The sequence below is a fragment of the Macrosteles quadrilineatus genome, unplaced genomic scaffold (genome assembly GCF_028750875.1).
Source record: "Macrosteles quadrilineatus isolate MER2022 unplaced genomic scaffold, UCM_ALF_1.0 Scaffold_9__3_contigs__length_116548681, whole genome shotgun sequence".
Taxonomy (NCBI): Eukaryota; Metazoa; Arthropoda; class Insecta; order Hemiptera; family Cicadellidae; genus Macrosteles; species Macrosteles quadrilineatus.
The window spans coordinates 96,837,959-96,899,499 of NW_026542602.1; the positions used below are offsets into that span (position 1 = coordinate 96,837,959).

The 61,541-nt window shown below is 34.6% G+C and overlaps 1 protein-coding gene across 1 annotated transcript; it reads right to left on the minus strand.

Annotated features, from left to right (window-relative positions):
- Positions 1 to 19,843: 19,843 nt before the first annotated feature.
- Positions 19,844 to 50,911, minus strand: LOC129003648 (metabotropic glutamate receptor 2-like). The gene is made up of 16 exons (XM_054431947.1): positions 50,534 to 50,911; positions 50,299 to 50,434; positions 49,350 to 49,492; positions 43,672 to 43,842; positions 36,880 to 37,024; positions 36,189 to 36,440; positions 35,287 to 35,565; positions 34,776 to 34,925; positions 31,819 to 31,937; positions 30,845 to 30,991; positions 25,581 to 25,759; positions 24,950 to 25,112; positions 22,391 to 22,604; positions 21,665 to 21,816; positions 20,840 to 20,978; positions 19,844 to 20,233 (listed from the first exon to the last, which is right to left on the minus strand). Exons 1-16 carry the CDS (start codon positions 50,909 to 50,911, stop codon positions 20,121 to 20,123), a joined length of 2,880 nt encoding a protein of 959 aa, XP_054287922.1. The 3' UTR covers positions 19,844 to 20,120.
- Between the last annotated feature and the right edge of the window lie 10,630 nt (positions 50,912 to 61,541).

Genomic DNA, 61,541 nt, shown 5'->3' on the forward strand with positions numbered 1-61,541 from the left:
CGTACAATGCTGATCAAGAAGATATTTTAATGAAGTTAAATAACTCAACCGTTTCAGCTCGTATTTTATACGGAGTTGACTCCCACAGCAAGCCTAGTAGTTCTGAAAATTGCATTATTTATTCCTTAACTTTGAACACCCTAAAAAGGTAATTTATAGGAAAACTTTTGCACGAATGTAGTAGGTAACTTTAATTCGCTACCTTGAGGGAAATATAGATTTTAATATTTAAATATATACGATTTTAACTAACCCATTTTAAATATGATGCAATAATACAGTGGCTAACCAGCCATTTGAATATAAAATATCGTATTCTGTGCACTTACTATTAACTCCCTAATAAAAAATTAAATAAAAAAGTTATTTTATAATTTCGTTAGACCTTCTATTTTGTCATGCTTCCATTTTTCGCCCTAACAGCAAGTGCATCTTCTTCTTCATCGTTCTTGTATTTTTCTTCCTAGTTTTTCCAAATTTTAGTAATTCGCGTAAAAAACTGAAAAAACTTATAACTTACGAAAAATTGTTTTTGTCAGCAATTCTTAGTTTGTGTCTATAACAAACCTGATATAAACTTGATCTATGGACAATCAGTTGTTGAACAGTCATTGGATGTGGCTGACCAGGAAGGCAACATACTCTCAACTACTGTGTGTTTGGTTTATACTAATAACTTATGTTTTTGGAACAATTTTATTAAATATCTTCCCAGCTGTACTTATTTGGAAGGAGGATTGGTTAATAGCAAAAAGCGTCAATAGTTTCATATTGTATGTGTGTTGGTAGAATGTAAAATTAATCAAATTATATTTTTTACAGTATTGTGTTTTTGTTAAGTAATTTACGTTTATATTTCCTCATCACTTCCCGCAAATTTCTAACTAAAATAAAAAGATTTGAAACTTCCAACTTTAGATGGAATCAACTTATCCTAGCTGTTATATGTTTCCGCATCAACAATCACATATGTGATGTGAAAATGTTTCCAGATGTGGTTCTATTGTCGATTCTGACGTTCACTTATTTCAAGTTGAGCTGTTGGATTCCCTTCCCGCTACAAAGTTTACAACTTGGATTTTGTTGAAGGTTTCTGTTCATAACTCTTGCTACCCCTATCTTCTGTTATTGTGTTAATTATTATTTAGAAATTATTTCTTTGGCAGAAACTCTATTGTTTTTTATGAACTTAACAATCAAAACTTAACAAAGTCAGAATTTTATTTTTACTTACGTAGCATTGTCAAGAGTTAGAGCAATAGAGGGATTGCTTATTTGACCAATTTTCAATAGAGAGAGTCAACAGCATAAAAAAATAAGAGAAGCAAAAGGTAAGTAAAGAAAAAAGAGATGGCAAGACTTAAGTAAATTGCTTATAACGATGGGTAAACATCATGAGGTGTATTAATTAATAACATTTACTCATGTTTTTATGTTGTAATCTAAAATATTTTTTATAAAAAATTGTATTTGCAAACAAGGTTATTTGTTTATTTCGATGCTCACTTCGCTCAATTGGGAGACATGTGGCCGCATACCTAGTTAAACATACTAACTAAATTTATTTATTTTATTTTTATTTTTAATTTTGTGTCTAGTTATTATTTAAATATATTCCAACATTAACATCATCTCATACACTTAAGGGCGTCGAAGTTCGAATTCAAAATAAGTCCATCCATATATACAGGTGCCTTGCTGCCAACAAACAACACAAACAAACGTCCCGTTATAGATCATGTAAACAGAAACAAAAAATTTCATGTAACATTTAATTCTTATTAGTTTCACCTAGCTTTAGCTATCCCGTCTTCGATTCTCTCTGTGTCATAACAACCTCAACTGAAGAAGTTCTCAGCAAGCTTAAGAATCTGGACACTACAAAGGGAGCTGGAATTGACAATATACCGCCATCTATGCTTCATCACTGCCGATCTCTCTTAGCTGAACCCCTCACAGTGTTGTTCAACGAATCACTTAACAAAGGAATCTTCCCTAGCTCTTTAAAGTCGGGCTTTATCATTCCTTTACATAAAGCAAATGATCCCAGCGACATACGGAACTACCGTCCAATCACTATTCTGCCGGCAATTGGCAAAGTCTTTGAAAGTATCGTGGTAGATAGACTGAATCCTTTTCTATCCAAAATAATCCATCCTTCCCAACATGGCTTTATGAAAGGCAAGTCTACTGTCTCCAATCTCCTGCTCTTTCAAGAATATGTCTTGTCTGCCTTTCGCAAGAACTACCAAGTTGATGCAGCCTACATTGATATGGCAAAAGCCTTCGACAAGGTCGACCATACAATTCTTGTGTCTAAGTTGCTGGGCTACGGAGTGGCTGAACCTCTTTTGTCATGGATTTCTAGTTATCTTCAAAAACGTTCTCTTGTCGTGAGGATTGGTTCTACCACTTCCACTCAGTTCTCACCTTCTTCAGGAGTTCCACAAGGTTCTTTGCTGGGACCTTGCCTCTTCAATGTTTTTGTCAATGACCTACTAGACAATTTAACTGTAAAGGCCTTACAATTTGCTGACGACCTGAAGATTTTCACTACTGTGTCTACACCAGAAGACTCTCAAGAAATTCAAAATAGCCTTTCTGAAATTGAGGATTGGTGTGTCAGGAATAACATGTCTGTAAATCCCAGTAAGTGCTCTTGTATAACCTATCACCGCATCAAATCCCCAGTCATGTACGTATACTCCATTTCTGGTACATCCATTCCACGGTCCCAGTGTATAAAAGACCTAGGCGTTATTTTTTCCAGCGACATGGGATTTTCTGGGCATATAGATCACATCAGTAACAAAGCAAACAAGATGCTTGGTTTCATAGCAAGATTCTCCAGAGGCATCGACAACCCTTCTGCTCTTCGCTCTCTGTATTGTTCCCTTGTGAGACAGCTAGTTGAATATGCAAGTCCCGTGTGGTCGCCTTACACTGTTGGCAATAGGACGAGACTGGAGGCTCTACAAAGGCGTTTTCTTCGTTTGGTTGGTGTCCGGCTGGGTTTTGCCTATCTTGATGTGCCTGTGGAGGAACTGTCCAGCAATCTGAACTTGTCACCTCTTGCCCTGCGACGTGACGTGGCTGATGTTATTCTTCTCTGGAAGATAGTCAATGGTCACATGAACTGTCCAGATCTCCTAGCTGAAATCGACCTCAGAGTGCCTACAAACACAAGATCTCGAGATCTGCTGGGTCGAAGATACCACTCAACCAACTTCGACTTCAACAGTCCTTTCGCAAGGTTTACTCGCCTGGGAAATCGAGTTGCGTCTGGGTGTGACCTGTTTTTCGATGGACTTCAGCAGGTTCGTCGGCAGGCCTCCTCTCTTCTTCTTTCTGGGAAAGACTAGTAATTAATTTATTGTTGTTTGTTAACCTTTATTTTCTGTTGTTGCTATGTTAGAGTATTTATTGTTGTTTGTTAATCTTATTTTTTTGTTGTTGTTACGCTTTGGATATTTATAACCTGTTATATCTTTGTTAACTTATATTTATCATCAAATTTTGCTTACCTATTTTGTTGTATTCAACCATCATGTTTATCTTTGTAAATTGGCTGCTGCCGTTGGAAATAAAATAAAATAAAATAAAATAAAATAAAATTCTGTTTTGGGTCTATCTGGCTGTAAGTGATGTTTAAAAAAAATATTCATAACTCATTAGGCCCCTAACTATTTCAGCTACGGCGTTGACATTCTGTACAAATGTTTATCGTATAGACAACTATGTGTGTGCCAAATATGAATAAAAACGCTTTAACCGTTCAAAAATGGCGGGTTAAATTTTTTTTATTAACGGTTCATATTAAATTTGAATAAAATATTTTAAAATCTGTAATTTTTAAACGTTTAAAGAGTTTTTCTTCATTTTGAACAAACACAAAACAAAATATGTCTATAAGATAAACATTTTTACAGAATTTCAACGACGTAGCTCAAACAGTTAACGAGTTATGGATATTTTTCTAAAAACCACATACAGATAGACCGAAAACTGAATGAGATAGGATACATGTTATATTACATTTTTTTTTCTCATGCTCCATAACGGGACAAAGTATGTTCATATGTTCGCAAGACACCCTGTATGGAATGTCTGAATACCCAAAATACTATATTGCCATGGGATTAACTTGCCATAAATATTATTATGACTACAAAAAAAGCTAATACTATTTAGAGATGTAACTTATCCCAGTTAAACGGACACAAACGCAGATCTGCTCCTAAATTGCCCCTTTGTGTCACAAAACGCTGCGTAGGCATTCTAATCTTTCTGCGTTAAATTTTATTCATCGTTGTAACTAAAGCAGCAGTTAACTTAGAAAATATTGTTTTAAACCATTTTAGGTTCTTACCATACTGCTTTAGAATTGATAGTTTTAAGACCACAATTATCTTTAACCTTTATAACACTTTCATAAAAAATAATACCCATATTAGCGAATTTCCCTATAGGGAAGTAGCTATTACCGTAGGTGGCACGGTAAGACCTAGACCCGGGACCAAATTACTTTTTCATTTTGATGTCCCCAGAGGCCAAAAACACTACTCGTTCAAATTTTTATATAGACTTAAATAAATAAATAATAATAAATAAAAAGGCCTTTATTTACAAGCGAGTTTCATATACATGATTTTCAAACTTACTCAAGTCAAACTAAAACTAAACTAACCTAATATATACAGAAATTTAATATACAGAAAAACTTATATATATATACGTCCGTGAACGCGATAACTTGAGTAATTTTTGTCCGATTTTGATGAAATTTGGTTTAAAGGTGTAAAGCGGGATAAACTTGAATGAGTTCGCGAACCAGCACGATCGGACCATGGGAACGGGGCTTTACGGGGGGTTTTATGGGGTAAAAATTGGGTTTTCTCACTTTTGACCCTCAAAACACAAAATTTCCCAATTTCTCTTTAGACCTTTTTAAAGAGCTTAAAAAAATAAATAATTTAGTATATAAAAGTATTTTTGTTCGAATATTAGTAATGGAGAAAATTAAAAAAAATTGTAAATTTAAAATTCCCATGTTTTTCTTATGGAGAATATTGTCAAATGTTGTAGTTTGCTTGTTTATGAATATATTTTGATCAAACTTGGCAAATTTATTTATTTTGTACTAAGCTATCAATATTTTACTCAAAAACACACTTTATTAGTTTCCTTGTAGCAGCAAACCTAGGTACTCGTTAAACCTAATGTTATTAAAATATATTTAACTGAAAATCAATTCAGACAAATGGAAATTCGCTTAGTCGGCAGGTTTGCTGCGGCGGGGGTATTATTGTTCAATACCATTAGCGTTTCAAAATCGAGTGATTTCTTTGGTAACATTTATGAACGACAAAGAAAAGAATGTTTAATCGTCCTCTGTTATCTTTTTATAAGCAATATTAGTAAGAGCATTAAGAAAATGAATTTTTCTTCGCCACATTGACGCAAGACTTTTTATTTTATCCACATTTTTAACGGGTTTGTATAAAAACGTCCAAAAAAGTGTTTAAGATGCAGCTTCCAGAATTTCATTGAGGTTTGGTTCTGGTAGGGCTTTGGTTTAGAAACCAAAACGTTCTCGGAGGTGGAGCCCAGGCAGAGCCCCGCATACCCGGGTAAGGCTAGTTACATCAAGAGGTCGACGGGTATCCCTTCTTATGAATCACTGCTGTGGAGCCCGGTGACATTTACCTTAATTGGTAGCACGGGCTGCTTGACACCACTGGGTTCATCTGAAAAAGAAGGGAAAAGGGAAGAAGACTTCTGCAATAGGAAAGTGAAGAAGAAAGAAGAGCCAGCAAAAGAAGAAGTATTGCTGGTCATAGAAGACATATTAAACAATACAGGGGATCTGGGGATTAGCTAGGGTACCTCAGGGTCACACAAGTACAAGAGGCCCCCCGTGTAGTTGATAGACAACAACCCCTGAGGGGAGGGGTGTCTGCAAGTCAGTCACATCGATAATGATAGATCTCAGAAAATGGACTAAACCAACCATGGTTAACTATTATCACGATTGCTACTACGCAAAATTAAATAAACAAATCATGCTCCTTGAAATAATTATTATAACCAAATTTGCAAACTTATAAGTTAATTTTTCTTATTAAGAAGTAATGGAAGATAGTTTAACATTTCAGTCTGTCTTGCGAATTCAGCTTGAGATATATTAAAGCTCGAGCGCGCTACGAAGTCATAAATAAGAATTAACTACAGTACTTTCTATTAACTTGAATATACGAGTTCAACTTTAAATCCTGTACAGCTATATTTATTTTCTTACTATGTTAGTTTGAGACACTTTATTTTTATTAGCTTTTAAACTAGTTATAAATAAGTTCTTCTTAAAAATCTTTCCACATAATAACTTCAAAAATGCAAGCAAGCTAATCCAACCTAATTTCAAAACACTCAATACAGTCACGAATCCACAACACACGAGCTACCTACCTCAAATTCTAAATAAGAACTGATTAGTTCACAATAATAAACGTTCACCGCTTTGTAATCTTTGTAACTTAACGTTTGCCGTCGTTTCTTCTTCTTCCCTAGACGATCCTTTCAATAGTTCATGTTTGTGTTAGTATTCAATTCACTTAACAGAGTAATGGTGACAGAGACAAGCATATAAGAGGTTCAACTGATCGTAGTTTATTAAGTTTTTGGCTTAATCTGGCTTCGAAATTGATGTTCTTCAAATATAGCAAAACAGACATATACATTGTGATGTAACAGTGTAGATTTCCCAAGTGGCAAGTAATTATTTTGTAATTTCTGAGTTTAACAACACAATCAGGTTGTTCAAACCTAACTATTTTTTCCCAATCATCCAGTTATTTCCAATTAAACAAATATACATGTTAACCCCTTAGTTTTATTAGAATTTGCACCATTTTGTGAATTACATAACCAAAACATACAGCTTTCAATTACTTTGGAGTTATATAAATTAACTTCAAAATAACCGTGTGTTAATCCCAAGTAGCAATCAAGATAGTATGAGTATTGTTGTTGTTGCATGCAATTAATTTATCATGTTGTATACTATTAATAATAATTGGAACTGCAGCGATCATAGTGGCCTAGAATAGTTACTGCTAGTCTATGATTGTAATTGCTTTATGGTTCAAAGAGATTACTGATTACTCAGCGGCCTGTGTAATTCAGAATTCTATGTTTTCATGAGTTCCCATCAACAGCTGATTTATGGAAACTGCTACAATGTATGTATGATTTTTTGAACAATTGGTAAGAATAAAACCAAGAGTTAAAAGTGTTCTGTTAGAAAGCATTTTACATTTGGATTATAAATAGTCAATATATTCTAGTATTGCTCTACACTTTCCATGGGCACAAATGTACAAAATAAGCAGATTGTTAAAATATTTGATGTCTTGTTCTTTGATCAACTGTATCTACGGCCAAATTAATTAGTTTATTAATTAATTGGGTTATCGCAACTAGTTTGCCGGAAATTACCTAAAAGACTTAGTTTTGAAAATAGTAGTTCATTCTCCCATAAAAAAATCACTGTTACAAGGAGCGTATCGCAAACAAAAGAATTGTTTTGGTTTGAAATGTATTTCAGCATCGAAAACAAATAACGTTCTTCCAATATAAGTCCATGGTCAGGGAAGTAAGTTGAAGTATTGAGAACACCTTTGACATGAAGTTATCCATTTGTAGCACTAAAACAACGATTTGTTTACATTAGTTAAAAAGTAACAAGTTATATAAGGCATATATGTTCCTAGTTTTGACCTAAATATAAAACCAGAATCCAAAACTCTTCGTCATTTATTCATACGAGGGGATCCATCTGCAAATTGCGCAATTTAAAACCTTCAAAACTTGTTTTTAGGAAAAGCGAATAATGTCATATCCCTTTAATTCTCCAATATTGTTTTTCTATCCATACCATTTTACCATTCTACCCCAATCAGGTCACAATTATCAATATAAAATGGCTATTTAAACTCAATTTCCATAAACTATTTTGTCATTTGTTTACGATCCGACTGTGGTTAAACATTTAACTAAAAAACAACCGTTATATTACAATGGACATTTTTAACTGTTATAATAAAATTTGGCAAACAGCCCTGGATATTTGTAAGTAGTGTAACGAGTTATTTTTCCCAGGGGGGTATATTTTCGTTATTTGGGCCGCGCGTCTGTTGAGGTAAGCAAGCGGCGGCGGCGAACCTGGCTAGCGCTCTTTGACCCGGCTTATCAGTTCGGATAAGCTTGGGTATCCCGGGACTACTGGACAGTCGAGAACGGACATTCTAGTGGTGGATCTCGGACAGTCAAGTAGTGAGTGTTGGTGTCCTGTGCCTGTGGAGACGGCTGGCGTACGTTGGTGGTACATCGGAGTGTGGTGATACCGGTGAACAGTGTTGGTGTTAAGTTTGGGTACTGACCCACTTGTGGTGAGTGGACGACTTGATATTATTAGTTTGATAATATTAATATCTGGTTTTGTTGCGAGAGTTAGAGTTGTAACCGTGCTGGTCAAAGCCTGACGGTAGTTAGGATTGATATTAGTCAGGAATAATATTAAAGTGTATTCCTGACGGTTCTGGGCGGGTGCTAGAGCGCAAATAATATAATTTAATTGCCTGTAGTAGATATTATTTTGCGTTGTACCTAGAGTTAGTTATATTACTAATAACTCTGAGGCCCGACAAACCTAGGCTGCACGATTTAGCGTGCGTAGTTGGAAACACGTGGCCAGTAGGCTAGTAGCATTGACTTTATATCTCTAGCTAATATTATTAGCCTATTAACAGAAGCCCAGCTAAGTAACATAAAGTTGGTCGTAGCAGTAGCAGTAGTAGGGTTGTTATTGTTTACTCATTTGATTATTTTAATTTAACCTGAACAGCTTGCTTAGTAATCCAACACGTTAGCTTGGTAGCTTGGATAGCGGAGTACCGGCTATCAGATAATATATTTATCTAGTGTTTGGAACGTATTTAATATTTATTTATCTGTTACTAAGTAGCTCAATATTTTAATAGTGCAATTGCCATTTAATTTTGCTTGTTTGGCTTGGTATTTATTGAGACCAGCTACTAGTGGTGTAGTCACTCTACCTATAGTGTACTTGTATATTATTATGTGGTACGATTATTGAGTGAACTGTTTGATTCTTAGCTTGGGCATTAGAGTTGTGTATTGGATTATAGTGGCCTAGTAGACCCCGCCTGGTGATAACACGCGTTGTGGTTTTTATTGGCAAGTCGTCGTGTAACTCACCGTGTTTTAGGCACTCTGGGCTTAACTATTGGATAGTTAGGACGAAGCCCGAGTTGCGTAGTCAGCAACGACCCCCTAGGAGTGTGGAGAATCGGCGTAGGCCTGGTGGTGATTATTGCACGTTTGTTTTGGTGACTTGTTTTTGACTTGTTCACAGTGCCCGTGTATGAGCCAGTCCTATACCGGTTAGACCCGGCTTTTGGCCTAGTGGTTTCCCTGACCTTATCGCAGACCCTGGAACTTTACCCAGCCATTGTAGGCTGAGCTATCCCCGGCAAACGGTTGCGACTGCACTTTTAAAATTTATTTTTCCAGTGCAGAAAAAATCGTCGCAGTAGATTCAAGAAACAAATCAAATGCTAGGGGGTTAAGTCATAAATGAAATTACCCTTTTAGCTAACATTTGTTCCTCCGCTGGATCATAAGCTTTAAAGTGAGAACTCGGTCGTAAAAATCGGTTAAGTAGGACGACTGGAGAAGGGATGTAATAGAAAACCCCCAAGTAATGGACGGATTATTGATAAAAAACAAACCATTAAAATTGTCGATGATAATTCTCAGTTAAAGAAGTTGGTATTTCATAATATCATAAACAAACCAGTTTAAACCATGAATATTTTTTTAAGGTATTTTTCCTTAAAACAATTATATATAGGCTATATATATATAAAGCACAACTAGTATTTCAATAAATCCTTCCACAGTATAAGCTAAAAGCTAATTTCCTTTACCTTGCCATAAACAAACTCAAAAGATATAAACTGTGTGCAGAGCTGGTGAAGCCGACGAAACTAAGTTTGCACTTGTATAGTTAATACGATTTATTAAGTCATAGTAATTCTCAGTTAATTTATATTTTTGCAGCAAAATGTTTATTTAGAGGGTAATGCTTGTTTTTGTAAACCGTATACATACATGGTATTAATGAAAGTAGTGTGTTAAGAAATGAGCTACTTTAAAAATAGAACCCGGGTTTCCAAACTGCATACAAATCGCCAAGTTGCCATGTTATTTCAACCCATGAGAAAGCCAATCTTATTCGTTTCTTGCCTTTGCCAACAAAGTGATTCTTATAAACGAGAGCGTGTCTTTGTTATTTGGATTGGATGCAAAAGGTTTCATATACTTTGTATTTGTTTTATATCCCTACAATCCAATAATAATACTCGAATGACCTGATAGGATAAACAAACTACGTGGGTCTTTTAGGGGCTAAAGTGGATATAGTCCTAGGTTCATATTGGCAAAACATAATCATTTGACTATGTTACCATTATTATTGTCTAGCTTTTGAATACGAACTTGAGTGATTTATAAAAATATCTTTGTACTTGATCCGTTATGGTTCTAAAATAGAGCAATACTAAAATTATTAGATTTTTTTTAGATAAGTGTTTACGCTTAACTGGCTGGCTAGAAACCGGATATTGTTTTCACCCTTTTTGAGACAGCGGGTTAACTAATTACGCTTGTTAAAGAGGATCCCATTTTGTTCATAATTGGATTTCATTCTCTCCCTTTAATAGCTTGGAAGCTTTTTCTTCCCAGACCCAATTTTTCATCCTAGTGTTGAAATCTCTTCAAGTGTAGAGATATTTTAGCTGATAAGTAATACAGAAGGTGAAAACTAATTGATTTATGTATTATAGTTTCCAACCGACGTTTTATCAAATAAATCAATAAAAGTATATTATTCATAGAGTCACTACGCAGCAGTGCACTACGCTTGAAAACTCCCCTAAACGTATACAAAGCCAAAAACATATCAACCCCTTACAATGCATCACTGTTTAGTTTGGATACATGTCATTGCTATCGATATTCGCCATCAGAACGACAGTTATGAGTATTGCAATATTAGGAAATCAGGGTCACAATATGGCCCGGTGCTGTCAGATGTTAGTTTATCAGATTAGATAGGAATGTATCACTAAAGTTGAACCAACAATTGTCATACCTTGTTGCAACAGGAATGCTTTGATAAAATATATGGAATAACAGGTACACAACGTTCAATGTTAAGAGGCGGCGGGAGCCAGCTCGCCCGAGCTCAGCGCTGCCCGCTAGTTTAACATGGAGCGGCGACACATTTTACTTATTTCAGGAAATATATAGACATTTACTAAAAAAAAGGAACACTAGTAATGTTTGTCACTACATATCCTAGTATATAAAGTATAATAAACCATTATAAAGTTGTTTTTTTAATTTTATATACATGAAATACGTAATTTCATTTCCCATAAGGATTTCGGTAAATTAGTTCAACTGTAACTAACATATATTTTAATATTTGTAATTGAAATTGGTACCATCACAAACTAGAATATTTCAGTTTTTGTTTGAGTGTACCACATCTAAAAAATAAAATCTCTGAGTAATTAATTTGATCGTTTTAAAAAACCTTTGTCATCAAGGGTCCCGCAGCACACGGACAAGCGACTGAGGTAGTTCAGCGGTCCTACGCTAGGGTGCACTAGCGTCGCACAGTCTTGAGAAACTAAACACCCCAAGCATGACAGATATTCCAATCGCTTTCGCTGAAGCGGATGCAAGCCTAATAAATTGTTAAGAATCTTAACGCAAACTGAAACTGTACAAGTTCAGTTCAATTTGTCTCTAGGTCTATAGAGCAAAACTGGTCGCCATTTCATAAAAAAGTATAAAGTATAATTAATTACAAATAATTATACTTTTTACCTCCATATCTTAGTCAATACTATGTGTGAATAGTTTAATTTTATTATTGCGTTTTATCTCATGCAAAAAAACCTATTTTTATATTTTTTAACTACCTAAATTATCACTAGATGTAATGAAATTGTAAAACTACATCTGCCCTGCAACGTTGTGATATAAATCTATCTTTTCCCGCGTTATTGTAATAATAACCAATTGAATAGAACGTATTGCAGTTAATTTTTATAAGCCTATTGTATGTTTCATTATCTTTTAAAAAAAGTTCTCAATTTTAACTATAACACGTATCCTTATAACACCTTATAAAGTTGTTTCATGTTTATATTGAAATGTTTCCTTAGCCTATATAAATGAAGTATTCTATGCATCGATGTATAGTCTAGAAATATATACAACGACGACTCCATTTCATCCAAAAAAAAAACACTAGCCATAAATCATGTTTTAGACAATTCTCGTTCCTACTGTCGGGGAAAAAAGTTTAGACACTCGAGTTTGGAGCTCTACAGAAAAGTGGCCAAACTAACTTAGAAAAAAACGTAGTTTAATATCAATTTTTGTTGTTTTATCCTACGTATTCCTGTGAAAACAAAAAAAATTTAGCTCGTTTAGGACATTTTTTATGACAGTCGGAAGGTAAAAACTCCCTGTTTTAGAGTATCAAAAACCATCTTATGACTTTGAAAATTCGCACAATGTAAACTAAACGTCAGAACTTTATCAAACTTCAATACAATATAGACACATATATAATGAATTAATTTGTGTAGTTTCAGAATTTTTACTCTGCCAAAAAAGTTTTTGTTGTAGCTTTTGTAAATTAACTTTTTCTCAAAAACGGCAAACGCTAGAAAAAATTTAAAAGCTTGTTTTGGAGGTGATTGGTTTTGTATTTGAAATATTGATACTGATCAACCAAATTGTTACGCATAATATTTATATAAGTTAACATTTAATTTGGATAGTGCAGAGGCCGAATGCGGCACTTCCAGACCGCCACCGGCTCTGACTGGGCGCATATACCCCGTACAGTGTTGCCAAATTGAACACCTGGACACTGAGCAGAGATGGGCTGCGAACTGTTGAGTCAAAACTGAACAGTAGTTATTATTAATTATTAACCATTTCCCATCACCTTTTCTAATGAGGGCTTCGGACCTCCAACGTCACTCCCACACTTCTAAAAAAAACATATAGCACTGACAATCATTGCATATTCCGTATCTGACAATTTAGATTTAGCACCTATATTTGGGGTGGTAATACTTTCGACCCTTTGGAAGAATGCAAAACATGATATTTCCTGTGAGTCAGTCAGTGACACACACTGCGTGAATTACCTTACGCTTGGTCAAGGTCCATCGTGGCAACATTGCAATGGATTCCTGAGCGGGCGATGGCGTTTGCACCCCTTGCAGGCGCGAGATCATCCAGTTTTTTGTTAAAATGCGTAACAATTTGGTTGAGCAGTATCAATATTTCAAATACAAAAACAACCACCTTCGAAACAAGCTTTTGCCGTTTTTGAGAAAAAGCTAATTTACAAAAGTTAGGCCTACAACAAAAACATTTTTGGTAGAGTAAAAATTCTGAAACTACACAAATTAATTCATTGTATATGTGTCTATATTGTATTGAAGTTTGATAAAGTTCTGACGTTTAGTTTACATTGTGCGAATTTTCAAAGTCATAAAATGGTTTTTGATACTCTAAACAGGGAGTTTTTACCTTCCGACTGTCATAACAAATTTCCTATCTATTTTTAAATATTTTTTTACTGTACAAGACGAATTTACTGACATTATTGCCTGTATGGGGTTCTACAGATATTTTGTCATACTTGGACCGCGCATGCTTTAGTACAATGCGAATAGAGGAAGCGTTCGATTCCTAGACACGCCTGTACTGTTTGGCAAAAATGTGAAAGTTACAAAATAGGCGGCCCTTTACCCACTCACTCGCACGGACACAATGGGACTACCTGCTGGGCCTGCCCTATCATCCGTTAGTGACGAATGATAATGTGGTGTACTAAATTTAAAACTACGAATACTTGTTGTTTATAACGTTTGATACGTGATAATGTTATGAAAATAAATAAACATTCACAGGGAAAACAAAAAATATACAACGTAAAATATACACCCTAAGAAATTTACGGAGTTGAGAAAAATCAACAGTACTTTTTACATTAAAAAGGGAAGATCACCTACTTGCATTTAAGACAATTATACGAGTATGCCTCACATTAGGGCCTATTTGTAGAATTTGATTAAAATAACATTTAACTCATTGATAAAAAAATACTTACCCACTTTAATACAATACAATTTACTAAACAACACGTGTTGAAATCGTTTAACGTACATACCGTTTTTATTACATGAACTGTTCTTTTATACAATCTTAGACATACAAGTCGTTTAATATCAATTTTATTTAAAAATTAGTTTAAAGATTAGTCAAACTTGTTGTGACTTACGTTAGTACATATCGGTTTAGTCGTATTTACATTTTTGGAAATTATTTTTAAAATTCTTTAAAGCAATTGAAAGACTAGCTACTAACCAAATGTTAAAACTGTTCATATGTTGTTTAGAAAGATTATTTTGTTAAAACTGTTTTGAAACGTATGTTAGTCATATCTTAGATTTAAAAAATGGTTGATATAATTATTAGGATCTTTGATAAAATTTTAATCGCTCAAACAAACATTCTTAGGAAAAAGCTTCAAACAGATTTTTAAATAACGATAACTGTAGTAAAACTTATATCTAAACATTGTTAAAAATGGTTTTAAAATAATTCAATCTTGTATCAAAGTTATATCAATGACTTGTACTACAATTGTTTCAAAGTGGCATAGCAAGCTATAGTGAAGGTCAGGTCAGACCCGACCAAACCCGACAAACATTCAGCTGTTATGATTTATGATGGATATGGAGTCGAGGAAGGGCTACGTTACTATCTTGCTCGGTTCCTTGCGGTTATTCAGTGTTTTGTTTACACTGTCTGTTGTTCTCGAAACCTAGGTTTAGTTCTGTCAATAGAGCAAGAGCACGTAACTCCCCTAGTGGCCACCGATAGTGGCGCTACCGCATCTCACGTATTGCAGGCGCTGCCAAAAGGCGAAATTTTCGCTGGCTCCAGCCGGCTCTTAATAATACTAAGTTAACAGATATACACCTTTTCTCTCTTTAGATCACAAAAAAAAACAATAACAAAATCTTAGCTGCATAAAACACAATGTTCTTAAAAGTATATTAGCTGTAGGCGTATTAAGACAGGGCAATCTAGGAGTAAAAAAAAGATTGATGTCAAAAAGAATCGAGTTCAAATTCCTCCAATCACGAGTGACGTATAGATTTCTTATGATAAAAATACCCACGAAACTAGACACCAACATAGCTGTTACTCTAACACTGTGTATTCCAAATCATATAAACAAATGTTTTGATTTGATCGTACTGTACTTCAATAATCTAATATAAGAGTAATTCAAATGCAATATTATCGCATTCGGAACCAAGCCTAGTATTTATCGAAGTCTTACTCAATAAATGATTCCTCTTACATTTCAAAAGTTTTATATCATAATATTATCACCCGTTGTATTTTTTATCAATTGTTTCATTCTCCATCAATTACTATTTTCAAGAAAGGCTTCACTGGCTTGATAGAGTGGGGTAGACGAATCAGAACATCTTATCAAAGCAGAGAATAGGCAGACTTGGCCCTACTTTATTCCCCTGTAATCATTACTTAATTAGGCCTACTAACATTGAGCATACCATACTTAACTATATTTATGTCCATGCCCTCCGCCTTGCCTCATTCCCTCAAATTGCCCATTTCACTCATTTAGGTTCAGAATCATTGCCGGTACATTACAAATTATCTACTATTATATTTTTTTCAAGATTCTCTGAATATTATTTATATTCTTGTTTTCCAACAAACACGTAAGTCAGTGATAGCGTCTGAGCCTACACACAGGCTTCCAGCCCGTAGGATTATTTACTATGTTTATTTAACATAGCTTTTTATGAAACATAATATTATTTGTCATTATTATTAAGTTTACATGTGGTAGTATTTAAGAAACAATCTTAAACACAAATAATATCCAATCAATATGGTACTCTCATAAAAAAAATATAAAATTTAAATTAATATTTAGATATAACTTTTTTGTTTATATAGATACAGAACAATTACAGTAAAAATATTCCCATACCTAGAGGTTGTTACTTAAGTTATAGTTAAATGAAACGTTTTTAAATTATCTAATTATAGATGCCGTGGGTCAAAAATTAGTACAAATCATATTTTGGGTTTTTTTTAGTTAATCAATTGCTTGCTTCATTTGTTTGCAATGCAAAAAACATTATCAACGGCAAATAGAAATGAATAGTAAGCCTGCAGGCACTAAGGAACGTGTCCATCAATTTCATATGGCCTCTGGGATTCTCATTTGACATAATTATATAATTTAATAGTGGTACTGTATTTAAAAAAAAAACATGGGAAATATTTTTGTCACACTGCAGCAAAAATTGCCATTTTTAGTGCATGCGTTGTGGGTCTTAAGTAGTATTTTTACTCTCTAGAGAGTAAAATGCTTTTCCCCACAGTTACGTGACAAAGTGGACTTCCTTGCACTGATTATTATGTTTATTCGGATAATAGCATTGTTTATTCATGTAAAAATCCAATGTATTTCCATAATGATCGTAATCTTTAGAAGCAAGTGTGGAAGGGTTGTCAAAATTGAACTATTCTATCAATACTTTATTTTTTTATAGTCCGACGAGTTACTAGTTGATATCCTACTCATACAGTATCAATGTACTGTTTCAGTACTTAAATACGCCCCAATAACCCTGGGAACTTGCCAAGCGCCTCAGATGCAAGAATAGGATTAGAGCGATTGTGGAAGTTACATACAAGCGATTGAACAAGACCCGGAATAAGTCAATGGTATGGTTGTAATTTAAGTATGTTAAGAGTACAATATTTCGTAATACTACACCAATTTTTAAAAACTAATTATGAGCTGTCATATCCGACTGCTCTTCGCATCGAGCAGATTTTTTATCCCTAGGGCCGAAAACCAGCTGTTTGCTTATTTACTTGAAAAAATATTGTAACACAAGTAGTATCCATATGCATTGCAATAGACTGATTTATTGTCACCGCTGTCCAGGCAACTAAATTATCGTTATTATTGCTAATTCCTCAAAACATTTCACATAACCTATAATATTTTAGATAAGTTGTAGTTGTGTTGACCGCTAGTGTGAATTATTAATGTGGTTAAATGTGGTAATAGGGTATAGTGTGGTGAAAAATTGCGTTCGTACCACGGGTCTAAATGGTGTTGCAGCTCTTAACCGTTTCAAGTTCTCGACTTCGTCACGAACTTAAAAACCAATCTCGAGCAGGCAAAACCTCATTTACTGCCCTAGTTACGAAATATAATATTATGAATTCTTATGTTGATAAGGAAATGTTAAAAGTTTTTTAGTCTGTGTTTGTTAATCTTCTATTATTATACTTATTTAATACGCAAGTTACTTATTTAATACGCAAGCAGGTTTTTTGTGACAATTACTCCTCCGAAACTACTGAACCGATCGACATTTTTTTGGTGTCATTGGAAAGAGTTTAACGTGAAGTTGTGCAGGAAACATTTTTTTTTTGGAAATAATTAGAGAGTGAGGCCCTGGGGCCCTTTAAAGTTTCGTATTTCTCCATAAGATTAACATGGGAAACAAACATTGTTATGAAACTCCAGCTGTTGTCAGAAATTAAAAGTGAGAAGAAGAACATATGTTAATCATAAACAGTCAATGTGTAAATTATCTTTGTTGTATTAAAAATGTGTATAGCTTTAGATGTTGGTTTGTGTTTAATGATACAAGTTATTAATTATTGAATTTTTTAAAGTCAGAAAATGTTTGTAGAAAACATTAAAAAACAATATCAGCTTATGAAACATGATAAAATATTTGCAGGAAATGTTGATTACAGTATATTGAACTGTTATATACATCGTGAGATACTGTTTGTTGTAAAAAGCATTAGAAAATATCCAAATCTACATTACTTCCGTAAAATCGTTGAAAAATATCGCCACAGATGTGATATAAGTTATGTATTCATCGAAAAAAACCTCAGGGGACTGAAGTTCACAGTTCACTCTAACACGGTGCATTAAACACGAGGCTAGCTATTAAAGCGTGGACGCTGTACCAGTGTGTAGAGTTTAATGATGCGTCTACTTGACGAAATTCGGAACGGTTTCGTTTTCAATCTTTTGTATGAAATACATATTAAATAATTAACTATCAAATGGCTTCTATAAATAATTGGAGTGGGTTCTTCAAAATATATAATAGGTAAGCTTTTTCCTTATGAGAGACTGATTTTAGTTAACAATAAACAATCTTAAATACTTTGAAATACCGGATACTTGAACTGACACACCAAACTAGCCACTGATAATGTATGAATCATCACTGGTGGTTGGTTACAAATAATGACAAAACTGGTTTATTTCTGCTCTTTACTCCCCTGTACCTTTACTGTGTTTTTCTTATCCCCTCACTCGACTTTACAATTAGAAAACACAAAAACCGCAAGCACGCAAGTCAGCCAACTGTAAAACTAGCTGACATCATTGGTTGCAAATATACAGACTGTCCCAAAAGTCCCGGACCGGTTTTATATTTTCTAAACGACAACAGATAAATCAATAAGATTTGCTACATAAACACCACACCTAAAATCTACTTTTTTTTAAGGAAATATCAATTTTTTGTCATATCATGGGGACGTCCCGCAAGAAGTCAGACGAAAATCTTAAATAGAAGCATAGGTTGACATGTAGGCCTACATCAAATTAAAGACCTTTACTAGCAGAATATAATGCCGCAAATTTGAACTCAAACGGACAACCGAGCCAAGAATGGCAGTGGTTCAAAGATTCATTTAATTTGCATTGCTATTATACGCTTACTCCTCAGGGGGGACAGCCCTAGGAATCGGAAGAAAATTTTTAGCGTAAGCATAGGTCGATATGCACATCAAATTAAAGGTCTTCACTAGTAGATTACAATACCGTAAATTCAAGCTCAAAAGAATGCATGATTAAAAAATGGCAGATTCAAGAAATCTTTGAACGGCTGCCATTTTTGACTCAGTTACCCGTTTGAGTTCAAATTTGCGGCATTATATTCTGCTAGTAAAGGTCTTTAATTTGATGTACATGTCAACCTATGCTTCTATTTAAGATTTCCTTCTGACTCCTAGCGGGACGTCCCCATGATATGACAGAAAATTTATAGTTCCTTAAAAAATTAGATTTTTAGGTGTGGTATTGATGTACCAAATCTTATTGATTTATCTTTTGTCGTTTAGAAAATATTAAACCGGTCCGGGACTTTGGGGACAGTCTGTATAAGCTGTTGCGATGTTCATGAGCAAACAATAAAATCAATAAAACAATGAGGTTTTTTTTTTGACAACTATTTCAAAACAAGGTGGTACAAACCCATTAATTGGTACAATGTAGCTTTATTGACATTCCATTGTTTTACAAGTAATATAATAAAGTATTCATCAATTAACAGCTAACGTTTAGGTAGATTGCTTTTTTGTGACGACAATATATTTGCATACATCTAAAATTGAAGAATCCACAAGTCACTATTCACAATATTTTAAAACCCCTTTCATTATGTTATTAGTTCAGTAAAGTAAGAATCACGTTTTAGACTCAAAAGACTGAGATGTCAAACATAAAGCCTAAATAATGACAAATTGAGCAAACATATTTGTAAAAAAATCTAATATTAAATTAGATTAAAATACTATCTTGTATTAAGTTTTATATTTATAAAAAAATATCTTAAACAATAAAAGTCATCGATTTAAACCTCATCGGAAGGTTTCAAAACAAATACAATCGATATTTACCCCATCGTCCCACATAAGAGACAATGTGAGGGTAGTGATCAAATTCAACCCGTCAGACACTTTTAGACTTCTATTCTCATGTGTGTATTAACTGTTCTAATTGTATCAGCCATAACATTGACATGGTATTCTCCCTTGACCACAGAATCTGCTAGGCTCGGCTGCTAAATATTCAGGGAGTTCTCTTCTGTTTTTCCCGTCTGCGTGTATTTCGAGATTGTCTGTATTGAGACGTGGTTCTCATCCCTGAATCTCAACTCTGGTACTTTTGGCAGCACTGAAACATCAGATTATGTATCATTTAAGAAGTTATGCCATAATAAATTACAAATACTATTCGAATCTTACTTCATCAGAATAAAAGAAAAACTAGGATAAACTTTATAATGCGGAATCCACTGCAGTTTCAATTTGAGAAACAAGGATTGACGATACCAATAGTTTAGCTGATTGCTGATTGTGTTTTTGATAAGGCATCAGGCATAATTCGGGCATATGTGTGAAACTTCCTAAGGGATAATTTCTGTAGGAAAATCCAAAAAGTTTAGGAGGAATTTGAAAAAGTTGAAATTCAACGGAGATTAATTTGAAATCTTACTATTTATATTCTGAATTGTTTAAAGTAATTAGTGGAACTGCACACACTCTATTATTTATCACTAATTTACATTGGCTTTTATCAATAAAGTCACACATCGATAAACAACGTCATAACTCTAATTTGTTAAATTATACTACTCAGACGTACCCATAACAACTACGTAAAAGATCTACTACATCCATTTCGCCCTTCACGTTACTTCCCCCTAATGACGTAGTTTCTGGGCCTCACAGCCCATTTCCATACTACTTACTTAATCAAGTTATCGCTTGTGATACTCACATGTGACTTCAGTGACAGTGGCGGGTCTCACGTGACCCCCGGAGATGTGTTGTGTAGTACAATCGGTAGTCTTGAGTCTAGCGTTGGGCATCATACTCTGACGTACGTTCCTTTCTGGATGTACCAGGATGATGTATAGCTGCAAATATACACAATCAGTGCAGATTAAAAATTATTAATTGAATATATCAAGTTAAGTTTAGGTTTTGGTTGAATTTTGGGTATTTAGGTTTATTACCCCAAGTAAATTTTCATTAGCAGAACTATTTGTTATATCTCTGACTTGCTAACACTTATGAATGTGGTATAAAGTTAAACTGTCTTATTACTAACAAACTGTAGAAACAAATTCAGTGTTTATGTGGAGATCTTAGCTACATAGTTACAATAAAAGTCTACGTGGATACTGATCCTGTGATATACTTCAACATTAGTGGTCCATACCTATTCTTTCTCTTGTCGTACGGGATGTAATGGAACAAATTTTCTAAACTTTACATTTCTAAGAAGTACACTTCTTAGAAATGTAAAGTTTAGAAAATTGAGGCAATTGCTCTTACAAGACTCGAATAGTCTTATGTGGATTTTGATTTTCTATTTCATCAGGTACACATTCTATGACTCCCCTCTAGACCTGCATCTCTGTGGATTTTACAAGTTTTAAAAGTGGTTTGTAGGTGTTTACAAACATTGTAAAACTCTTTACGAAGATTAACGGTTCACATATATCTGGAAATTATCAGTACTAGGAAATAGTAAATTTAAAGAAGATAAAAAGAGATGCGGTACAAAAGTCAATAAAGAAAAATTATTTTGACTAAATACCTTTGGTGTGAAGAGGCAAGCCACAGTAACACTGGCAGACAGACTGATTGTGACTGACATAGAGGTGATCCTCAATGCGGTGTTGTGACCTGTTCCGAAGTACAGAGGAACGAACGCCAACCAGATCACACATGTCGTGTACATGGTGAACCCTGCAATAGAATACAAATTAAATAGAAGGGCCCCACTTGTAATTTTCGCTAAATATAAATTTATTTGGTCTTCAGAAAGCTTTGCATTCACACTTAGATAGAAAGGTTGACCTATATTTTCATCAGTTGGATAAATAAAAGTTTTCCAAAAAGTCAATGATGATATTATTTTGTCCCAATTGAATTAACACTCAAACGGTAATTGGTGTGCTAGGTACATTCAATTTATAGCTAGGCACAACAAGTATGCCTACACGGTGATTATGTATTAGGGTTTCAAAGGCTAAGGTTTCAGACCTAGTAGTGGGGTGTTATTGTAGATAATTAAACCTTCATTCTTCTTCCTCGATGTCATAGTAATGGCTTGTCAGACGCAAGAGTGAGGCGTAGCTGTAGTCAGGTATTTTCATGTTATCAGTGTCTTATAAAAAAATAAAAACACGATTTTAGAACGTCTACTAAGAGCGTGTTACTTTATCTGATATTATAGGATGTAAACTTGCTATTCTTCTTCTTTTTAATGACTGTCTCATTTTGCTTAACACACCCTACGTTTCTTACGCTCCGAACTCACCAATATGTTTGCTCTCGTTGAACGCCTCTGGGATGTTCCTGGTCAGCACGGCGTACACTGTGCAGACGACGATGAGCAAGATGGGATACCCGAAGGCGATCATGTAGGAGGCGTCCACGTATGAGCTACACACAAGGAGGTTGTCTTCTCTGGTAGGATAGTGATGGATGGCACGAGGAGGTGAGACTATCATCCACACTGCATTGATCACTACCTGAATGCGGATGGGAACAGTTGGAAACAGATCAATTACAGTAATTACACTCTGGTGCCAAAAGGATAAGACAGATTTTCAAAAACGTGCAAAGAATCTGACCGTGGTTTGTCAAAAATAGATTCTATCATAATACATAGATTTTATTAATGAACTAAGTTTTAGAATTGGGTATGGTTTGACAATACTTTGACAGATATCACGATAACACAGTCATCCGTACTGTCTGGCTTTGTCAAAGGTAAGGGCATTCAGGTAAACTCTTTCAACCACAATCAAATTGGACTTAGTACATAGAACATCACGCTGGTGTATTCATATTGGATTAATACTCGGAACAGTAAAATGTTACATATATCACATTAAGTGTTGTTATATGTAGGCCTACAACAATAAGCGTTGGGGCCTGTACAAAACTTTTATCATCCAAACTTTTATCAAGATGCTCAAAATTTAGATTATACAAGATCATTCATTATACTGTCATCATTATACAGTGTTATTTTATTGGGAGTGAAACATGGGTCCTCTCCAAAAGAAATGAAAGACGTTTGATGGTCTTTGAAAATAAGGTAGCCTACTTCGTCAAATATTCGGCCCAGTTTATGAAGAAGGATTTTGGCACATAAGAAAAAATAGAGAGCTGCATGCCCTATACAAAGAGCATGATAAAATATCGCTTATAAAACCAAAATAATTAGTTAGCTAGGTCATGTACTTCGGAGACAGGATGGCACAAGACTGAAGGAGGTTTGTGAGGCCGTACCAACAGGAAGACGTTGAGTAGGCCTAAATTAAGATGGTGACCAAGTCAAGAAGGATGTGATCCAATGCAGAGGAGAAATCCGGATGGTGGAGGGTAGAGACGAGTGGGGGCGGCTATTCTACGAGGCAAAAAATCTACTGGCATTTGTGACACCCCATCAGTAAGTAAGTAAGTATATTTACAACAGTAAAAACGGTTTTATTTTTATGTGTTGGGAAAAGTTTGTTATTTACAATCTGTTAAAGCTGTACGATTTTGCATCAAACTTTTCAAAATGAAGCCGATAACATATTTCAACTCAGTTTCGATTCCATTCCACTCAAATTAGTTGTAATTGTCAGACGAGGGATAAGGTTTAGTTTGGCAGTTACCCAAATGGTGTCGTCCGTTCTGTGATTTTGGCGCCAATCACACACAAAGTCTTGAGTAGCACCAGCTGTTTTGCCAATATTTAAGTTGTGCGGTGTTTGCTTTGTAGTAAATAAACATTAGTTTGTAAATGCATGTACTTGTCGAAAGGTTACCTGTGTTACTGGAGCAATAGGTGTTAATGAACATATCCGCAAGAACATTTTATATTTGTCCTAGGACACTAGGACCGAGTCCGGGATTGTTTTTCAAGTAACTTCAGGCTAGACCTAGGGGTTGCGGCAATATCACTTGGATAAAATCCATTTGGGATAATGGTGGGATTTGAACCCGGGACTTCAGGGACCGAAGTACCGTGCTCTAACCACTAGACCAGTTCACTAGACAGCTATTTAGTATAATGATAGAATATTCAAAATCAAAATATATTTTAGACTTACCTTGATATAATATGAATTACGAGTCTATGTTGACAAAATGTAATTTAATCATACTAAAAAGCATATCCTTTTCTAACCTACTATAGGTTAAACCAAAGTAGCACCTTAATGTAGGTCAGGCTGGCCTTAAGTGTTCCTTATTATCATAATCATAGAATTTAAACTAACGGAAATTGATTTATGCTGATCTGACGGTGAAGGTGGTGACTAGAACCCACCCACAGTGTTTTCTCGTTTGAGGAACAGCAACGTTGTCTGTCTTTGACAAACCTTCCGTATCAAAAATATTTATTTTCACAGCATTTATGTATTGTGTTGAATGAACGTGTTGTTGTATTCAATCACAGCCACCTCTATTCAATCCGTAAACAATGCTATCGAAGTGGATTTAATTAATTTTCTGAACTGAGATGTTTGATGATGCATTCCCGCCAAAAAACTAACACCTTGATCGCTATTGGAACTGTTGACGGGTATTGCGAATCCATATCAATCGTTATTACAGTAAATTTTTACCTTTTTCTGTATCTACTAAAATGTAATATAAGGCGTTAAGTAGTAAACACATAAGCTACTCCAACCTAACGATAGTTTTCTGAGAGGGTTGGTAGACTACATTTACTTGTTCTTGTTAACTTACAGTATTATGTATGCTGTTAGTTGCTTATTAATTTAAGTACAAAATTCCCTTTTTTCAACAACCTTAAAGCTTTATAAATTACAAAATGAACATAAAAATGTGGTTTATAATAGCTATAATGTCACCATACCTGTACAGAGACCAGCCCGCTGCAGATGCACAACTGGGAGCGCGGTGTGATATAGGAAGGTCGCTTGGCTGTGCGTTTGCCTGCATTGAATATTCTAGAGATCCGATTGGTCTTCGTCAGTAATGCGGCGTACACGACAGTGAAACTAAATCCTGCCCAGAACCTAAGAGCAACGTGGATATAATTGTGGCCATTTGTTAGGAGTGATTAAAACACTCGGGTTGTAGAAAATGTTATTTACGTCCCTTAAAAAGTGTTACAATACTTTCTAAACAACATAAAAATCTAGTACAATCATAAGCAAATAAGACAGGCATTTCAAGTTTATTAATATGTAATTGAGGAGATACCATCTTAAAACACAAATTACTCTATTTGAGTGTGATAATTAGAACTACTTGACCTGGAACTTATAGCTAGTGGCCGATCAAAGATAAGAAACATTTCTCATCTCTCAGAGTAGCTTGATTCATTTTTCGTGATCATATCCAATAATGTATTTACTAACATTAATTGAATCATACAAATATTGTCAATATTGTAAACTAAATGTGTGTCAATTACACAACTTTTTTAAGGCGTGCATTTTGAAAATGCGCAGTGATAAATTAAAATATAAAGTATAAACTACCTCTGAACTCCGCAAACGATGTCAGAAGGTCGTAATACAAGGACAAATGTGATGAGATAACACATGAGTAAACCTGCGAGGAGCACGTAGGTCAATTCTCTACCAGCAGCCTTCACCACGGGAGTGTCGTTGTGAGAGACAAACACTCCAGCCACCAGCGACGTGGCCAACACACCTACCTGTGGTGAACGTAAATATTACACAACATATTAGGAGAGTCAGTAGCACGTATGCCAGTTCTCTACCAGCAGCCTTCACCACGGGAGTGTCGTTGTGTGAGACAAACACTACAGCCACCAGCGACGTGGCCAACACACCTACCTGTGGTGAACGTAAATATTATACAACATATTAGGAGAGTCAGTAGCACGTATGTCAGTTCTCTACCAGCAGCCTTCACCACGGGAGTGTCGTTGTGTGAGACAAACACTACAGCCACCAGCGACGTGGCCAACACACCTACCTGTGGTGAACGTAAATATTGTACCACATATTAGGAGAGTCAGTAGCACGTATGTTAGTTCTCTACCAGCAGCCTTCACCACGGGAGTGTCGTTGTGAGAGACAAACACTCCAGCCACCAGCGACGTGGCCAACACACCTACCTGTGGTGAACGTAAATATTATACAACATATTAGGAGAGTCAGTAGCACGTATGTCAGTTCTCTACCAGCAGCCTTCACCACGGGAGTGTCATTGTGAGAGACAAACACTCCAGCCACCAGCGACGTGACCAACACACCTACCTGTGGTGAACGTAAATATTATACAACATATTAGGAGAGTCAGTAGCACGTATGCCAGTTCTCTACCAGCAGCCTTCACCACGGGAGTGTCGTTGTGTGAGACAAACACTACAGCCACCAGCGACGTGGCCAACACACCTACCTGTGGTGAACGTAAATATTATACAACATATTAGGAGAGTCAGTAGCACGTATGTCAGTTCTCTACCAGCAGCCTTCACCACGGGAGTGTCATTGTGAGAGACAAACACTACAGCCACCAGCGACGTGGCCAACACACCTACCTGTGGTGAACGTAAATATTATACAACATATTAGGAGAGTCAGTAGCACGTATGTCAGTTCTCTACCAGCAGCCTTCACCACGGGAGTGTCATTGTGAGAGACAAACACTCCAGCCACCAGCGTCGTGGCCAACACACCTACCTGTGGTGAACGTAAATATTATACCACATATTAGGAGAGTCAGTAGCACGTATGCCAGTTCTCTACCAGCAGCCTTCACCACGGGAGTGTCATTGTGAGAGACAAACACTCCAGCCACCAGCGTCGTGGCCAACACACCTACCTGTGGTGAACGTAAATATTATACAACATATTAGGAGAGTCAGTAGCACGTAGGTCAGTTCTCTACCAGCAGCCTTCACCACGGGAGTGTCATTGTGAGAGACAAACACTACAGCCACCAGCGACGTGACCAACACACCTACCTGTGGCGAACGTAAATATTATACCACATATTAGGAGAGTCAGTAGCACGTAGGTCAGTTCTCTACCAGCAGCCTTCACCACGGGAGTGTCATTGTGAGAGACAAACACTCCAGCCACCAGCGACGTGGCCAACACACCTACCTGTGGTGAACGTAAATATTATACCACATATTAGGAGAGTCAGTAGCACGTAGGTCAGTTCTCTACCAGCAGCCTTCACCACGGGAGTGTCATTGTGAGAGACAAACACTACAGCCACCAGCGACGTGGCCAACACACCTACCTGTGGTGAACGTAAATATTGTACCACATATTAGGAGAGTCAGTAGCACGTATGTTAGTTCTCTACCAGCAGCCTTCACCACGGGAGTGTCGTTGTGAGAGACAAACACTCCAGCCACCCACGACGAGGCCAACACACCTACCTGTGGTGAACGTAAATATTATACAACATATTAGGAGAGTCAGTAGCACGTATGTCAGTTCTCTACCAGCAGCCTTCACCACGGGAGTGTCGTAGTGAGAGACAAACACTCCAGCCACCAACGACGAGGCCAACACACCTACCTGTGGTGAACGTAAATATTATACCACATATAAGAGAGAGTCAGTAGCACGTATGTCAGTTCTCTACCAGCAGCCTTCACCACGGGAGTGTCGTTGTGAGAGACAAACACTCCAGCCACCAACGACGAGGCCAACACACCTACCTGTGGTGAACGTAAATATTATACCACATATAAGAGAGAGTCAGTAGCACGTATGTCAGTTCTCTACCAGCAGCCTTCACCACGGGAGTGTCATTGTGAGAGACAAACACTCCAGCCACCCACGACGAGGCCAACACACCTACCTGTGGTGAACGTAAATATTATACAACATATAAGAGAGAGTCAGTAGCACGTATGTTAGTTCTCTACCAGCAGCTTTCACCACGGGATTGTCGTGTCGCCATATTGAGGCATGTTCAAGATTTATTTGTCGCAATCACTGGAAACGATGATCATATGTGTTCGCGATCGTGGAAGATATTAAAAACTTATGTTAAACTGATGCAGCAACAGCTGCTGGATTCACCGCAATCGTGTGTGATAATCAAGATTCCATAGCTACCGTGAAAGATAATGATGCTATCTCCGCGATCAAGGAAGGTGTTCGCGAATTCGCCGCAATCATGGAGGGTGATATCTATTTCGCAGTTACTGCGGGAGACGATAATGATGTTTCCACGATCTAGGTTTCATTGAGAACCTAGCGTTGGCATACGTTTATGATCTCCTTCCGTTTATCCTACGAAAAAATAAAATTCCAAATTGTAAGCTGGATTGTAATCAGTTGGATGTTCAAGAATTAAATGTGTGTTGAAATTAAATTCAAAAGTCCAAACTGTGAGATGAAGAGGGGATAAACAATTTAGGAGGTGGTTTGTTTGAATGGCTTTACAGTTTAATTTCAAATTATTCAAGATTCAAGATTGTTTATTTTCCAATAATGTACAATAAATCAAAAGTGACATAGTTTATAAACGGAAAAAATATTCCTCACAAGACTACACGTCTGTGTGTGAGGAAGAGTCCATGGCACTCGCTGGTCACTCTTAAAAAATATATACACTTACATAAAACAACTTTTCTAGTTAATAATAATGTAACTTATTCATTAAAATTAAAAATAAAATAAAATATCTTAGTCCTGGACAACATAGAACCATCAGAATATAAGTTCTAAACACTTGTTAAGTTAAAGCAAATTAAAAATTAAAAATTAAAAATACCCCTCAAAATAAAATAAAATAATTCTTACAATTTAAAAACAAAAATCAATCCGGTATAAAAATTTTGACATAGGCATGGGTTGACTGATAAGTTGGAGATTTAATAGATTTTTTATTATCTATATATTAATTTGAAACTGTTTTTCTTTGTCACAGCTAATTTGAGAGAACGGCTGGGCGTAGACACTCGGTAGAGGTGTCTAAAGAAAGGTCTTGGTCTGTAGATGAGCCATCAAAAGAGAAACATGGTGAATTCCCTTGGGGCTCTGCCCCAGTGGCCTTTAAATTCCCGACCCATGTTATTCTTATGGAGGAAAACGGGGGTTTTGTCACAACTAATTGGAGAGAACGACTGAGATGAGCCATCAAAAGAGGAACGAGGTAAATTGCCTTGGGGTTCTGCCCCAGAAGCCTTTAAAGTTGCCTCTTCAGATGTGTTTACATTACGACCATATGCATAGTTCTACACTACTTTTTAATGAAACAGCTGTTATATTTAAATTGTGATTTATTGAATTTGTCAAAATTAAGTACAGTATTTGCAATGGGTTTTTCCGATTTTAAAATTGATTTTCTTCTGCATCGTGTCATGTTTTGAAATATAATGTTCTATTACCAAATCAGTGGAAAATCCTAATATAAAAGTAACTCTTGAAATTATTTCTTATGGAGGTAACTTATATCCATTGTATGTATTGGTTTCTGCCTTTATTACCACTTCTTGGAGATTAATTTCTGTATCCAATAGTTGATATTCTCTGGCTTATTGTATCTGTAGACGAAACTTGGGTTGGTGTGATTATTACAATGGAAAAGAGCGGGAAATCCTGGAGAATTTGATATAGGCTAAAAATAAAACTGAATTAACACTGTGCTACATTTCTTGAGCAATCATTGAAATAACCGATTTGCAAACAATGGAAACACAGAAAAAGTCATAGAACACAACCAAGTAGAAGAAAGTTTTTTTTTACACTAATAACACTAAAAAAACAAGATCAGCTTTTTGAAAAAAAGATAAGATATTTAGAAAGGATTTTGATTATATCTAACTGTTGTGTAGATCGTGAGGATTTCCATAATCTTTGAGTCGCCTGTAATGCTTCGCAATTGCTAGAATTCGAGCAACAGGTACACTAGTTATTTTTAATTCAAACGTATGGTGAATGAATTAAATTTTCAGCAGCCGTGGGGCCGACGTGTAACAGCCACTCTCCAACTATTCTCCCGAAAACGGCTGCACTGCTACTCTCTGCCTGAATGATATTATTTGGAAGATTTCGGTATAATTGATGTGCAATATAAAATGGATTAGAAAGCTCTATTCTGTAACCTAATCTGGGTATTGTGTATCCAAAGTTTAATCGGTTTCTTGTTATATATGTGTGAGTTGGCTGTGTGAAAATTTTGTGTTTGTTGTTTTTAATGTAGATTAGAAGGGTTTTAATAAATAATTGTCTAATATTGAGCACAGGAAAATCGTGGAATAGCAGATCAGTAGAATATCTTTGTCCTTTTTTTAGAATGGTTTTTATTATAGAGCGCTGTGTCACCCCCAGTGGCTCCAGCACGGCGGAGGAGGCACCACCCCACGCCAGAACCCCGTATTGCATTATGGATTGCACATAGGCGAGGTACACACTCCTGCAGTGATCCGGAGTGAGCACATGGCTCAACTGCCCAAAAGCATATATCATTTTTCTTAATTTTTGTTTTAAGTACTGTATGTGTGGTACCCATGATAATTTTTGATCTATTACTACACCTAGATATTTATAAGTTAGAACCTTTTCAATGAGTTCACATCCACAGTTGACGGACTCTGGATCGCCAAAAGAGTGCATTTTTAGGATCCTTTTAAATTATAAAATTAGGATTTTTAAATTAAAAAATTATGATTTACCGTGGAGCTGGATAAAACTGTTGGAATAAATTAAATTCTAAATATCGCAATAAAGTGGTAATCCTGCGTCTCCATGTGTAATACGAGTATCACATTTAACTATGGAACACTACTATAAGTGTGACTTACCAACGAGAAGGTCATCGCTCCGATGGCCCAAGCACTGCCAGCTCGCAGGTAGTCCTCGGGTATGTCCAGGCAGACCTGATGGTACATGTCGGGCTTGGTACCTTCAGGACAAAGGAGACACTGCGTCTCGTCAGTCGGGTGGCGGATCTGGAGATAAACATATTGCTAAAACTTAACGTACCACTGTGATTAAAGGCATTTCAATTAGAAGCATGGGAATGGGGCTACGAGACCAGAAGTGGCATCATCAGGAGGAGGGATGATGGGTGAAAGTGAGGGGGAGGGGGAAGTGACTAAACGATTGGATCGGTGACGTTGATGAGCTGGGAGGGGCTGAATGGCATCTTTTATCGGTTTGGGTGATGATGTGGTTAGTTGACGTCAAAGGTCAAGGTTTTTGGTGAATTAAAAGGTGCTATCCAACTCCGGAAGAGTGTGTTTGAAAATTTCACTGCCATACTTCACCTCCTACCTACGAGCACAGGGTGTCCTATGTCCCTTCGTCCGAAGCTATGTTTTAACACAAATGGTGTAACACTTTTGTATACTTAAATGTATTGGCATGGTAAAAATACTTATTTTCATCCTTTAATTACATTTTAAAATTTTGCCACAAAAAGCCCTGCACTATAGGTCCACATTTGTTACTATCTGTTGATTTTGTGAAGAACATCACATAAGTTAAGCTTAGTTTTTTTTGTCTGGTAAAATAACTAAAGCTAAACATTATTAACTTAAATAGTCTTACCATTAGAATATATCCTCTAATTTTATCTTTGTCTGATATTATGAGGAAGATAAGTTGATTACATCCCAGTGAAAACTCTTACATTGCATTAATTGTTCAATAGTTTTCCATAAAGAAATCCTACTTCTAACCTGTTATTGTAAAACTTGGAAAAACTGATACTGCCAACTGATTTGAAATATAACCAAACACTATTAGTTAAATCCATTTGACTAATAGATTTTACCTGGTAGGTGGAACAGTTGAAGCAGTGCCAGCAACAGCTTTCTCCCTCTACGTATGTCTTGGCCTGGCCAACCTCACACGGGAGGCTACACACACTCTCAGGGAGTGAGGGCTGCACTTCTGTGAGAGCAGGAAAATAAGGGTACGGATTGTAAACATACAGTAATAACTATGATAGTGGTTTAAATACCTTATTCTTGCAATCCAATTGTTGTCTTCACAACTAGTTTCAACCTGCTAGGAGGTCATCATCAGGTGAGTACAAGGATGATATTACTTCATATGAAGGTCGTCAGTAACAGTTTTTTCACATTCACACAAACACACGACGAAAAAACACATAGTGCGCACACATATACGGCCGATAAAAACATTGAACTCGACAAGCGGACCCGTGTTGAGAATGCGGAAGTTGCGTCTAGACCTACATAAAATTGCGATCATTCTGTAACCAAAGATTAGATAGGTTTTCTAAAATTGAGTCCACATATGGTCAAGCCTTTGATATAACACTATCAAATTAAAGGACACAACTGTAAGCTATTGCTACAGATCTTGTTTGGAGCTTTGAGAGTACAAATGCATTGAGACTACTTGAACACTACGAATCCTCTTAACGGTAACGGTTACTGATGTGGAGAAACTGTTGCATTTATGTGCTGCAACTGTACAACTGTCAAGAGTGCCATTTGAAGTTTCATTGAATCTCGAATTGTACTAATACACTACAGACTAGTGGCTTGTAGGGGCAATAGCCCCTATATATATATATATATATATATATATTCTAGTAATTATTTTGTAGGCCTAAAAATTATTAGTCTCATGGGTTACCCTACCTTGAATTATCGTTTAACATGTTTGACAAAACTTATTTAATAAAATCAAAATTTTATAATTATTTCCAAATCTACATGAGTTAGGCTTTCCAATGACCCATTCATTAACAAAATCGGTCCAGTAGAAGTCTATATTTAGTTGTACAAAGTTTAACAAAAATATCCCTAACAAAATATTTTCTTATTACTATAAATTCGGAGGTTGCTTAGGTTGCTTTGAGGTTGCTTTTTTGCAAATAACTTTTAAATGGTAAGGAAATCGACCAAAGTGGAAGGTGATATTTTGAAAGAGAATACAATTTCCTACAAATTGATACTCCTTGGAAATACTCAAAAAAGGCAGCCAAAAGTTGCACCCAAATAAAAAGTGTGAAAAAATCATTTTTCAATGTATTTCTTATGGAAACCCTGTTTTTTTATTTTTCACCATAAATCATAAAAAAACAAACTTTCATAATTTTTGCAAATCTACAATTAAGCTTTCCAACGACCCATTAATTAATAAAATCTGTCCAATAGAACTCTAGATTTAGTTGTACAAAGATTTTTAAAACTGAATTATATAGAGAATAGATACATATTGTACATATTACCATATGTTTTAAATAAAGTAAACAAAGCAGACATGACCTGGATTCCCATGTTATTTAAATGTAAATTATTTTATTACGTAACAACCTTTTGGTGTATAATTAAGAAAAAATGGATAATTTTCCTCAAAATTTCATGCCCAGACCTTTAAAATGACCCTTCCAGCTTTCTACGGCCTCCCGTTCGCTCACAATTTCATTGTAAAATTTTGGGCTTACGAAATTAGATATATAGATAAATCACAACCCCTAAAGTTATTGTTAAGTAAATACTGAATAGTTTCTAGACTAATAGCTGGTGATTTCTAAATATTGCATAAACGTTGGTGGAGTATTTCCTACGTTATTTAAATATCCAAATAGCAATATTCAAGAGTAAGCTTAAATAGTTTTCATAAAATATAATCCAATGTACGATAAATGTAGTCAGTTCCACAAAAATGGTAATATTTATGGTAATTTAAGTTGATAATGTAGTAATTTACATCCTACCTCTTTAACTTTTACTTGAATCATACTTGTTTTTTACACATCATACTTGTAATATGATTTACTCAGTATGATGTATGGTGTATCAGTTGATTTATTATTTATTTCAAACTCATATTACGAAATAGTACCTTGGGTCTGACCCATAGATTGGTAGTTTAATTCCATTGTACCACTATATCGAATAATCTTCACTGTAATATTTGCTCAATAGTAACAACTGATGTTTTCCCCGTTGTACTGTATTTTGTAATTTGCTAGTATACTGTGGGTGGCTAGTTATAAACACATGTTACAATTCTTTTGTTTACTTTTAGCTTGTTATTTTGTTCAATGAGAATGGTTACTTAGCAACCCATAAAGCCAACGTTAAAAGATTTTGACTTTCAATTTCATTTTTTTGCATAATTAGATTTTTGTTGGCAGTTTTAACTGCAGTAAACACGTTTTTTAGGCCAAATATAAAAAAAACATACAATAAATAGGATCTAAGATCTTTGTGCATACATAAAAGCAAACATCGCTCATATACGAGTCTAGGATTGATTTAAATGCACGAATTCAATTCATTTCATAAACAAATATTAAACTAAGGTAAATTGTCTGTACGTGGCCAACATTATTTGAAGTACCCTTATCAACATTGTTTCTTTTAAAATATTTATCATATAGTTTCATTTTATTTTGCAATAAGATTTATTTAACTTACAAATTTTACATTTCTAAGGTTAAAGAACCATCAACTATAGCTGCACACCAATAACTTCAGTTTGTAAACAGTTTTCAATTTAGTTATGTAGCCTTTGAATTATTCTACTCTGTGCGAAATTTAAAGAAGTTGCTTTTAATAATATCTTTGACATAACAAGCACTGTCCTGTGTTAGAGATTTCTATAAAATACAAGTGATCGCTACGTCTACGTTGAACTGTATTTTAACAACTCTTATGGTTCCGTCATTATACCGATCTTCTGTTCAATTTTCCTCTTTTTATTTTAACCCGTTCCACGTCTGTCAGAACACAACGAGAGATGTTTTACCTGTCATGTTGAGAGTCAGTTCTCCCTCCACATATTCTCCCACCAACACCCAGCGGTAGACTCCGGGTTGTGTCTGCTTGAAGTGGATGATGTTGTACCTCGCTGGACCATCACCGTTGACGTCAAAGTGGAACTTGTCTCCTGACAGACCTGGGGAACTCATTACAGTTTACTCTTCATGTAGTAAATCTCAGTATACGCAAATAATGGAATACAAGAAAACTGTGAACGACTATTCGGTAGAATGTACTTATTGATCGCAATAGCCAACACTACGTTGAAGAAAAAACTTATACGAAAAGCCAGTTTGCTCGTTAGACTGTGCTCTATTCGCCTTTTATGCAAGAGTGTTTTAAAGTTTTTGTATTAATGAAGGATTTCGCGATAGTTCATAGGCGTAAGATAAACGTTTCCAAGTTGAGTTCGAACCCAAGTAACAAATAATATCCAAAACTTCATCACCTCACCACGGTTAACAAAAAACTACGATTCCAATTCATGTAGAACATACCTACAAAGTTGACAGTCCTGAGGTACTTCAGCAGCTCCGGTCCTTTGGTTGGTGACATGTCGCCACACAGACCCGGACTGCGACACAGATCAGCGTGCATGTCGCCCAGTGCGACAGCCAGCGACATGACGGCGTCACTGACAAACTGCAGCTGGTTCTCAAACGCGGTGTTCTGTAGAGTGAGTCTGTCGTCAGCAGAGCACAGTCTGGAGTAGCGAAGGTTGTACGGGGTAGTGGGACTCCCGGGGTAGCGGCACTGGAAGTGGTCCTCCCAGAACTCTGGGACATTTACACACATAAATCTATTAAAGTTAAAATTATTCTTTGAGGTATGGAGAATCGGTAATGATTAGAATGGACTTTGAAAAATTGCCTGATGACCGGGGTATCATGGATATGCAATATAACCATAGCTCTCTTTCCATTAGAATGTTTGTCGTCACAATAAGAATATGTTAAAACAAGGATGAATGGAAGATGTCCATGGGATGATAGCTGCACCGTATAGTTTTGTTACCATTATAAGTAGCTCAGTTCAATTCTGAGAAATGTGTTTTCTGTTAGTAATCCATAATATCTAGCAGTAGTTTGGTATGAACTATCCACAAAGACCATCTCGAACAAAGCAATATTTTTTGTCTAGAAATAGTTTTAATAGCAGGTAACATCCCTACCTCACAACGTGGTATCGCGATCTAACATAGGTTGAACTTTGACAGGGTTAATAAACGATCAAGGGTAGCTGAAACTAGTAGACTGTTGAAAAAGAATCTTTTAATTACAATCCAACATGTTGCATGAACTTTCTAAATATAAGTGTGCATAAGCCAACCTCCAACGAAACGTGTCATTCTAAACTCTTGTCTGAAAGTTACCGAGTTGGTGGTTAAACAAGTACCAACCTACAAACCAAGGGTTCCTCTTGTTGTTCTCCACCGTCAGGTTGAGGAAGTATGTGTCAAACCCTAGGACAGGGTTGGCCTGAGGTTGTACACTGAGAGTTCCCTCAACCTCAGCCTCACTCCCCTCGGAGACCAAGGACCTCGCTGACCATCCGTCGCTGCCAATCCAGGTGAAGTCTCCCGTGGCGTTACAGCGACGAACCGCTCTCATGAGACCAGCCACCTCCTGGTCCGAGGCGAATACTATGACTCCTGTAGGCAAAAGGAGACACACAAATTTTATGCCTCAAGTATAATAAAATAGTATACAGGTCTTTTCAAACTAGACAAATAAGCTAATTTGATTGACCCATAGCTTAACATGAATAATAGATGGGATAGGCTATCATTAGAAAAGATGATTCACTTAAAAGAATATCTCGATGTCAAAGAACATCATGTTCACCTTAAATTTTACAAAACAGGATTTCAATGTTAAAACATTACATGTTGTAGCCAATACTTTCATATGTATCTAGGGATAAAAAACTATTTTCAAAACACTCAGTTGCAACTATTTAGGCTTGTTTTGAAAAGTATCTTTCAGTAGGTGTCTAAGTATCTTAAATGAATTAAAATCTGAGTTTTAGTTATAGCTCTGTCTCCAAAACACCAATTGACCTTGTCATTGTTCAGCTTTGACGATACTCACCTCTTGCTCTAGGCTTTGTCTGCAGCCTCAACACAACGTTGTCATAGGCGATGTCTTCGGCCACTCCAGAGTCTTTGGCGAGCTTTTCCTTGACGGCGATGCAGATATTGGACTTGGCCAGCAGTTGTTCTAACTCTTCAAATGCCTATACAAAAAATAGTTATTGATGTTCAAATTAAATACATGTAGGGACACAAGTCTCTAAAAAGCTCAAATGTAAAACAAATTATTGTTATATTTAAACAAATTAAGAATCAAAAGATTCTTAATGCAGGAGCTCTGAAAATTGTAAGTTAAATCATTTTTAGATCACTTTGGTGAAAGTAGAATTTTTCTAAATTATTTTTGGATTAGTAAACAAACTTTAACTTACGACCGTTTTTAAAGTAGCCGTTTCAGTTCAGTTCTTAGAATTTAAAAGTTTCACATGACAGCATTGTTTACTTCCATAACAGCATAGTTTGACTCATAACAACACAGGTAACGGACCAATGAGGATTTAGATAAAAGAACTACAATTGTAGTGATTCGAACTTCAACTAATCAGCTGTTCAGTCCAATTTAATTGTTGAGTGGTGCAATAAGTGTTTGGTACAATGTTTCGTTGCATCACTGTCAGTGGCAATGAAAAAAAAACCCGCTTTTTGAAGTTATGAGAAATGATTTTTAGTCATTAAAACACTGTCGTATTCAAAGAAGTGTACGCAACTAGCGTAGATAGTGTTAACGACGAGAGTAGAAGTTTTTAAGGTAAGAGCCTTATAACGCACTCTATCAACAGAATGTAAAAGTAGAATAAAAAGGATTATTTGTGATCACGTTTTTAAAGTAAACAAAGCAACGTTTTCAATTCCAATGCATTTTATATGAAAGATATTTTCGTTATTTCTCATTTTCTGATAGATTTTGACATAATCTATTTTTACCGACCCCCTCAGATCACCTTTAATTCGAGCCCCCTTCCATCATCCTGCGAGTTGTTACGCTCTTACAATGTTAATTAAAAACCGCTTACAGAATTCATAATATAGATAGATCTTGTTCAAAGGTCTATTGCGGACATTTTCCATCACGATGGTAAAAAACAATACACAACATTTCGGGATCTGGAATCTGATCCCGTCCTCAGGTGAAAAAAACAGGTTCACACTACACCTTTTATAGACTATAGTGTTTTGTGATTGGTTGTTATTTGCATGTTGTATCATAACTTAACTGCTATACAGTGTATATTTTTTTACTGCTACCCTCTTCCAACTTCCAAACTTTCCATACTTGTATTCCAACTTAGGTTGGGCGTTTGTGTATTGTTAGTTGTAATGTGCCAGTCAAGTTTTTTCACCTGAGGACGGGATCAGATTCCAGATCCCGAAACGTTGTGGATTGTTTTTTACCATCAAGGTGGAAAATGTCCGCAATAAACCTTTGAACAACATTAACTCACCATCACCAACAATGAATTTCAAACAAAGATAAATTTTATTTTAAGTTTAGTAGATGGTAATTATTTAATACAGTTTCTGTGATCAGTCTGGTAGATTGAAAGATGTACATTTTGCAATTGAATTGTATAAAGAAAACTCTACTTATTTGAACTATAGACATACCACTCACAAAACAACCTGCGCAGAAACGAAAAGATCACGTGGCTCGCGCCGGTAGGTGTGGCGTACCATTCAAACCTGCGCGGCTCGAAACGGCCCAGGGTTCTTTTGTTTCTGGTATTACTATAGGACTGGTTAAATGAAAAGGGACTCTCTGCAATGGCAAAATGTTCTTTTTAAAGTTATTGTGTAATCTAGACTGGAACTTTGAACTGAAAACCTAATATGTTTGCCCTAGTTTTGTTGCTAAAAGTCCATACATTACGAATAAAAAACATACATTTTGTATGTTTCTCACTGACAAAATGATAAAAAAACACAAACTTTTGGTGCAGTATATTGATGAACCTTAATTAATTAATTAATAATTGCAAAAGTATTAACAAAAACACAAACTAAAATAATAGATGGGTTGTCTATTTTTTTTAGATAAATTAAAATGCACCTACTCTTATAGTAAGTAATTTTAAATTATATAGGTTACACCAGTTTAGGCAATGAAGAATTCTCATGTCAAATTCAATCAATTATTCTAACGTGATGTAATTTCAACACAGAAATCAGTAGAAGACTTTGAAGAATGGTATTTTTGGTGCAATTAAGCACTATGAATGTAATCTCATGATGAATTCAAACGACTCAGAGAAGTTTTCATAACACAAGATGTTTATTGCTGGTTTCTTGTATTTTTAAAAATCATGTTGCGGTGTCTCAAATTAAAGATCATTGTTAATCTCTGCTAAAAATTATTTCGACTGTTTATCTGAAATGTGGTTTGTCTACTTTATACGTAAAAGGCTTAAAACCAACGAGTACTAGTTCGCGTCTTAAAAAATAATTTCAGGTTATCTTTCTTATTAGTCTATTATATACTGTATATATAATCCAATGTATGTTTGTCATTTGTTGTTTGTCGTTTGTTGTTTGTCGTTTGTTTGTCTTTTATACGATACCAAACCGGCCAACCGATCGTAACGAAACTTTAAGAACTTGTTCTATGCACCCCCGAGAGGGTTTGTGTGGAATCAAATTTTGGACTCCTCAGGGTTATGCCCCACTGGCCTTTAAAGATCCCATGTTATTCTTATGGAGAAAAGATTTGATTGCATTTAAAAGGATGGATATTTATTTGGTTGGAATGAAAATAGTTGTATTAGTATGGCTTAGAAATTTGTGTTTTACTACATAACACTTTTTGTAATCGCCTAATGAATTAAAAAATCATGATATTTACACTAATTTTGTTGTGGTTTTTAAGATCAGTTTTTCTCTACAACTAAATATTATCTAATGTGTCAATAGTATCAATGTCAAAGGAATGGTTATTTGTAATAGAGTTTCATCTGATAATAATTCAACGGATGGCACCTACCTTCTTCACTTATGATTGTCAGTAACTTTATGATTATTTATAATAGATGCTCAAGATAGAAGATCCGAAGTTCTTGATACGTTTAATCACGTCCATCCATACAGGCTTACAATGTCACATGCAATTGCAGATGAGTATGTTGTTTTTTGTTTTTGGCTGGTAATTGTGATAGAAGTGAGTTAATGCTCTTTATGTTTTTTTCTTAGTGAAATGTACGTATAATATCGAGTTTTAATAATTCCAACTGGAGATTTTAGAAAAGTACATTTTATGTGTGTACATATTTGTTGAAAACATCGTAGACACTGTAGACCTGAACCTGTTTAGAGCTCGAGGGTTATAAGAACCACAATTAAACATTGTGCAAGGTGTTTATGTTACTTTGTGTTATTTTAAGATGAATAATACTTTTCAATAAAGTTATGGGAGAACTAACTGAACTATTTGAAAACTTAGGTTTAAGCGTGTATCAACCTAAGTGAATGGATAAATAAATAAATAAATAAAAATGTCTTTATTCAGCGTTTCTCTGGTACACCAGCTTTTCAGAACAACTTTCGTCACTATGCTAAACATCTTATTCAACAACCAATTATACATAACAATTTGAAATTTTTTTACAAAACAATTCAACATATCAATGTGGTCGTTATACACTTAGACAATAATTACAATTTTTTAAAAAAGATATCTTTAAGTTTTTCTTTAAATGTTTTGCTAGATGTAACAACCTTCAGGCCGTCGGGTAGAACATTGTACAACGAGGGACCAAAATATGAGAAGCTCTTCCTCCCAAGCTCTAGAGAAACTCTTGGGAGGTGAAGCCTCCCACCATGACGTGTCCTTCGCTGGGAAACCTCATCGCGAAGAGAAAGCCTCTCGCGTAAATAGTCGGGCTCACAAAGTGACAACACTCGGTGGGTCATGCAGCACGTCAACAACCTGCACATGGCTTCAACGGGAAGCAGACTAGCTACTTCTCGAAAGGGAGAGACATGATCAAATTTGTTCAAACAGAAAATGAACCGGATTGTGGAGTTTTGCAGAAATTGCAACCGATACATGTCTTCCCGAGAAATGCTATCGCCATATGCAGGGAAGCAGTAGTAAAATACTGACAGTATTATTGACTGCAAGAGCTGAAGTTTTGCAGCCTCAGGCAACAAGCCTCTGAACCTATACAAACCTCTTAGTCTCCCTAAGGCTCGCTGGGAAACAAAGGTGACATGATCTGAGAAATTCAGGCATCTGTCAATCACGACGCCAAGAGTCTTTGCCTTCTCACACACTACCAGACTCCGGCCGTCGAGACAGACAGAAACTCCATCATCTCTCAAGGTCTGCACTTGGTCCAGAGGCGCTGTATGTAAGACAGTGCACTTATCGGGGTTCAGTTTGAGCCCATTGACAAATGACCACTTGGAGATGCTCTTCAGTGAGAGCATGAGTTTGACAATTGCTTCTTTCATGAAAACAGGCTCAAAAGACAAGTGCAACTGAGAATCGTCTGCATACAAATGTGCCGTAGAGTTTTTACAAATGGGCCCTGTTCTCTACACACTTTACACAGCTGACTTCCCTAGCTGTGTAAAGTGTGTAGAGAACAGGGCCCAAGCAGCTGCCTTGAGGAACACCCCGTTGTTTGACGAGGGGTTCTGATGTCTCATTTCCGAATCTAGTAACCTGCAGTCGGTCGATGAGATAAGTTCGAATCCAGGTAGTGATTTCATAGCTAAATCCAAAATAGTGCATTTTAGCAATCAGCATGTCATGATCCATTGAGTCGAATGCTTTAGAGTAGTCAAGCATAACCAGTGAACTGTATCCAAGATGCGTGGAGTAAAAGTTTTACTCCACGCATCTTGAACTGTATCTACCTTTATCTTTAGCATCAATCATATCACTAAAGAGATTTGTCAACGCAGTACAAGTGATATGGTTCTTTCTGAACCCTGACTGCAATTTAGGTAATATATGATTCTCATTAATAAAATCCGTTAGCTGATTAGTAACTATCTTCTCCAAGATTTTTGATATTGCCGGGACTAGAGATATTGGCCTCAGGTCTTCCATTCTAGCTATAGACACCGTTTTAGGAACTGGTCTGACGATGCTTTTTTCAACGCTTGAGGGAATACTCCATTAATTAATGACTCATTCACTAGATATGTTATTGCTTCAATGGCAAACGGACTCACAGCTCTAACCATATCAATAGAGATTTCATCACAGCCTACTGCTTTAGACTTAATATTATTCATTACTGCTTTGACAGTTTCTTCAGTGACAGCACTAAATCTGAATTCTTGTATTGTGTCATCTTGCCTATTAAGCGTAAAGAATCTCTTTGTCTCCTCATCCACCTGAGTCCCAGAACCCATATCTACAAAATATTTATTTACTTAGTTAACATTAAAACCATCAGTGACATCTACCCTATTGTTTCCATGTATATCACACTGTTCTTACTGTTGTTTGTTGTTGAAAGCTTATTTGTAAAGAATTCTTGTTTTGCTCGCCAGACCATTAAGTTTAATCTGTTTCTCAGCTCTTTGTAATCACTCCAATCAGATTCATTTCTCGATTTCCAATATCTGTTTCTAAGTTGATTTTTTTCCTTCGTCAGTTTCTTTATTTCATAATTTCTCCAAGGGGCCATTTTCTTTGTTACCCTTTTACATACTATCGGCGCTGTTTTATCATATATTTTCTTAATATGACTGGTTAAGGCTGACTCCAGTTGTGTATATATCCAGGCTGAATATTCAGTTGTGGATATACAGTGGGGATATTTTTATGGCCAAATATGTCAGTGGTTTCGGAATGAAGCTCCTGGTGGAAGTTTATGCCTTTTTAAATGAAGAAGTTCTCCCTTAGTTTAACTAACTTAAGTATTCACATGTTTAACTTAAAATGTCGTGAGCAAAGCCACTACGGTTTAAGCTAGTATTACAATAAAACACATCAGTTGTACCAGTTGAACACGTCTTATTTGTTGTTCCGTAAAATAATTGTAAAGCGCAGTTAGTGTGTCTCGGATTCACATTGGAATTCGCTCATGTTGATACGAAAGCTATCAGATGATACAATTTACAAAGACAATTTAGTTGGATGTTAAACAAAGTATTGCTGGTAGGAAATGTTTTATTCTGAAGGAAGTTACCAGGTAATAATCGCCATAACAATCATAATAACCATAATAACCACCAGTAATAATCACCAGGTATATATACCAGGTAATAAGTACCAGTAATACTGTTTGTTGGGTTTGGATGCTAAATTATACACCTTACCTATTGGGTTCAGCTATTGCAAATAATGTTGATTCGATGAGAACCAGTGTGCAAATAATAGTTTCAATAATGTATTTTCTCTCAAGACTTTAAAAACTGTGATGGTGGGTGAAACTTGGAATAATCCTTTAACTTTTAATAGGCCTACTTCAGTTTAACGTTATGAAGTTTTAAGGTTGTGTAAAATAATTGAGCATTTATTAGCCCTCTGTATTTTTACTTGTAACACATGCAACATTTTTTATATTAACAAGCCTTGCCTAATTCAGTTAAAAGTATAAACTGTGAAATGTACTACTAAGCTCCAATTAATGCAGTTTCTACTATTTAGTAAAGGAAAAATTAAGAAGCAATATGGGAGATTGTTGATGTACAAATTTGGTTATTTTTTATTATAACAATGTCATTCCCTCTAAATCTTTATAAGGTGTTTTCACAGGTTCTGCAATATAATGTAGGCCTACTGGCATAACAAATGCAAACGCGGACAGTCTGTTATTGTTAGAACCCTCTAACAATTTACCTTGATGCCGTAGTTGGACTCCTCATAGATGATGGACACATAGTTCCAGTCCATCCTCTTGACAATCTCCACCATAGCCTTGGCCTGATGATGGTCCGAGGGGATGGTCCTGGTGAAATACTCGAACCTCTGTTTGTTGCTCAGCTCCGGGGAGGTGGACCAGAAGGACACCTAGAGAAACCAGTTGAAGAATATGCTATATACTATAAGAAGAATATACTATACGACTAGTTGAATATCAGTACACAACTTACTTAAATAAATTGTACGAAACATTTGGACATTGAAATGTGTTTATTTCTTTTTATACCAACAACACTTTAGTTTCCTATCGAATTAAATTTTAACTTTTCTGTTATCTTTATACGAATTTAAAACTGTTTTAATCAATCAACCATAACAGCTTAAATGTTTGTACACGATTCATCCGCTTTTTATTTACTTTTAATCCTCTAAATCTACGTAAAGCATTTAAACAAATAGTATTAACTTTTTGAAAATTAAACTGTTTTATTTTAATTCAATTACAATTTGCTTAAAATAAAGATTTATTATATGGTTAGTAATGGGAATGGATTTTCAACTGTAAGGTTTTGTTAATTTCCTATTGAATCAAATAAATAATAAATTGATTAACAATTTTATTTTGTCTCACATTGCCAGCCAATACTCCAATTAACTATTGAACTACAAAAAAGAACTCTAATGATTAACATGAAGTATAAAATAAAACTACTTCCAGAACCGTGAGTTGAATGTTACTTAAAATTTTATATTTTATGATCATATAGTTATTGTATTCAGATATCGTTTCATAACGCAAGAAGAATTCATACCTAAACTTACTCATATGTAAGATGGTAAACATGTAGATTGGGCTAATCGATTTTTGATTCCCTCTTCATCAGACACCTTCAAAACAAGATAAGTTTGCGATGACATCTATACTGAAATGATATAGGTCATCTTCAGTTCCTTTAGAGTCTTTGGAGCCTATACATTCTAACTCATAAGACAATTAAAAAACTACAAAGCAAATTTATAATCCCACAGTGCCCTAGGTAATAAAATTACAAATACTTTGGTATTTAACAAAATATTTTAAGGTGGTAAATAGCTCTTTAGCGGCTGTTTGAAATTAACAGAATTATTAATTGTTCTTATGGCGGACAAATCCAAGATGATTGCTAAGTTCCATTGACTCCTTTGGAAAAGGATTCAAAACTACAAAGAGCATTTCTAGTCTCACAGTGCCCTAGATATTTAAATTATAATCACTTTGGTCTTTTACAAGTATTTTTGGTGATAAATAACCTTTTAGCAGCTGTTTTAAATTATCAAACATGACCGCTAGCCTCCAAGGACTCTGAGAAAGAAATGTACTATAAGAGAATTATTCTTTTGAATCAAAATAAAATTGCTCATTAATTAACCTAATCACTTAGGCCTACTTTTATTAGAAATAACTTTTTACTCATTCAAATAAAAAAAGCAAAAACCAAGACATTCATCATTGTAATGATAACGTAGTTTAATTAACTACTTTTTATCTTATTAAAGTAACCAAAATATTAATTAATCTTTAAATAACGATTAAAACACGATAATTTAAAAAATAATTACAAATTAAAAACGATTGCTTGCAAAACTCTCGGGTAAACCTCGTTAACAATTTAATTACAGATAAGAGACTTATAAAGTGAAGTACTTTGTTCTCTTTGGCTTTTACAAAAGTTTGAGATGTTCTCCATTACGCTTTATGTTTCTAACATAGTTAACCCAGGTAACTTTTTGTGCGATACCTCAGTGAATGCAGCTAATACACCATTTTGAAGAACCAAAATACTCGAAACTGAGTTTAATTGGTTGTCAACCAGCAACCTTACTCAAAGTTGAAGTACATTGTTCAAGATTAGTTAGCTTGTTTATTGCATCATAAGTAGCCTACTGTAAATTTATGGTGATCTAGACCACACTACTAATAGCAATATGTTAAATATTTTATGCTTTTGCCGAACGAAAAAGATCACATAGTTCCTAACCTTAAACTTTATAATGTACATTCAAAATACAATAAACCATATAAACTCTGCTGAATCCATACATACACATTTTTAAAAGTAGTTCAATTACTTATTGTAATGTTACTTAGTTGAACAATAAGTAAATTCTTTGTATCAGTATATATCTTTTAAGAACTTTTTATTAAAAGACTAAGCCAAATGTAGCTGAAGGCTGCATTTAAAACGTTAAAATTTACAATTTACCGTAACGTGCAAAGCAGGTGTAAATCATTTTACCTTAACTCTTAGATGTATTGCAATAGTTTCAAATTTCTCCATTCTGGGTTCTACCATTTACTATTGGATACTGAAGTCTATTGGACTGTATTAATAGTCAAAGGTTCTACTTAGTTAGCTCAGTTATTAATTCTTTATAGGAACAAATAAACCATGTTCATGTATACAAAAAAGATGACAATAAGTTGCTCTTCTGGTTTTGCATAGTTATAAATTCGCTCTTTATGAAAGAAATCGAGTATACGAGTATAGCAGTACACGCAATATAGCAGTTCATGTAATAGTGCCTCCATTTAACTAAATTATTAGCCATTCTAAAACTAACTACAATATATAATTCAAAAACATAGTTTCTGTTAGTGTATTTAATGATGGACTTGCTAAACACGCACAATTTTTTCACGTATGGGACACGTTTCAAGCATGTTTTATGGAATGACCTAGATGGAAACAATGTGGGACTGACACAACTAAGTCCTAACATATATTGGTCAACCAGATTGAACCCTTATCGTATGACTTTATAATTGAATGGTGTTTATTGCATCCTACATCTAACTTCAGGTAAAATAGCTTTGAACAAAGCACCAGATACACGTCGGACGTGACAACCCTCCACTATTAAATACAGGAGCTAATCCACACTATGTCAATTTATGCATGGTTTGCTGTTTGAGTTTGCATTTTGTAATTAATTATTTGGAATGATTTGATTTATTTATTTTAGCAGTTAAGTTATTTAATGTATGAGACCAAGCCTATTGTACATTTTGTATTGAATGGTGAATAAAGCTTTTGAATCTTTTGAATCCACTCTACATCTTTGCGAAGCATCACCCCAGCAATGGTATCTCGAGTGACATGTCCCTCTGGGTGCTTTGGCCATTCTTCTAGAAAGTTTCCGCACTCTAAGGATTGTTAAATAGGATTGCTAACCTTCGCCCAGGCAGAAAATACACCAGCACGACTGCACTTATTGCCTCTGGTAATGGTATTTTCTAAAGTACTCGTGATGAGCGTAATAATCATAGTTAGAAGTGATGCGTTTTATGTGATTACTGTATAATGATTAATCACTACCAAATTGGTTCAATGTGTTTTACAAAATTTGTTATTGGTAGTGCTTATAATTTGGACTAATAAAACTTGGTTCAGGTTTGTACCTTTACTTAATAACTTATTTAGCTAAGTTAAGCCTAGATTAAATATACTTATAGAAAGACAAATGATTAAGGATTTCTTTACAATACAAATTTAATTAACTAAGAATAGGATAATAAAATGAATGGGGTTTGATATTTAAATGAACAAATACAGGGTCGCCATCTTTGGTTTAGCCTAGCTCAGTAAAACAGAACAATGAGTTTACAATAAGATATAAGTTTAATTACATAAATCTTCTCAGGGAGGGAACTCGGCTGGCTAAAAAGATCTACAAATATTTTAATTTATGAAATAAAATATGTCAATTATTATGAAAAATGGGATAATTAATTGATATTGCCCTTAGGCTTGGATAGGTAGTTTAAATAGTTCAACACTGAATAGAATAGGTGAAAAATTAATCAAGGTTAAATTTAGTTCTCTTGTTTAAATTGTTTTTCTGGAATTATTCTTGATGAAAATAAAGTAGTTTTTGAATTCAAATAATTAGGTTCGATCAGATAGTAAATAAAATAGGTCTGTATTAAGTTAAATTTCTTGAAGTTAGGCTAAGCCTTAAAGTCACAAAATGGAGAGTTCTCACCAGATTGGTTCTTCAGTAACAGTGTCCAATTAATATAAATCTTGAGGTGGCAGTACAAATTTAAAATAGAAAAATAAAAGATATATAAAGGCTAAACTGTTCTTCTGTTGTAAGTGTTAAGTGTAATAATTTTCATCACTTTGACTTTATGTTAGGGATTATACCCTCACTGAATTTAAGGTGTTGAAGCTGCCATGTCCCAATAAAGAAGAAGGATTTTTTAAATTTCATACAGGATGTTCAAAGTTTATTGTTGAAGCCAGCTGTCTTCTGTCTTCATCACTTGCACATGCACTAATAAAATCAGGCTTTTGGATAATAATTCAATGTTGGGGTTTTAGAAATAATTTATACTATATTAATAATTTTGGATAAAAGTGTTATTGCAACTACGGACTTCATTACAGGTTACAGGTTTTTATTAACAATAATATTTGTTGAATATATACAGGGTGGCGCAGAGAAACGGGAAATTTTGAAATAATCATAATAAACCAAGAAAATTTTACAAACAAATCTTTAATGGTGAAAATGTGTTGGTCAAGTGTGGAAAATACATAAGAAATGTTGGAAATATTAATAATGTTAAAAATCGCATTATAAAAATCACATCAGTTAAGTGCTGTCTTTTGGGCCTATTCGTTCAATCGATTTTGAAGACTTAGCATTGTGTGACGTAATGTGTCCTCTGGGAAGTTGGCAACGGACGTGTTCTTCGATCTGAGTCTTGAGCTCAATAAGATTTCTTGGCCTAGTCAGGTACACAACGCTCTTTACAGATGTCCCCCATAGAAAGAAGTCACGCACTGAGAGGTCTGGAAACCGTGGGACCAAATGACGTTAGCGTTAACGGTACTTGAAATTATGCGCTCCCCAAACAAACGTCTCCATGCAGCCATTGACAGATTGGCAGTGTGTGAGGTGGCTCTATCTTGTTCAAACCAGGTTTGCTGAATTTTAATATCTGGAAAAGCATGAAGCCATAGAGCAAAAAATGTCTCCAGCATATGAATGTAACGTTTAGATGTGAATTTACATTGGAACCATATTCATCCTCAAAAAAGTTAGGTCCAATCACACCAAGACAAGGCACTGCAAACCATACAGTAACTTTGCGACTGTGAAACGGACGTTGATGAAGTTCAGTGGGATTTCGATGAACCCAGTGATGCATGTTCTGCTTATTGACATGTCCATTTAAATGAAAGTGACAGACATCCAAACATTTGCAGCGGTTGCACTGTCACCATTTTTGTAGTTACGCTCTCACGGCGACTGCACGCTCCGCACCACTCCACTGTTTCTTCTCAACCAAATGTCCATTACTACTTGGCGTCATAACCTCAGTTTCTCATTCCTACAAGACATACAGGTGTACCAACAACGACTTCAAAATTTCCCGTTTCTCTGCGCCACCCTGTATAATATATTTTAAAATGTGATAATGTTTTCTGAGGGATGATTAAAAGGATAATATATTTTAAATTTGCTATACATTTTCTGACAATTTAATTTAATAGGCTAAATGGCAAATTTTGGTACAATAAAAGAAGTAGAATTATATAACTAAAAGAATGAATGTAGTGAATAGGCTATAAATGACATGTAACATTGCAAGCTGATTCTCTTACCTGTGGTATCTTGAAGAGTCTCAGCAGGTTTGCCACCTGTATAGACGTGACACTGGAAGCTGCTCCAACTACTCCAGAGATCACCTTCCTCACTTGCGTTTTGTTACAGAGGTATTCGGTGTCATCAATGTTGCTTATTGACCCTGTATAACATAAATTAACCTTTGCAAAATAAATATTTTTACGTCTTAAGTTATGTTTTTTTTTAGATAATTGAATTGTATTCATTATCAATCGACTATTTGTTCATTGAATTTAGATGGGGACGCCACCTTGGTAAATATTTCAACCCAAATATTAATGAGTGTAGAAAATATAATTAGTGTAGAGTCATTGTCCATCGTAGAATGGTGTGAGAGCTCTGTTGCTTTGTCACTGACTAAGATCACCTGTTTTATCAGTCAAGATCATTTATTTAAACCCTATCATTAGGGACAGCTGGTTCCAGTTTCGAACTATCAAACAGCTTTTACATACTTCAAATCATTGTAAAGAAATTAATGGTATAACTCAATGGTCGAGTCATTGATTAAAACTTTATCAAATAATAAATTAGATGGTTTACCTAAAATACTTTGCTAAAGTCCAAAAGAATGAGCCAATATATTACTTGTTATTTCAAAGCATAGACCAACCGTGCATCCTTTTGCCCCTTCTTATAATTTGATATGGTCATGTTCATCTTGAAAAAATCCTCCTATTCTTCAAAAGGTTGAATCATATGAAACCCTTTGATTAACATGAAATTAATTTATCTTGAAAGTAATAATGTTGAAGATTCCTTACACTTTTTACAAACTGGTTCAACGCATGGCAAGGTCCATTTTAGATTGATTTGATTAAATATTAAATATTTAACCCGTCTCTTATGTCCATCTCAACAGGTTGCGTATTTTTTCAATGAAAATACAAGATCAAGTGAAAATGCACCAAGTCATACACTACTTGCCTCTGATAAAATCTACGGCCATCTCAAGCCCGTAAGTGTCTTTGTCACAGTCGTCCAGAATATGAGCACCGAGCGTGAAGGGCAGAAGTTTGCGGTTGTTTATCACATCCAGAGTAAAGAGCATCGTCTCCAGAGCCTGTAAATAACTCGGTTTATCATAATGTCAAATATAGTTAGTTATATTCAAATTTCGTGCTTTTCAAACGTAGTTAAGTAGTACATATGTTGAATTTACCTGTATCCCACCCTGAGGCATGACTGGACCGCAGGTGTCTGTGTCTGACCTCTCATGGACCATCATGAGGCCACCCAACACCAAGTCCCCAGGAACTTCTGACACACGACGTACCGGCCACAGGGGTTTGGTTGACGCTGCAACAGATGTAACTCCTTCTAGAGATTCGGCACCTCTTGGAGCTGAAGTTTCTCCTAGAGACGTGTACCTTGCTGATCCTGTTACAGCTGTAGATCTTTTGGCCGTTTTTCTTGGACCTATATACTTATTTAGAGACAATGGGATTTCTTGAGCTAAAGCTTCCACTTTACTTTTGACATCTCTTAAAGCAATCCAATTTTTATTTACATTCCGTTTGTACCTCAGACGCTGCTTCATTCTACTGACTGATTTTAATTTAGTTTGTGACGATCCTTGAATCATAAGTTCTGGATGTTTTCTTTTCTCTTCATGTGATCTACTTTGTTTTGCTATTCGGTGGTCCTTGACAAAGTATGGTTTGTATTTTTTAATCTGTATTTTTGGCGGTAACGTTTGAAGGTAAGAGGAAGTTACGTCAAGATACAACTTTTTATGTTTATGAGAGGATGGCGACTGTCATTTTTCATAATGCTTGAGAGTAATCTCATTATTGTTTGGCTTTGCAATCTGTGCTTCCACATCAGAATTCTTACCCACTTTTTCATTTAACATTGTCAGGTTAACGATTATGAAATCTTCCCGAACAAAAATTTCATTTTCTAAAATCTCCTTTTCATTCTTTTGGATTTCCTTCGTACTAAAGGTATTTAGGCTGCAAGCAACGAACACAATAATCCATGGAATCATTGCAAACTCTTAGATTGTCTTGACGATTCTGGAACAGAGACATAATTAATTAATGTGATATAAACAGTGTTCTCCTGTACATATAAACTAGTGATCGATGTATGGCGAAGGGGTGTGTTAATTATTCAGAGTCAGTGATGCTGGAACTACGTAACGTCGGGGACTGTTCAAAGATGCAGAGGCTACGTAGGTATTCCATCTAAGCGAGAGTTTAGCCTCCAGCCGCTACGTGGTTTTGAATTTCACCAACCCCAAAGTTAATTCAAATCTTCTGTATTCAATATGTTAGTCTTTGTTCATTATTGTACCAAAACATAAACAAACCTTATAATAACTATACTAATATAAGAAAGAGGTGGTGTCTGTCTGTCTGTCTGTGTGTGTGTGTTTGTATGAGCTAAATTCAAAAACTACGGAACCGACCGTGCTCAAATTGGACAAAGATAAAGCTACAGTTCCGAGTATACATATAGAATTATTCCCGCTTCGATATTGACCTAGGACTCTGCCCCGTGGGCCATCAAAGTTCTGAGGTGAGAATTTAAAAAGTAGATATTGATTGGTATCTATGGCAGGAAAGAGCAAACTCATGCTTAAGTGTAAACAAGCAGAACTGTCAAAATTCACTTTATTTCACAATTCCACAGTTGATTTAAATAAATTTAATGAAATAAGTCATATGAAATAAGTTATGGAAAAAAAAATATTCATTGATAAAATAAGTAAGATTCTATTGCCGTTTCCATACCTTCCTGAGTTTTTCGAGAATTATTTTTTTTTTGTATATTTTTGTGAAAACAGTAATAACATACCCCTACAGCAGCATACCTGCAGACTAAGTGGATTCCCATTTGCATGATTATATTTTCACTAAAATATGTTAATTTCAATGGTAAGAGATGATGTCGAGCCAGCAACGACAATATATACACAATTCTAAATTTGGACACGGTTTATAGTATTACATGTTGGATTTGTGCATTCAACGATAGAAGAAAGGGAATATATGTTGAATATGTAGATGTAAAGGGCGCGATTAGGGACCTGGGGACTGTACACATCGCAATATTTCCTTCACTGTGGATTTGATTTCAGTGACAAAGCTTCAGAGAATCCTTCGACATATAATATATGAGAATATACATTAGTTTACAAAGTTATAGATATAGCGTGGCTTCCTTTTTGTCGTGTTCCGGAATGTCATTAAACAAACTTAATTTGTATTTAATTTACTGTATACGTTTTCTATTAAATATTTTTTATTTTGTTTAAATAATCTATACTGTTATATAAAAATCTAGTGGTATATGTCTGTATGTGTGATACTATTTAATGTAAAAACTACTAAAGTGACTGGGCTTAAACTTCACAAAAATATAGCTACCATACCAAGGATGGCAATAGGACTATTCACACTTTGATACTGACCGTGGGCTTTGCCCATTTGGCTTTAAAAGTTCTGAGGTGATGATTTTAAAAGTAAATATTGATTGGTTTCTAAAAGCGTTGGCGGATGTGTAAGTATTTAATACAACAGATGTAAAGATCAAAATAATTATATTTCAAGTCCTCTTCCCGTTGCAAAGCACGGCTATAACAGATAGAATGTTATATATGTTTAAAAATACAAATATAAATTTTAGGGTATAAATACAAAGTAGTGTTTAGGGTTCAGAGTAGATGATAGCTATTGAATACAAGATAGTCTTTCATCTATTCCAATCGATTTTGTTGGTATTACTAAATAAAAAAAATATGTAAGATAACTTTTTTTGTAAAATTGAGCCAATGCTTTGTTATAAAATCTTTACCAGATCGTTGTATGGATTTTAAATCCGTTTTACTTTTAAGCCAGTTAAATACGAGATATTATATAATTATAAAATGCGTAGTGTAATTTAAATTGTCATAAAAAGAATAAAAGTTGAGCGTAATAATGATCCACCTGAAGGATAAATGAGAGAATTTGCGTTGAAAATGTCAATTTCACGCTAGGCGCACCACTCTGGTTTGAATTAGCTTACGTTATAAACAGCTTGTATTATTCTAAATTGTTATTATGCTGTTTAATACCTTTCCACATCTTTAGTTTTAGTTTTAGGTGACAAAATCTTTAGTTATCAATGCAATATGTTTTGATTTGTATGTGTAAGCTAATTTCTTTTTTACACTTCTGTGTTGTTATATAATTTGGGTTTTTAACTTATTAAAAGTAAATTTTAGATTTTCATAGTCCACAACTCTCTAAATGTATATGTTGTTTGTATATTTGTTGTTCCTGTCCTGGGGGAAGAGTGGACCTTTGGTCTAACTCAGGGCAGGTTAAATAAAGAATTTGTCATTTGTCATTTGGCTTTATGCTTAATTTTGTTATGACTGAAAAATAATGTACCTATATGGCCTATAAAAAACTCTTCCTAAAGTAAGAAGAGATTTTCCTACTTTTTAGATTTTATTCGAGTTACATTGGTAACATTCATGTATTGTATGGTCTTGTACATATTGGCTTAGACAATTAAAAATACGCAAACCTTATTAGATATATAACCCTTTTTATATTGAATATAATTTTATGTAAATACTAGCCAGCCCGTGCGAAGCACACGGTATCCTCCTCAAACCCCCCCTTAATTGTTAAGTACACGCCATATATTTAACACTGCGTAGTTAGTGTGTCTTTGGTGTATGTATGGAAAACATTGTTAAAAAAACTGTTAAAAAATTGTTTGACGTCCGGTTTCCCTTAAACTAAAGAATATTTGCATTTTTTATGAAGAAAGTCAACTTGCTTTTGTGCAGTTGTATCCTAAATGGTGCAATCACAACATATCGAAAACACCAAGCTCTGAAACCTCAACACCAACGTTAAGTCAGTCTTGTTTGGAAGTGAAATGTAGAAAGAGAATAATGCCTTTACTTAAATTCTGCAAGTATTCATCAATATGCCTTTGACTTGAGACACCATCTCAAATGAAGAACTTGGGAGGGATAGGCCTACATACCAAGCCGAAGTAAAACTGTACAGAAGATGTACAGTAGATCCGGGAGAGGAAATGGAGGTGGCTGGGACATACCTTGATCAAACCAAATGAGACGATTGACATTGGACCGGATCAATAGCTCACCTGGATGACATGCTCTCAGAGAAGATTACAGGGAATAATTCATAAAGTAAGTCAACATATTGTTCTTGTCTCATCGTATTTTTACTTTATGTTAGGATAATGAAGGTAAGATATTAATTGATGTCCATTTAATGACATTACCGTAACATATCCATTACCTTAAAAGAAAGGATATTATGTTATAAACATAATTAACAGAAAAACCTGGTATGAATTGAAGTACGTGGCTCTTTCCAATGTATTAAAAAATACCCATTCCACTTAAAGACTCATGAATTTCCAGCGAGAAAATTTGGTACCAAATAATAACTATGAACTGCGTAGTTAATTTAAAATTAAAGTGTATTTTTTCATTTTTTATGACTTTCGGGTAGTTTAAACATACTTTAATGTTACCGCAGTTTACTGTTTTATATTAAAGAAGGTAAAAGTAATAGTTTTGAACACTATATAAGTCTCACAATCATTGAAAACGGTACATCTTATGATCAATTAATCTTAGACAATGTGTGAATATTTATTCCATTCCTTCCCTATACCGCATTCCATACAACGTAAACTAGAAAATCCATCTGTAGACGACATACACGTACATAAAGACGGTATGCTATAAATAATAAGATCTAATGTGATAGTACTGTATTAGGTTGGCAATGAATTTCAAAGATAATTTTATTCTTTAAACAACATACTTTCTAGTCAATTACCTATTAAAACTGATTTCCTACACTAGAAGAAAATATTTTATATAAAATAATTTATATAGATTCTTATCCAAAACATTTCCTACAAAATAATTTGCATTCAGTTACCAATGAATACGGAATTTAACGGATAAACTGTAACACTGAATCATCAATATACATTAGTGCTGAATCAGGTCTAGGACGGAAGAACAATCAAACTAGAACAATCAGCTACTGTACAATCAGACTAGAACAATCAACCACTATACAAACAGACTAGAACAATCAACCACTATACAAACAGACTAGAACAATCAACCACTATACAAACAGACTAGAACAATCAACCACTATACAAACAAACTAGAACAATCAGCTACTGTACAATCAGACTAGAACAATCAACTACTGTACAATCAGACTAGAACCCAGCTACTGTACAATCAGACTAGAACAATCAGCTACTGTACAATCAGACTAGAACCCAGCTACTGTACAATCAGACTAGAACAATCAACTACTGTACAATCAGACTAGAACCCAGCTACTGTACAATCAGACTAGAACAATCAGCTACTGTACAATCAGACTAGAACCCAGCTACTGTACAAACATACTAGAACAATCAACCACTATACAAACAAACTAGAACAATCAGCTACTGTACAATCAGACTAGAACAATCAACTACTGTACAATCAGACTAGAACCCAGCTACTGTACAAACATACTAGAACAATCAGCTACTGTACAATCAGACTAGAACCCAGCTACTGTACAATCAGACTAGAACAATCAACTACTGTACAATCAGACTAGAACCCAGCTACTGTACAATCAGACTAGAACCCAGCTACTGTACAATCAGACTAGAACAATCAACTACTGTACAATCAGACTAGAACCCAGCTACTGTACAATCAGACTAGAACAATCAGCTACTGTACAATCAGACTAGAACCCAGCTACTGTACAAACATACTAGAACAATCAGCTACTGTAAAGACAGACTACAACAATCATATACTGTACAATCAGACTTGAACAATCAGATACTATACAAACAGACTAGAACAATCAGCTACTGTACAATCAGATTAGAAGAATCAGCTAATGTACAGTCAGACTATGTAGAACAATCAGCTACTATACAAACAGACTAGAACAATCAGCTACTATACAATCAGATTAGAACAATCAGCTAATGTACAGTCAGACTATGTAGAACAATCAGCTACCGTACAAACCACATGAACAATGACTTACTTCTGAACGGCTTCTTAGTTAGGATATAATACAGATATTTCAGCCTGGAAATCAATTATCTATTGTATTTAACTGGCTGCCTTCCAGCCGCATACAATCATGACCCTTTTTTTACTAATATTGGGTGTGAAATCCCATTTCTGCGTCACCTAGAGTGTTTTAATTTTATGCGTATTTTACAGCCTTTTAACATTCAGAAAATTTGGGTTGGAAATTTATTCAGACATTTTCAAGAACTGCAGGTAAAACTTTTATCATAGACATATTTTAACCCCCATAAAGGCAATTACCGACATTCTGACAATTACGATGTAAAATAAAACTATGAAGTAAACATGTTTTAATTTTATTATACATGCATTTTAAGTCCAAAGATTTTACAATCAAAAAGCATCTTCGTCAATAAAAAAAACCTTGACGTGAATTTGTGGACATATTTCCACAGAAAGGTAGCTACTTTGTACCAATTTCCCAGTGTATGCTATTCAAGGAATAGATAAGGAATAGATTCTTTCTTTACCTCCATTGCCGCTTGAACCTGGTTTTTGGCCTCGCCATAGTTTGTCTCTGTTCTCTTACCTGCCTATTATAATTTAAACTCCAGTCTGAAGACGTCTTTAATTACTTAAGTCTTTCCCTTTCATTCTTATATTTATTATTGCCATTCAAAAATGATGCGCAATTCACGGACTTTCTACCGGATCAAAATACATGTAAATTCTCGCCAATCTAGTAAATACAGGAAAATGATTTGAATCTTGATCGGTACCCAAGATTTCTTGGAGTCGGCCACGTAAATCGGTATGTTGGCGTCACAGAAACTATGACTTACAAACAGACAGAAACTGACAGAAATAGACTAGTTTCGAGTTTGTTGGCTATGAAACGTAAAAGTATCCAAATACTTCATGACTCTATGTAATGTACGGACAAAACTGTTTTTATACAGATTTTAAAAACAAAAACTATTAACTATTTAGTGTGGAAAAATTCTTATCTTTTAATTTAGATAGAGAATTCAATTTCCTTGGCACCACTACAGTGTATAAGCAGCGCTGATGTGTGCTTAAAAATAATTTAACTCTATGATTTAATATGACAAAATTGTTTATTCAAAAGTGTAGACCTACTTACTTTTCAAACTCTTACTTGTATTTGAATTATAAAGATTCGAAAAACTCTGTCTACATCACTAGGGTAGTAACAAAATCGTTACCCTTGTCCTTCAAAATTATATTTAAAGCAACTTCAAATACCCTTTCATAGCCAAACAAACGGCCAATTAATTGTAATACATAAATAATCCAAACTTTGAAACATGGACGAGAAAATCGGCCTGTAAAATTTGACTGTATCACTTTAATAATATAACAGTTAGTAGCTTACTGTTTATTAAAACTACAACTTATCTTAAAGAAATAAATACATGTTCACGGTTTATTTTCTTTGTAATGTTATTTTCAAAGTGTTTCTACACTATTTCCCATAAAAATAGTTGTACAGTACAATACAAATTGTACAATATTTTCTACCCACGAATAATTCTTATTTTGTCTGGTATGATAATTTTTTATCAAAATATTTTACAATATGTTAATATATTTTGATTTTTACTTGTTATTATTCAGTATAGTATTGTCACAGATTTGTAACGAAATTGGTCTCTAAACAATGATTAAACAGTCATTAGTAACAGTGATGATAGTTTAAATGTTATATTAAAAGTTTTTCCAAACTTATTGATTCAAGTCGTCGTTTTATGAAATTTGGCTTCATTTATTGCTTTTATATTATTTTTCAGCAAAGATGTTTAATCTTATATAGTAGTTATTATTCTGTGAATCACTAATAGATAATTTTCTAAGTATTAATATTTATAGGTCAATTGTTAATTTTCATAGTAACACCATTATCTAATATAACGACTATTAAAGGAGACTTCAAATAGAATCGGGTATAAAACCACTTTGGTGGAACGAAATGAAGTATTTAACGTCAATTTCAAAACCATTAGCAGAGATTGAATTCAACTACCCTGTGCAAGTCCTATTTAATGGCCTTTTACTGAGACATTTATTTAAAATACAATAAAGTCAAGGACACTTTCCAGTTTTAATTCATTATTACTACAGGGGTCATTTTAAAGAATACCTTTGAAATCAGTCAATTCATTTTATACGATTAAAAATATATATTATTTTAAAATATGAAGGTTGAAAAGTAAATTGAATTCAAAATGTTAACCTAAAAGATAGAAAATTTTAAGTACATTTTTATTGAAGGTAACAGTGGACTGTAACAATTATAATGTTGTTTTTAAAATATGTAACCTTAACAAAAAAAATACATGATTTGAATGGCACATTGGAAGTAACAGACCATTAAAAAATTCAGTCTTTTTGAGAATTAAATGTGCACAAATTATGTGCTTTTACACATTCCGGCCCTTTTGAAATATTACACTTGGTTTATTTCCATTCATTTCTTGAGTTGATAAAGGGCACAGTTTTGAGATACACCTCTTTAACAAGACCATCCTTTGTTTTTAGGGTAGCAACTCGCAAAAAATTGTCTTTTCCTGGATAAACTGCGGTCACTCGTCCAAGTTTCCAAGTACAAGGTGGTAAATTGTCGTCTTGAATAAGCATTATATCCTCAGCTAATGTTAGTTCTTATGTTATGTTATGTTATGTTAGTTGTTATGTTAGTTCTTGATGTATTCCACCTTGACATTTTCTGCATTTGGTTCAGATATTCCTTGCACCATTGGTTCCAAAAATGCTGTGAGAGTTGTTGAACATGTTGCCATAGAGAAAGTCTATTTAATTACAGATTAGTAATAAGGTAATTAAAGCGACAATCGGTGACTAATTTGAAGCCTATTCCGAGCTTTAAAAGACTTAATAACTACACATTTGTGACAGGTTTCTCCACACATTAGACCAGTAGGATTGCTTTCAGAGCAGTGAAAGCGATTTGAGGGGAGCGATCAAGTTTCATAGTTTTTTAATAATTAAATAAATTCAAACAACGTTTAAAGATTAAATAAAACAATTTTATGGATTTAAATTATCTGTTTGTATCAGAACTATTAACATCCATAACATGTGCCATAAGTAAAAATGTGGACATATATATATTAGTGGGTAACCCCAATCCAAGGAATAGTTTATGTTTGTTTTATTGATACAATAGAGTATTCTTCTATTAATCCCACTTAAAGTAGTCACTCTCGTTGTTGCCTTTTTCATGTTCAATTTACAAAAAGCTAAAATCAATAAAAGTAAAAGCAAATAAATGTAAAAGCTAATAAAAATTGTTATACATCAGGTCCATCAAACTTAAAAACAATTTAATCTTAAAAAACCATCAAATACAAACGTAAAAATTAACGTAAGAAATTAAATAGATTTGAATTTTGTTTTCAGAAAATATATCCGATCGTAGTAGTGAAACAAAATATTCCAGTCCTGTGCTGAACCTAATAGCTTGTCATTTGTCTTTGTTATCCACTAGGTATGCGAACCTAGTTTCATGTCTAAAACCAATGCCAAAGTTAAGCCTAAATTGCCTGGAGATTATCATTCAGATTTTGAGCACCGATAACTCGTGAGTTGAGTGAGCTTACTACCTCGTAAGCGACACCGAAACTTTGTAGGTAGAGTTTCAAGCCAAAACTTGATATTAACGTATACAAACTTAACCAAACTATTACTATCTGATAATTAACTTAACAATAATTAGTTTAAGGAAAAAAATGTAAATAATTAATTGTATTGAGTCGATTAACGTGTGCAAAAACACATTTAGTACCTTTGTCATTTTAAATATTATATCCCGTTATCACTCAAGTTTTTTGTTTAGTACTTTAAAATGTATTAATTAGTTTTATTATTTTTTAAGATACCTACTTATTTCCACTAATATAAGACTGCAAATTTATAATTAGTTATTTTTATGTTAAAGTAAATACAATCCCATTTAGATAGAAAATTGCATTTGCTTTATTAGCAAAAGTATGACATTATTTTTATAAAGATGTAAAATATAGGTTTATTAATATCCTTAGAGTATGGTCCAGAAAGAATAATTTTAAACCATAATTTCCAATTCCAAATACACATCCTCAAGCTGCAAAGAAACTATGTTTATTTTTTTCCAATCCAATTTCAGTAGTATTGAAAAATCCATGTTTAGAAATATTCCTATTTGCTTGTATTTCTGTTGTATTTGCTATTAATTTGTATTGATTGATCAATTTCATTAAGAAAAAAAAGATTTATAACTTGTGGTTATTATTGTACTTATTTTTATCACGATTATCAATCTTGCATTGCATATTTTTGTCTTAATAACAATTTTATAGCTACGTACAACCAAAGTAACGAAAACGAATTTGTGAAGATAGTGCTTACATAAATAATTAATTGAAAAATGCTAAAAAGTAATGCTACAAAACTTGAGATACAAATAAAAAAATACTAATTTAAGGGGTTAGAAATTTAGTAGCACTAAAAATAACAATACAATAGATTTAGTGTTATCTGAGTAACTTTATATTTTTTCACGTACAGAGGTTATCAAAACTGACCAAATATCACGTAGAGATTGTAATCTTATTATTTGAATTACAGTTTTTTTTTTTTTTTAAGTTTATTTAAAAGATATTTTGGTTTGGACATCTTAAATATAAATTCATTAAACACACCTTTAACCTAGAATATTTACTGCTAATTTTCTTAGTTTTGAAGTATGAATTATGTCATTAAATATTGAAGTAATTTAGAGTTTATAATCAGGTATGTTTTAAACAGGTTGTTCAAAAAAGGTGGGAACATAATTTACGTAGTGATTTCTTGGGTCAAAATCAAGAATAACATTTTTTCCAAAATCGCTTCTTTAACCCGATATTCGTATTTTTCTTTTTTTACATAAACATTTTTATTTTTAGATCTTTTAAACCGATTTTTATGAATCTTAGTATGTATGTTAAGATAGAAGAGAACAATTTTAGGAAAGAAATTAATCTTAATTCAACATAAAATATAAAAAAAAGTGGTCATTTTAATTTTTCAAACTTAAATTACTTAAAAATGGCTAATT

Bases quoted from the DNA above. Each gene is read 5' to 3' on its own strand.
- LOC129003648 (XM_054431947.1), bottom strand. From the start codon at position 50,911: ATGAAGCAGCGTCTGAGGTACAAACGGAATGTAAATAAAAATTGGATT. The intron at 34,926-35,286 runs GTATGTTCTACA...TGAGTTCCCCAG, and splicing joins CAGGACTGTCAACTTTGTAG to GTCTGTCAGGAGACAAGTTC. The intron at 25,760-30,844 runs GTAAGTCACACT...CGTTCACCACAG, and splicing joins GAGCGATGACCTTCTCGTTG to GTAGGTGTGTTGGCCACGTC.